At 47.0% G+C, this 72,089-nt stretch overlaps 1 protein-coding gene across 2 annotated transcripts; it reads right to left on the minus strand.

Moving 5' to 3' along the window:
- Positions 1-230: 230 nt before the first annotated feature.
- map1sa (microtubule-associated protein 1Sa) lies at positions 231-26,170 on the minus strand. 2 transcript variants are annotated; one of them, XM_068015995.1, is made up of 8 exons: positions 26,017-26,170; positions 23,585-23,686; positions 15,196-15,278; positions 13,980-14,120; positions 11,473-13,582; positions 9,793-9,960; positions 8,362-8,582; positions 231-7,279 (listed from the first exon to the last, which is right to left on the minus strand). In XM_068015995.1, the coding sequence occupies exons 1-8, from the start codon at positions 26,129-26,131 to the stop codon at positions 7,124-7,126; spliced, it is 3,096 nt and encodes a 1,031-aa protein (XP_067872096.1). In that variant the 5' UTR covers positions 26,132-26,170; the 3' UTR covers positions 231-7,123. The 2 variants fall into 2 exon arrangements, with proteins under 2 accessions (XP_067872096.1, XP_067872095.1); XM_068015994.1 differs by having other exon boundaries at positions 9,793-13,582.
- Between the last annotated feature and the right edge of the window lie 45,919 nt (positions 26,171-72,089).

Genomic DNA, 72,089 nt, shown 5'->3' on the forward strand with positions numbered 1-72,089 from the left:
AAGGCAGCAGCTCACTACCTTCTCGAGCACAACTAGGGATGGGCAAAAAATTCTGGACTTACCAGAAACACCCACATCTCATGAATCAATTAGAGAAATGGCTGTGTATTTGCAAATGAGTCAGAGCACTTCAGAATGAAGGACAGAGCAGCCGATTCAAATGAAGAGGCAGAGATGATTAACACCACTTTGGATGAAGTGCAGGAAGATAACAAATGAAAATCAGTCCCTTTATTGAAATATTTTATTGTTCAATTCTATCTTAAAGCCAGAAATTATAACAGTAGTGCCAACAGATATATCTGTCTATGTATGTACACAGAACAATCTTTAAAAAGCAAGTGAGAATAACTAGCAGCCTAGACTTCTGCACAGCAACAGGGAGTGACTTGAGCAAGTCCGTGCAGATCTCTCTCCAACTAAAGTGAATTATGGAATAGAGAATCTCACCCCACTCCCCTCAAACTGCAGCCCCTGCCCTGTACTCTAGCCCCCATCTCACCTGTGAACCCAGAATTAAAACAGTGTAAACACGGTGCTTACGAACAGTGGGATCAGAGACATCAAATTGCATGGGTCCCCAGTCAGGATGGAGGATTGAGTAAATCAATCACTTCTCCTTGTGGAGGAGAAACTCTGCATCTGCCATCAAATCTTAGCCTAAAAACAACCAAACTTACACATGGCTCTTAAAGCTGTTTGGTCATTTTGGTCTGGTTTCCCCTCCTACAGATTCAAAGATAAGCACAGTTCCCACTGATTGGTGCAAACACACCACCCTTTAAACACAAATATCCTGTTGACGTATGGCACAGTCAGTCAGCAGTTAGTTTCACATACATGTTCAGGAATACAGTACAGTTCTCAATAAAATGCATGAATTGGACAAAGTTTGCACCCTCCATTTAATTAACCTAAAAAAATTCACCAATTAGTGTTTAATACTGATTAAACCTCTCAAAAATACTTTAATAAAGGTTTAACACAAGAACATTAACAGCCCTGCGCAGACAAAGCAGCCATTATAAAATAGTGTAAACCATAAACAAATTATATATTAATTTTGAGAATAAATAACTGGATTGAAATTGTGGCTTTTTCAGTTACACGCTTCTGTCACGAGCTTTGTTTACCACTTAACGGAGTGTATTGGATTCACTCAGCTGGTGTCAGGGCACAAGAGAGCTTTGTTGTTGAGCTTCCTCAGTGCAAGCAAGAAAGAGTGTGCAAATCCCAAATTACCACATAATTCCAGAGTGAATAATGTTTAATGCTTATAGGGATTCTCTGCTGAGGGTCTGGAGCAAGTCTGACCTTGTAATCAACACTCCCGGAGCAGTCAGTGGTGGGGAAAAAAGGGGACGAGCACTCGACTTACTGCAAATTCCAAGAGACCTCCAAATCCCACGACCCAGACTTGGGAAGATTGAGGTTGCCCTGTTTTGATTTCACTAGCCACCAAACCCCACCCCTCTCCCCTCTGGGCTAAAGGCATTGCCAAATGTATTAAAGCTCATTTCCAAGTCTGGATAAATAAAGTAAAACTGCAGTTGAGACAACCCAAAGAACACAAACATCCCTCAGTCTGACCTTCCAAGTAGAGTTTCTGCATACTCTGCATAATGCACATCCCAGTCATTCTAACCCCTCCCTAATCCTCAGTGTAGTCTGGCTATTACCAATAGACTAACTCACTCCAAAATACATCCGTCTATTCAAAGAACAAAGAAAATTACAGCACAGGAACAGGCCCTTCAGCCCTCCAAGCCTGCGCCGATCCAGATCCTCTATCTAAACATGTCGCCTATTTTCTAAGGGTCTGTATCTCTTTGCTTCCTGCCCATTCATGTATCTGTCTAGATACATCTTAAAAGACGCTATCGTGCCCGAGTCTACCACCTCTGCTGGCAACGCGTTCCAGGCATCCACCACCCTCTGCGTAAAGAACTTTCCACGCATATCCCCCGTAAACTTTTCCCCTCTCACTTTGAACTCGTGACCCCTAGTAATTGAATCCCCCACTCTGGGAAAAAGCTTCTTGCTATCCACCCTGTCTATACCTCTCATGATTTTGTACACCTCAATCAGGTCCCCCCTCAACCTCCGTCTTTCTAATGAAATTAATCCTAATCTACTCAACCTCTCTTCATAGCTAGCGCCCTCCATACCAGGCAACATCCTGGTAAACCTCCTCTGCACCCTCTCCAAAGCATCTACATCCTTTTGGTAATGTGGTGACCAGAACTGCACGCAGTATTCCAAATGTGGCCGAACCAAAGTCTTATACAACTGTAACATGACCCCTGCCAACTCTTGTACTCAATACCCCGTCCAATGAAGGAAAGCATGCCGTATGCCTTCTTGACCACTCTATTGACCTGCGTTGCCACCTTCAGGGAACAATGGACCTGAACACCAAAATCTCTCTGAACATCAATTTTCCCCAGGACTTTTCCATTTACTGTATAGTTCACTCTTGAATTGGATCTTCCAAAATGCATCACCTCGCATTTGCCTGGATTGAACTCAATCTGACATTGCTCTGCCCAACTCTCCAATCTATCTATATTCTGCTGTATTCTGACAGTCCCCTTCACTATCTGCTACTCCACCAATCTTAGTGTCGTCTGCAAACTTGCTAATCAGACCACCTATACTTTCCTCCAAATCATTTATGTATATCACAAACAGTGGTCCCAGCACGGATCCCTGTGGAACACCACTGGTCACACGTCTCCATTTTGAGAAACTCCCTTCCACTACTACTGTCTCCTGTTGCCCAGCCAGTTCTTTATCCATCTAGCTAGTATACCCTGGACCCCATGCGCCTTCACTTTCTCCATCAACCTACCATGGGGAACCTTATCAAACGCCTTACTGAAGTCCATGTCTATGACATCTACAGCCCTTCCCTCAATCAACTTTGTCACTTCCTCAAAGAATTCTATTAAGTTGGTAAGACATGACCTTCCCTGCACAAAACCATGTTGCCAATCACTGATTAGCCCATTTTCTTCCAAATGGGAATAGATCCTATCCCTCAGTATCTTCTCCAGCAGCTTCCCTACCACTGATGTCAGGCTCACCGGTCTATAATTACCTGGATTATCCCTGCTACCCTTCTTAAACAAGGGGACTACATTAGCAATTCTCCAGTCCTTCGGGACCTCACCCGTGTTTAAGGATGCTGCAAAGATATCTGTTAAGGCCCCCAGCTATTTCCTCTCTCGCTTCCCTCAGTAACCTGGGATAGATTCGATCCGGACCTGGGGACTTGTCCACCTTACTGCCTTTTAGAATACCCAACACTTCCTCCCTCCTTATGCCGACGTGACCTAGAGTAATCAAACATCTATCCCTAACCTCAACATCCGTCATGTCCCTCTCCTCGGTGAATACCGATGCAAAGTACTCGTTTAGAATCTCACCCATTTTCTGACTCCACGCATAATTTTCCTCCTTTGTCCTTGAGTGGGCCAATCCTTTCTCTAGTTACCCTCTTGCTCCTTATATATGAATAAAAGGCTTTGGGATTTTCCTCAACCCTGTTTGCTAAAGATATTTCATGGCCCCTTTTAGCCCTCTTGATTCCTCATTTCAGATTGGTCCTACATTCCCGATATTCTTTCAAAGCTTCGTCTTTCTTCAGCCTCCTAGACCTTATGTATGCTTCCTTTTCCCTTTTAGCTAGTTTCACAATTTCACCTGTCATTCATGGTTCCCTAATCTTGCCATTTCTACCCCTCATTTTCACAGGAACATGTCTCTCCTGCACGCTAATCAACCTCTCTTTAAAAGCCTCCCACATATCAAATGTGGATTTATCTTCAAACAGCTGCTCCCAATCTACATTCCCCAGCTCCTGCCGAATTTTGGTATAGTTGGCCTTCCCCCAATTTAGCACTCTTCCTTTAGGACCACTCTCGTCTTTGTCCATGAGTATTCTAAAACTTACGGAATTGTGATCACTATTCCCAAAGTAGTCCCCTACTGAAACTTCAACCACCTGGCCGGGCTCATTCCCCAACACCAGGTCCAGTATGGCCCCTTCCCGAGTTGGACTATTTACATACTGCTCTGGAAAACCCTCCTGGATGCTCCTTACAAATTCTGCTCCATCTAGACCTCTAACACTAAGTGAATCCCAGTCAATGTTGGGAAAATTAAAATCTCCTATCACCACCACCCTGTTGATCCGACATCTTTCCATAATCTGTTTACATATTTGTACCTCTATCTCACGCTCGCTGTTGGGAGGCCTGTAGTACAGCCCCAACATTGTTACCGCACCCTTCCTATTTCTGAGTTCTGCCCATATTGCCTCACTGCTCGAGTCCTCCATAGTGCCCTCCTTCAGCACAGCTGTGATATCTTTTGACCAGTAATGCAACTCCTCCACCCCTTTTACCTCCCTCTCTATCCTGCCTGAAGCATCGATATCCTGGGATATTTAGTTGCCAATCATGCCCTTCCTTCAACCAAGTCTCAGTAATAGCAATAACATCATACTCCCAGGTACTAATCCAAGCCCCAAGTTCATCTGCCTTACCTACTACACTTCTTGCATTAAAACAAATGCACCACAGACCACCAGTCCCTTTGCGTTCATCATCTACTCCCTGCCTTCTCTTCCCCTTAGTCACGCTGACTTCATTATCTAGTTCCTTACAGGCTTTAGTTACTACCTCCTTACTGTCCACTGACCTCATTTGGTTCCCATCCCCCTGCCACATTAGTTTCTTCTACTACTTTCCTGAACCATCATTCACCCAAGTCACTAAATAAAGGTCAAACAATTGCCCTTTGACCAAATGTTGATGGTCAGTGCCTGGCTATATGGTGAAGCTGCTGTTAACAGGATTTGGACTGAGTCTTGGGCCACAAACCCAGCTGCCCCATGTTCAGGGCTACTTCTACAGCTGGCAATTAGATCACCATGTGTTAAGAAGCCAATATGGAGGCATTGCAGTCTTCAGGAACACTGTCTGGCCTTTCCAGATAACACAGGTGAAGCCTCACAGCCAAGATCTCCTCACTGAACAAGGCTTCACCTGTCAGCAACTTATTCTCAAATTCTTCTGCCTTCTCCACTAACAGCTCATGAGAAACAAAACCCTTACTGGCTGGTTGATAGGAACTCGTCACTATCAATGTACATTACTGGTAGATAATTGAGTTAATGTTAACTATCATATTTGCAGGCTACAACATCCCTGTAATAGAGAAAAAGATGGCTCCTGTTGGAAGGGCAGAATGGAGATAGATATACTTTACATAAAAACATTAATAGGTCACAAACTGTAGTAGTTTTAATTCTCTCCTTCCTCCTTTTATAGCACTGAAGATGGAGGTGGCTTGGTGGCATAAACACACCCAAGTTTGAGAGAATTTGATGAAGTTCTGATCAATCCGAATCTGACTCAAATCTAAGCTCAATCTCAGTGGAATTGCAGCTTCGCCACCCCCCACCCTCCTTTATTGCAGTTTGCAAAACCCCCTCCACGTCCCTCTGGTCTTCAGCTATTTCCCAGAAAGGGGAAAATGGAATGTCATCCTCCTAACCGCCATCACATATCCTCACCCACAATATTTAAATTAAGCTGATTAGCATGCAGTATATATTTTATATCAAACATCAGAGCTCCTCCTGTATATTTATTTATATGGTGGAACTTTCTAGAAGCAGTGATTTAACAGATTAATTGACATTTTTTTTTGTTCTCTCCAAGTCTAAGAGGTGTGGTATATAGGCACCCATTAAAAACCCAGACTCAAAACCTGCCCGACAACAACCAGCTGTGCTAATCGTAGCTTCCCTCTTGAAATTGGATTTCAACCGATGAAACTTGCTGTGAATTTCCCACCTTGTGCTCCTTTCTTGGCCCATCGGTTGATTTGATATTCGCCTCAATGTGTGAAAAGAAGTGGCCTAAATTTGACCAAACAGAAACTTGGCATCAAGACACTCATGATCAATGGTAGGATCACTATGGCTGCAAACTAAACCAGAATCTAGGGGGATACAAGATTTTCAAGTCATCCCCCCTTCAAGCACCATTCTTCTTGGAAATTGAAAATGGCCAAGCAGAATTAGGCAAAATTAGGGTAGCTGCACGGTTCTCTTACTACATGTGTGCGAATTCACCCAGCTTTGGGCTTATTCTGTCCCAGGGCCCCAATCCAATCCTCAGGTGAGTTTATCAGCCTAGTCTTGGTGAATGCTGGGCATGGATATGGGTCCAGTCAAAACTGGCCTAGTCACTGGGCTGTTCAGGCCAAATTGCCAGCTAACGCCCACAATCTAGACTTGCATGAAGAATAGGTCATTTGGTTCAAGTACCAGAGAGAGGCCAGTGCCCATGGAACCCATATACGCGTCAGAGTTCCTGCAGGATCAGCTGGGGGTGGGGGAGATGGGAAGATCAACGTCCAGGACACTACTCGAAGGACCAGGGCACCTGGGGGTGGAGAGCTTTTCCATTTGTTACAATTCTAAACTATGTTGACTTGCCGCAAGTAAAAAAGGAAACTTTCTCTTAAACCCTTCCTATATCAGAGGCTTCACTTACCAAAGACTTAGGCAAGTTGAGTCACCAGAATGGGCTGGAATTAAAGAGTTTGCAAGCCAAAATGTCAGCCTAAAGACCATAGCAAAATCACCCCAATTTTACTCCGAGGAACCAATAAGGCTCGGCCACTATTCATTGTCCCAAATAATTTGTATTGTCCAATATAATGACAAAAACCCCTTTAGTTCTTTTTTTTTTTTTTTAAACTGGCCAGCATTCCAAAGTATTTGGTGGTCACCATTTCAATCCCTTGGTCCCAGTTGGCTCTTGGCCCGTTACTTGCCCATGGTCACAACTTGGCTTTTCACCCAGTTCACTGGTGTTCTAGGAAATTCTGAGCCTGGGGCCTGGTACGATTGTGCAACTTTATATGAACTGGGAGAAAGCTTTCTTGGGGTTTACGTGCATTACTGGACATCACTAGAAACACATTCCAGAAAAAGGTCTAACACATTGCCAAGGACAGACTGGGGTGGGGGAAAAACCAACATAGGTTACAACTCCCTATCCACAGCAAATGCACTTGAAGGTTTGGCTGTTGCACATAGTCCTGATCAGAATTCAACTTTGCAAGCTGCAAAGGTCTCCTCTTGCATGACAACCGTACTGTTACTCCCCAACACAGTGATGTTCAGCGATTGTTGCCTCTCGTGGGTCTCCTGGTACCATTTGTGCATGATCGGAGAGTCAAAGGTCGGGATTATGGTGACCTGCAAAGAAAAGGGGCTAGGTAACAGCCAATCTCCAAGTGAGGAACATTCCAGAATGTCAGAAAACCCTGTGGAGTTACTGGGAAAGGACAGAGATTTGGACATTACTAGTGGACTTGCAAGACAGCTAGGTACTGCCTGGAGATAGAAGGGTTTGAAGGATATTCCAGGTCAGTGGAGAGCTGTGTTGTTTTAAGAAAAGGGAACATGCTTTGTTGGGGCTTGTGGTCACTTCCTGTTAATTAACCTCAGCCTGGAAAAAGCAGAAGATTACAGTAGGAGACACAGTGCGTTGCAAAGTGCTAAGGTACGAGGTTAATAAGCTTCCCCCAAGCATCTCTACAGTAAAGACAACTTGTATTTATATAGCACCTTCCACAACTTCAAAACATCCCAAAGAATCTTTGCAGCCAATGAAAGACTTTCTGAAGTGTAGTCACAGTTGTAATGTATGAAAAACAGCAGCCAATTCGCAAACAGCAAGGTCCCACAAACAGCACTGTGATAATGGCCGGATAATTTGCTTTTAGTGATGTTGGTTGAGATATAAAAATTGCTCAGGACACCAGAACTTTCCTGCAGTTCTTCAAGAGTGTGCCCTTCGATCTTTTCAATCCACCTGAGGGGGCAGACAGGGCCTCGATTTAATGTCTCAACTAAAAGATGGCATCTCCAACAGTGCAGCACTCCCTCAGTACAGCACTTGCTTTTATATAATGCCTTTAATGTAGAATGCACATGACAGTTTACAGGAGGGTCAGACAAAAATGGACAGAGCCACATAAGGAGATTTTAGGAAAGGTGACCAAAAGCTTGGTCAAAGAGGTAGGTTTTAAGGAGTGTCTTAGAGAAGGAAAGAGGTGGAGAGGTGAAGGTTTAAAAGGAGGGAATGGTGCAGCAATTAAAATCTGGGATGCGCAAGAGGCCAGAATTGGAGGAGTGCAGCGATCGGAGAGGATTGTAGGGCTTGAGAGATTATAGATAGGGAGAGGTGAAGGTGTGGAGGGATTTGTAAACAAGGATGAATATTTTGAGAGGCACCAGCTGCAGGCAGCCATTACCCTGATAGAAAACCCTCTCACCTGGATACTATTCCCCCAGACTGCTTTGCCTTCCAGGAGAGAGTCCAGAATGTTCCTCAGCGCCCCCTCCTTTTGTGAGTCATCCCCACTTATGACATAGACTGAAGATCGTAGCCGTCTAAAAAAGTCTGCGTTGATCGTCCTGGCGCTGTAGTTGTTGGGGACGTAGGCAAGGTCAACATACACAGGGGGTCCCACAGGAGGACACTTACTCGCTGCACCTGCAATAGCAACAACTTGGTGAATGAGCAGGGACCCTGGGTCCTGGGATGGCAAGAGGAGTTCATATCATTTATGAAGTACCGCAGCCAATAATTAAGACTGTGCAGAACGGAAGAAAATTTGTTGTCTGCCCTTCCAAACGACTGGCATAGATTGGCCACCTCCTAGTTTGGGGGCAGCTTTGGGGAAATGGCACTTGCCCCCTACTCCTGGGTTCAGGAATAAGAGACGCCTGCCACCTGCAGCCAAGTGTGTGCCCACGTCTCAACCTAGGCCATTCCAAACTGATGTGAGTAGTGGGGCTTCAACCCACAAACCTTGGTGAATCCACAGGCAACGGTTCTACCCACTGCACCATGGCTGACACCCTGGTGAAACAAAGATAGAAACTGTCAATCCACCTGTTGATGCTCACCATCAAGCATCACCAAACCATCACCCTCAGGAAAAGCAGGCATAAGAAAATGATACAGCAATTGCACCACCAATGCCCGAATAAGCAGGAGGCCATTCAGCCCCTTCAGCTTGTTCTGCCAGTGAGAGCATGGCTGATCGGTTTAACTCCACCCACCCGCCTTAGCTCCATATCTTTTTATACCCTTGTCTCGCAAAAACCTCTCCATCTCAGATTTAGAATGAAGCTGGCACCAACTGCTTTTTGAGAGATAGTGTTCCACACTTTTATCATCTGCACGAAATTATTGCTAACTTCTCCTGAATGGCCTGGCTCTGATTGAGGTTTATGTCCTCTCATCCTAGACTCCCCCACCTGTGGAAAAAAAAAGTTTCTACCTACCCTATCCATTCCTTTCAAAATTCCAAAAACTCAATCACATCACCCCTTAACCTTCTGCATTCCAGGTAATACACACCCAGTTTATTAATCCATCAATACAACCCTTGGAGCCCTGGTAATCTGTGCTGCACAGAACTGTACACATTTACTCCAGAAATGGCATAACCAGAGCTTTGCATAGCTGTAGCAGAACTTCCTCCCCTTTACATTCTATTCCTTAAGTTCCAAAAGCCTTTGATTTTTTTTTGTACTGATTATTAGATTTTAATGATCTGTGTACACAGACACCTCAATTCCATTGGGGTTTTCCAAAGGGCTTTCAAAAGAGCTAACAGGCATAATGGGCTGAATGGCCTCCTCTGAGCTGTAAGATTCTAGGATTACATCAGTCTCACCTGCGTTCTGTAACTGACCTGCAACTGTGCTGCAAGGTGGTTTGGAATTTGCTGTTTGAGAACTCCTTCCCTTCTTCTCCTCCGAATTTAAGGATTGGTTGGAACTTGCCCTGAAAACTCTCCCAGATCGGTCACTCTTACAGGTTGTGGCCAATTTATCCATCTCTTTAGACGTCAGCTGGGGACCTTTTGTTTTGGAGAAAGTTGATTTTTTAGTGTTTTCACTTTTTCGTGCTGTAGAGCCCAAACTTGGCTTTGAACCCAACATTTTGCCTTTTGACCTCTCTGTGACCTCTTTGGCAGAGTTCTGGGTCAGAACCTCAGGGTCTACCATGCAGATGCCAGGTTGGGGCGGGGGCGGGTGTGGGTCTTTCATTGGGGCGGGCAGAGGGTCATGTGGTCTGGAGGATGCAGGACGAGAAGCGGCCGAAGCCGACCTGTCTGCAGGAAGGCTCTCTGAGTCATCCTCTGAGTCGATGCCCCCATCTGCAGTGATTGACGGGCAGTCCTCAGTCCCAGGCTGGACATCTGAAACCGAGAGGGTCGGGAGGGAGTCGCTAGCAGAGGTCGGGGTCCTTTCGTCCAGCGGTGACTTTCTATTAGGAGACTTGTGACTTCTCCTTTGTGCAACTGGCTTGGCAAATTCCTGGGAAAGGTCACTATCGTCTGACAATTCCCGTGGGCTGGGGTTGATGGAGGGGGAGAGTTCAGTCTTTGGGTGCTTAAATTCACAAGGTGACACAAGGCACAAGTCAACATCATGAGGGGATTCGGAGGGGAGTCCCACCACACGTGGCAAATGCCCGTCGACTCCATCCCCATGAGTGAATGCACAATCACCATCCACCGAGGCATGGACCTGGGGCACCTGTGGAGGTAGAAATGTATCTTGCACTGACTTCAAGGGCAGGCTCATGCCATGAGGGTCACCTTTCCCAGAGAATGCTTCATGTTCAGGAGAAAGACCATTGGGAGGCCCCCTCTGATTACCCTCACGTGGAGAGGGCAGAGCTTCACTAAGAGGTGGTAGAACTTGTTCAAAGGAGATGGACAGAGACTCATCAACTTCTGTGGAATGAGGAGAGCCAACTTCTGCAGGCAAAGAAGGGGTTGTCAGAGTTGGCGAGACATCAGGGACGACTTCCTTGAATGGACTCAGGGTCAGGAAGCTGGTCTGTCTGTCCAATGGTGCATTGGCATTTTCAAATGGTGGCCGTGCATTTGGCTGGGGTCCTCCATCTAAAGGCTTATTAAAAGCATTGTTCAACTGGATTTCCTCATTGAGGAGGCTGGAAACACTCTCAATTAAACCATCTTCACTTCTGGGAATGATCTCATCAATTGGTGATTGATGGAAAGGAGTGTGGCCAGCACTGGCAGGGCCAGATCCTGGAGGAGAGACCATTTCCAAGGTCTTCTCCTCAGAGCTTACACAATGGTCCTCCAGAGCCTCTTGGTTGTTGACTGACATCTGCCCTTTAAATTCATCTGGTGGCCCGAGCTCAGTTGGTGTTAGATCAAAATTAACACTACGATCACTCCGTGGGGTTTTTGCAAGAGGTGAGTGAGCTGCCATGTTCCTACTGGGGCTCAACTTTTCATCAAAATACCTGAACTTATCAGGACTTTCCATCTCAAAACCATCTTTATTTTCAGCATCATAGATCAGACCATTAATATGGTTAATTCTAATCATACCTTGATCAGATTCAGCCTCCGCATCACCTTTGGCTTCCTGTTTTCCTTCCACATCCTTGCTTCCCTCGCGTGTCTCAGGCCACTCCTCCAAGACAGCTGTGTCCTCAATCTCAGTGAGGCCAGTGCTGACAACATGGCAGTCATCTTGGGGAGAAGATTCGAGCTCGCTTTCGTTCTCCATCGTGGTGAAACCTTCGTCAGGCGATGGTTCATGCAGCAGCACCGCCTTCCCCTCGTCCCCTCCAAGCACCGATTCAACCTGGTTCGGTAACTCCACGCCTCCTGCCTGCATCTCCTGTTCTGTTCGCTCGAGCTTTTCAAAATCCACAGTCATATCCTCTGGTGTGGACAATTTGGAAGTTGTCAGCTCAACTCCCTTCTCAGCAACAGATACACTGCCAGGAGCTTGCTTACATTCTGCTGCAGGCTCCTTCTTCTGAACCCCAGATTTGACTTTGATAGGTCCTTTTGCAGAAGGAGCCTGATCTTTTCTGACCTCTTTCGATCCAGCTGTCTCTTTGCTTGGTACACTGGCTTTTGCTAAAGTCTTTCTGCTGTCAGCAGAAACGGTTGACACTTTTTTATTGGGAGCCTTCACTCCAGCTTTTTCATCCTTTTTAACTTCCTTTTTAGGCTCCTTCTTAACTGGCTTTGCCAAATCTTTTCTCACCAACTTCTTTTCCTCAGCTTCTTTTTTTTCTTCCCTTTTAGAGACTTTCACATCCTTGTTCTCTTCCAGCTTTGTCGATTTGACCCCTCTCTTCTGCAGTTTGTCCTTGGACAGTTTTGTCTTTGTGTCTGATTTCAGTTTCTCACCAGTTTGCTCTCTGGCCTTTGGCTCTGCTGACATATTGGAATGAGACTCTTTTCCTCCCTCACTTGGTGCTGCCGTGTCAGCTTTTGTTTTTCCAGGCTTGTCCTTCCTCTCCACCCTCTGTTTGTCCTTTGCAAACCCCGGCCTTGCTCCCAACATGCCAGCCTCCAAATCATGTCCTGCTTTACCAGACGACCCCTTGGTGAGGCTCTTGAGACTCTCCCGACTTTCTGCCCTTTTGGGCTTGGGGCCCTTGTCTTTTTGCAAAGATTCCAGTTCACTCTTGGTAGCGGAAGGTTGCTTCAAGAATTCCAGGTGTTTCAGCTTCTCTAGTCCCTCCAAGATCTTGTTTTGAGGAGCGCAACCAGGAAACAGCACTCTGATTATCTTCGCCATCCGACTTGCTGGGTGCCAAACAACAAGAGCACAAATGGACACCAGACACTGAATTGGAATGTCTCCTCCTTTTGGCCAACCATTGCCTGTCCACTGTTGCATCATGAATTCCAGGTCTTTACTGCCTTTACAAGGGTTAAGGACATACATCTCCAGGCGTCCAACTCCCATCTTTTGAAAGAGAATTATTGGTTCTAAAGAGTTACCAACAGTTCTACAAAGCGGCTGTGCGTTAATACCCAAATGATCCAGATACTGAAGTGTTACACTAATCTCATCAATGCTTCGCCTGATATTATTTCTCTCAATATGCTGGAGCCTTTTGGGTGCATTGAGAAACATGACACCTATCTCGGGAGAAATAAGATTCTTCATCCAGTCACCATTCAGTTCACAGTCTTGAGATTGATCCTCGTCCAGTTCCGCCAGCTTTCTCTGTAGCAAACTGTTGATTCCAGGCAGGTTGTCGGTCCCAATGTGAGTCAACAGGATAGAGTCAATCCTGTCTAGGTGGCGGACAAGCTTCCAGTACGAGGATTTCTGGTCTGATCCTCCATCCACCAGAATATTGAAGCCATTAACAGCAAAGAAGGCAGAGTCTCCTCGCCCTCCTGGGAAGATGTAGCAGCACGGTTTGGAGAGCTTCAGGAAGCCCACCGTAGCTGGGGGTTCCAGGAGGTCAAATGGTGAGGACGACTCCAAAGTTTCGGACAGATACTCCAGGAATTCCTGCAGCCCTTCCATCTCGGGCAGTGTGACAGGAGGATTCAGCTTGATCTCAATGAACTCCTGGAGACTGTGCTTCTCCAAGCTCGATTTCTTCCATTCTCCTAAATCAGGGCAGGCGAGCGTAAGGCTGGCCTTGTCAGCAGGAGGAGTGAAGCTTAACAGCTCTCCGATCTAAGAGGAAAGCAAAATGTCAACTTATTAATACATCATCCTACACTCATTTCCATAAACTTCAGCTCATCCAAAACTCTGCTGCCTGTGTCTTAACTTGCAGCAAGTCCCATTAACCCATCACCCCTGTGCTTGCTGACCCAAATTGGCTGTTGGTCCAGCAATATCTCAATTTTAAAATTCTTGTCCTTATTTTACACTGTCCCTTGAAAACACTCCTCGGGCAGACATAGTACGAGTTGGATACATAGTAGAGAGATCATAGGCAGAGGGGCCCTGGCTGCCCAAATGCTAAATGAACAAGGTGTAATTCAATTTTGAGATCAATGATTGCACGAAATGGCGAAGCAGTAGCACGGTTCAGTGAAAGGGGAGATGGAGCATTGTCGGAAATAACCTCCTTGTCAGTGAAGATCTGGATGAAATCCTGGAGAGTGAAGGATCCTTTCTGCAAGAGTAGATCACCCGATTCCTCCAGACATGGCCCAGCCAACACCAACAGCTTGTGTCGCGATGCTGCGGATATCAGAGTCTGTACCTAGATTAAAACAGCAACACAAAAATCAGTCAAGCTTCATTAAAACAGATCCTGTTAAAAGACAATAAGGGCGTTGGGTTATTGCAGCCTCTTGTCCCTAGTTGCTGCACCCCTGGTTTCAAACAGACTAACAGGAGTGACACCAAGTTGCTGCAGTGTCAACTAGGAAACTGAACCACAAGTGTTACTTTAAGGGCATCCACTAATAGAATTACCAAACAACTGCTCCAATTAAAGAACTTACATTTATAGTAGCTTGCACCACCTCAGGACATCCCAAAACATACAGCCAATCATTCTTCCCCAAGTGTAGACACTATAGGAAACATGGAAGCCAACTGGTGCACAGCAAGACCACACAAACAGCAATGAAATAAATGATTAGATAATCTGTTTGAGATATTGGTTGAGGGATAAATATTGGTCAGGACACCCCTGCTGTTCTTTGAAATAATGCCACAGGATCTTTTACATCTACCCAAAAGGGGAAATGGGGCCTCAATTTAATGTCTGATCCGAAATGCAGCACCTTCAACAGTGCAGCACTCCCTCAGTACTGCACCGGGTGTGTCAGCCTGGATTATGGACTCAAGCCTCTGGAGTGGGACTTGAGCCCACAAGCCTCCTTACTCAGAAAAGAGTGCTACCCACTGAGCCACAGCTGATTAAACTAAAGATGCTTAAAATACAACAGCAAAAGAATAAGGAACCTTAACAACTAACTCAGATTATTCCTCACGATACTCTATACTCTACACTGACTGCAGCAAGCATTAAGAGTACTGTTGGGCACCGCGTGCTCCCTCTCCAGGGCCACACGGGCACAGACAACACAGTGAAAGGCAGGCAGCCAGGGTAGGCCTTAACTATAGTGCCTCCCACAGTTGAATAGTCTAATGTGCATATGAAGTAGTGAGGGAAGCTGTTCCAGCAGGAGGCTGCACCTTCAGGAGAGGAAGGGGAAAACCTGGGATGGTGGTTGTGTTGGCAGGGGGTGGGGGGGGGGGGGGGGGGGAAGGGAGGAGAGAATATATAGGGAGGTCATGAGATTAGAAAGGAACAAATGATGCCTCACCTCAGTGCACAGCAACTCATTGGAGGGGTTTATCAGGACCAGTGTTTCCAAAGCCTCACCACAGTGATGGAGAATCTTCTGGCCTAAGACAGAAATAAGGACAAATTGAAAGAAGAAACATGAACCCAGCTGATAACAGCCAGACAGGCCTGCACCGTACAACACTGGGCACATTACTGGTGGAGACAGGCCTGCACCGTACAACACTGGGGCACATTACTGGTGGAGACAGATCTGTCACTGGCAGTTGGGATGACTTAAAGGAAATGGATTAAGTGCAAAACAGAGTGTTAAGTGGGAAGCTTTTAAAGAATATTCTAGATAAACAAGCCTCCCACACATGGCTAGAGGAGATGAGAGAGACAGGAACATACATTAGTGTGAATCCAGCTCATGAAACTAGCTTCTTCAGCCAGAGAGCTACATCAGGTTAGACATCATCCTTACACCTGTGTGTCCTGGGTTCTCCCCATGCCCAGACTGATGATTGGAATCTGGCTGCTGACCTGTGGTCAGGATCTAACATGCATGTTTCCCACAGCACAAAACTGTCCTTAAAATGAACCTCTCAGGACAACTGATGAAGTAGAAAAATTTTGCAAGCACCCATACAACTGGAGTGTTTGATGGGATCCAAAAGCAGAAAGAAAATTCATCTCCAGCAGCTACACCTATAATAGAATCAGAACAGTTACAGCACAAACAGAGGCCATTCGTCCCATGCCGGTGCAGTTTCTCTGCAAGAGCAACTCATCTAGTCCCACTCTGCCACCTTTTCCCTGTAGCCCTGCAAATTTTCTCGCCAGATAATTATCCAATTCCCTTTTGAGAGCCGATTGGATTTGCCTCCACCACACTCTCTGGCAGTGCATTCCAGATCCTAAACACTTGCTGCGTAAAAGTTTTTTTTTAAATACAGGTCACTGTTGCTTCTTTTGTCAATCACTTTAAATTGGTGTCCTCAGGTTATTGATCCTTCTGCTAATGGGAACAGTTACTCTATCTACTCTGGCAAGGCCCTTCATGATTTTGAGCACCTCTATCAAACTCCTCTGCTCTAAGGAAAACAGCCCCAGCTTCTCCAATCTATCTACATACCTGAAGTCCTCATTTCTGGAATCATTCTTGTAAACTTTTTTTCTGCAACATCTTTAAAGTCTTCACATCCTTCCTAAAGTGCAGTGCCCAGAACTGGACAATATTCCAGTTGAGGCCAAACTGGTGTGTTATAAAAGGTTCACCATAACATCCTTGCCTTTGTGCCTCTATTTATAAAGGCCAGGATTCTGCGTGCCTTATTAACTGCTTTCTCAATCTGCCCTGCCACCTTCAATTTGTGTACATATACCACCACCCCACCGCTCCTACACCCACTTTAGAATTGGTCTCTATTTTATATTGCCTCTCCTTGTTCTTCCTACCAAAATGAACCACTACACTCTGAATCGGACAATGAATGTGTGTGGGGCAGTGCAGGTCACGCTCTCTTGAGAACAGAACAATTACAGGGATTCAAGCCCTGCACTTCCTGAAACCCCACACACCCAAATAGTACATTACTGAGAGGAACCTGTTTGGATAAATTCCCCAGGCAAACCTTGCATCCAAAAAGAGAGCGTCATCTGTACAGAAGAGCAGGATTGCAGTATAATCAATTCATTACAGATAGGTTTACTGTAGAACGACCCAGTATTTCTATAGCACCTTTCAGCATCCCAGGACATCCCAAAGCAAGTTCCAACCAATGAAATACTTTTGAAGTGCACTCACTATTCTATGCAGGGAACATGGCAAATAGAGCACTGCAAAGTGATAGCGACCAGATCATCTTTTTTGGTGGTGTTGGTTAAGGGTTAAATACTTGTCCAGGACACAGATGAGGACTCCCCTGTTCTTCAAAAGTGGTTGCGGTAGCCTTCAAACCCACTTGAGGGGCTAACAGAGCCTCAATTTAATGTCTCATCTGAAAGGCAGTACCTCAGACAGTGCAGCACTCTCAGTACTACACAGGGAGCATCAGCCTAGATTAAATACAGAAGTCTCCGCAGTCGGACTTGAACCCATTACCTAATGGCTCAGATGCATGCTCCTACATGTTAAAGAAATTAGAAAATGATCTGAATTGCGAAACACCAATTAAACATCAGCAAGGAAATAGCAGGGGGTCTGAGTGTTTAGCAGGATGGTGCCAAAAGCAAAACTGAAGCAGCAACAAAACGTGGAACAAGTTGCATTTATATAGCATCTTTAATGCAGTAAAACATTCCAAGGCACTTCACAGGAGTAATTAACAAAATTTGACATTATGCCATATAAGGAGATATTAGAGCAGGTGATGGCCAAAGAGGTACGTTTTAAGGAGAGTCTTAAAGGAGGAGGGGTAGAGTGGTGGAGGGGTTTAGGGAGGGAATTCCAGAGCTTAGGCAGGATGCTGCCTGGGCCCCATCAGAAAAGGATCCATTAATGCATAAGCTGTTTTCTGCCAGCCAGCCAATCTTCAATCCATGTTAATATCTTACACCCTACACCATGAGCAATAACCTTTTATGTGGAACTGTCAAATGCCTTCAGGAATTCACGTACAGAACGTCAATGGGCTCCCCTTTATCCACGGCACATGTTACTCTTCAAAAACTCCAATAAATTGGTTAAACATGATCTCCCTTTCACAAAGCCATGCTGACTATTCCCGATTACCTTGAGCTTTTCTAAGTGCCCAGCTGTAGCCTCCTTAATGATTGATTCTGCTGCTGGGGTGCTGGAGCAATTTAATGGAACGTCAAAGATACCATCAGATAGCTGGAACATCTCATGATCACATCATTCTCCACCAGTTTAGATGCAAATCTAATCTCTTTCCACCTCCACCCTCCTCTGTCCTGTTTGACTGGGCAGACCAGGCAGCACACAAGGTACAAGATATGCCCGACCTCACACCAACCCCATTTTCTCTCACAGTTCCCCAAACGCACAGAGACCCCCCAAATCTCAGTAAATCCCAGAAATATTTATTGAATTGGATCAATTTTCTGCTAGGCGATGGGTTACAGAACAGAATCCCACACATTCAGAAAGCCCACAACCACAGCAACACTGGAGGTTGTTCTGGAGATTGATGCAGATGATTGTGGCATTAAACTCACAGGTTGGACTCCAGCATTTAGCACCTCACTCTACAGATACTGCTCGACCTGCTGAATATTACCAGCATTTTCTGTTTTTATTTCAGATTTCCAGCATCCACAGCATTTTGTTTTTGTACTGAAACCTTGCAGCATAGCTTGACTGACCTGGCTGGGACTTCACAGCCTCTGCACCGGAAGCCTTGCTTAAACCACAGGCACTTTGTGAACAAAAGATTCTCTGTGACCCTCAATCTAAAATACTCGGGTGGGTCAAATGTTCTCTTGCAGGCCGTGTGGTGGGCTTCAAAACTGATGATTAGTGGAGAAGTCAGAAGTCTCTAAACAGTGCCATCATGTGAAATTCACATCATTTGGGACAAGCACACTGACAAAGGGTCTCTCCATATTAGATAAATGAGCCAGCACTTGCTATTTCATCCTCTGCCTTGGCCAGACTTCAGAACAAGAATTTACAAAGGCTGAAACCAGTGAGATTAGAATAGATTAAATGGAAAGAATTTCTATTGACATATTCACGTCAAGATGTCCCAAAGTGCTTCACAGCCAATGAAGTACTTTATGTACGTAGTTATCGTTGTAATAGGGAAGTGAGGCAGTTAATTTGTGCACAGCAAGATCCCTCAAAAAAAAAAAAAACAATAACCAGATAATCCACTTTAGCAATGTTGGTAGAGGAATGAGTATTAGACAGGTCACTGGGGAGAGTGCCCGCTCTTCTGAAAGCATTAACAGAAGAGCAGCAACACACTGGGAAGAAATATTTAACACCACTGGTTTTACCACCCATCATGGACTTCACACTCTAATCATACCTGCAATTTTTTTTTTCCCTTTAAAAGTTTCTCAGGATGTGAGCATCACTGTCAAGGCCGACATTTATTGGCCATCCCTGGCTGCCCTGGAGATGGCAGTGAGCTGTCTTCTTGAAGCTTTGCAGTTCATGTGAAGGTGCTCGAGGTGCTGGTAGGAAGAAAGTTCTAGTCACGATGAAGGAACAGCGATATATTTCCAAGTCAGGGTGGAGTTTGACTATGGGTCAGGAGAGGGTGTCAATACTTGCAGGTGGTGATGTTCCCATGCACCTGCTGCGCTCGTCCTTCTAGGTGGTAGAGGTCACAGGTTTGGAAGGTGTTGTTGGAGGAGCCTTGGAGAGTTGCTGCAGTGCATTTTGTAGATGGTACACACTGCTGCCACTGTGCGTCAGCGGTGGAGGAAGTGAATGTTTGTTTGTGGATGGGGTGCTGATCAAGCAGGCTGTTTCGTCCTGGACAGTGTTGAGCTTCGTGAGTGTTTTTGCAGCTGCACTCATCCAGGCAAATGGAGAATATTCCATCACACTCCTGACCTTGTAGATGGACAGGCTAGGGAGTCACTCACCACAGGATTCCCAGCCTCCGACCTGCACTTGTACACTGTATTTATATGGCTGGTCCAGTTAAGTTTCTGGTCAATGGTAACCCGCAGAATGATGGGGCATTTGGCCATGATAATGCTCTTGAATGATAAGGGGAGGTGGTCAGCCCATTTGGACTCAAGTATAATCACACACTCATTTTGTATGGTTATCAACTGTTGCTACCAAAATGAACAGATTGTTAGAAAATCCTAATATTTATCTAATTCCTACTTTTGGTCAAGTTGATTGGCCACCATCTTTGATGCAGGACGGCAGCTATATTTGGCATTATCTTCAACTGTTCGCAAGACAGTTGAGCTGCTCCAAGAATTTCTGGTGTCTATAAATGTAGAGGAGATGTGTGCAGTTATTAAAAGTATGCACACCCCTCCCTGAGGAGGCTTCCAAACCACACAGCTCAGTGTTCCATCACTAAATGCTGCTCCTACGAGCAGAGAGCAACAGGAACAGAAACGAGACAAAAAACACACACGGACACAGATGGCTGAGATTCCCAACATTCCTGCCCTCCCCATAGCATGAACACCTGCCTCCAACAGTCAGAAGGAAGTGATCATCACCCCTCCCCACCCCTCAATCCACCTCAGGCCAGGGAAAGCTTTGTAACAAGAGATGGAAGAGCAGGAAGAATCTCAGGAGCCTGGAAATCTAGTCAAGGATAATTGAGACACACCAAGAGTAGGCCATACAGCCAAACAAACTTGCTTCACCATTTATCATTGCTGAACTTCCAAACCAATTCTACTTTTATCCCCTATCTCTTGATTCTCAGTGCCCGAAAGTCTATTGAAATCATTACACCTATCAAATAGCACTCAATATCCAGCTGTGATTAAAGGGACTGAACGGATCCCTGTCCCGCACAAAATATACACTCCCAGTGCTGCACTGTCAAAGGTGCCATTTTTCCCCATCTGCCCCCCTCAGGTGGATGTAAAGGATCCCAGGGCCACTATTGAAAGAGCAGGGGAGTTCTTTCTGGTGCCCTGGCCAAATTTATTCCTCAAACAATATCACAAACAGATCTGTCCATTACTATTGGTGGGATCTTACTGTGTGCAAATTGGCTGCCATGTTTCCAACAGTATAAAAGTGCATGTCATTGGCTTTGGGACATCCTGAGGTTCTGAACAACTTGCATTTATATAGCACCTTCCACATAATAAAACATCCCAAGGCACTTCATTGGAGCAAATAAAATTTGACACCGAGCTAGTTAAGGAGATATTAGGACAGGTGACCTGGTCAAAGAGGTAGGTTTAATGGAGAGTCTTAAAAAGAGGAGAGGTAGAGAGAGAGAGAGAGGTGGAGGGAGGGAATTCGAGAGCTTAGGGTCCAGGCAGCTGAAGCCACCAATGGTAGAGCAATTAAAATCAAAGATGCTCAAATGGAGGAGATTGGAGGGTTATAGGGCTGGAGGAGGTTACAGAGATAGGGAGGGGGGAGGTCACAGACTGATTTGAAAACATGGATGTGGATTCCAAAAATCGAGGGGTTACCAGATTTGAGCCAAATTAAGTCAGTGAGCACAGGGTGATGTAAAGGCCTGCTCGGGTCTGCAATTGGAACCCAACCCGAGCCTGACAGAACCACATCCGACCTGAGCCCGACCCAGCCAGAGTCCTATGATTTTTTTTCCCATGCCTGATCCGACCACTGGAATGAAGTTTATTATATTAAAGTGCTCTACCTTGGATGGAATCACTCACTGCAGACTAGTGCGGAATCCGGATGCATGTTTCCCACCTTGACGTCCTGGCTGTCACTGTGTCCGACCCGGCCCAAGCCCAAATGCCAGACCCGGAAGAGCGGCTCGACCCGAACCCGACACACATTGCCGGGCCTGGTCGGGTAGCCACGCTCTAGGGTGATGGGTGAATGGTGCGAGTTAGGATATGACAGACTTGAGGTCATCCAGAATTCTATGGAGGAAAGAACTAGGGAGGCCACCCAGGAGTGTGTTGGAATAGTCAAGTCTAGAGGTAGCAAAGGCACAGATGAAGGTTTCAGCAGATGAAGTGAGGCAGGGATGGAGTTGGCTGATGTACTGAGGTGGCAATGGTGCAGATTTGTGGTTGGAAGATCATCACAAAGTCAAATAAGACAACGGTTGTGAACAGTGGCAGGCAGTTGCCAGGGAAAGGAATGGAGTTGGTAGCGAGGGAAGGGAGTTTGTGGTAGGGACTGAAGACAATGGCCCCAGTCTTCCCAATATTTAATTTATTTGAACAGCATTATATAAATGCAAGTCTTTGTCCTTTGAGCCTTGTGCCACATACACAGATTTAAACTGCAGGTGTGGACAATGACAACAAAGAAGAAAATTGCAAGTCACAGGGACACACTGCCTAGTTACTAATAGTGCTGCTGGGGCCTCTCCTTGTTGTATAAACTGAGTTAAGGGTTGAATTAATTCTCTCTCGTATTTCAAATCAGATGAGAGATAGATTTATTAAACAGATAAAGGTTTGGTATTCAGATTTTTAGCTGCATGGAATTGAGTTGAAGTTCTACATGCAGAACCCTGCCCTGTTGATACAATCACTGGTTTCAGCCCAGTGAGGCCACAGCTTTCACTACCTCCATAATGACTAGCCACTCCGAGGTCACTGCTGCTAGAGGGCTGGGTGTTAGCAGATCAGCTCGAAACGGGTGCTTCTCAAGGGACAGGTGACTCAGCATCCTACGCAAAAACAGTCACTACCCGAAAGACTCCCTCCATTGACATGTCTGCAGCCTACTTCCCCCAATCAGTCACCAGAGAGTCACAAGTGATAGTGTGAGGGGGGGGTGGGGGGGGGGGGGTGACTCACTACCACAGTCTGCTGGAAGAGTTTCTCATTGGCACAAGGCCAAAGCTGATCAACTGCTTTCCTCGATTGAAGATGCCATCTCCCTCTCGTCCAACCATCCATCTTTCATCTATGAGGATGGCCTGTCAGTCTCAGGAGGATATTCACCTCTAGGGGGCATCACAGCTGACCAGAGTCTCTTTCCAGCCCCACACACATCCCTCCTCCCAGGCACCACCCCACTTTGCAGCATAAATATCAAGACTCACCAGCATAAACTCTGGCCATTATTGCCCTCTTCCTAGCTCTGGGATACTGAAACCAATTGTCAGGCCATACAGATGTGGGGCTGAGATCAGCTTACTCACAGTTTAAAGATGCAACATTCAGACATGGGTATTTGACAGTTTATACTCTGTACCACTGCTGGCTGATTCACAGGGACAGGATTTGAACCTCAACTTCCCATCCCTAAACAAAAGGTGCACCCATGTTTTCGAGCTCCTATATTAGGGGAATCCCATAAGCACTATTTGAAAAGCAGGAGAGATCTCTGCAGTGTCCTGGCCAATATTCATCCCTCAACTAACAGATTATCTGATCACATTTATGTGAGCTTGCTGTGCGCAAGCTGGCTGCCATATTTCCCTACTACAGTGACTACATTTCAAAAGTACTTCATTGGGTGTAAAGTGTTTGGGATGTTCTGAGGTCATAAAAGGCACTATATAAATGCAAGTTCGCTCTTCTTTCAACTGAAGATTCCACAACTTCAATCAGAAAAATGGGTTATTCAGGAGGGGGGGGGGCGGGTCCCCTGTGCACCGCTATCTAACCTCACAATCAAAACCAGACCAGCTTCAAGTTTTTCACTCCAAGTATTCAAAAGCACCACAGAATGAAAACATTATTGATCAGAGAGAAAACAAAATCCCCAAACATTCAGTACTTGAAATTCAGAAAATCCTCTGCAGCTGAACCATTGGGTGAAATTGGAAAGAACTCAACCACAGCAAACAAAACGAAGGACTAACCTTTCGCTTCCTCAGGAAATGTAGCAGAGTGTCTGGAGACAAAGAGCTTCAGCTGTTCATCCAGGCTGTAAGCAGCAGCATCAATGTCCCAGGAGAGGATACCTAGAGAAGAAACAACACAGGCATTGAGGAGGGGGGTGGGGAGCAACACAGGAATTTGGGTGTCAAGATACAGGGAGCTCAAAGCCAGTGGGCAAATAGAAAAAAAAACATTCAAAAAGGCTCATGAATTGTGGCCTTTATCACAATGTCACTGGAATTCAGAGATGAGGAAGTGATGCTTCAGTTGTTGGAGCCTTGATCAAACCCCATCTGGAACAAAAGTCAAGTTTATGCAACCTGACCTCAAAATTTAACCATTTCATCCCCAGTGTAATTTTGGTAAATCTGGACTGCACCCTCTTCAGGGTCATTACATCCTACCCAAGTTCTAGTGCCAGACACATGGGGTCTGAGCAAGGCTCTGACCTGAAACATCACTTCTTCCCCCTTGGTATTCCAATCCCTCAAGTTAAAGGCCAACATTCCATTAGCCTCATTGATTCTGTCCACAAACCTTTAGTGAATTTCACACAGAATCAAATCCCTTTGTTGCTCCACAGTCTAACCATCAAGAAAATATTCCAATTTGTCTTTCTCTGATCCACTGGCTGACTACACTTCCCCACAGCGAAGTCCCTCAGCAACATTTTGCCCTCTGTCGTCATCTCTTTGGACAACTTCTTGTCCCAACTATACAATTTACTGAGAAACAGTTAATGTTTCAGGTCAATGATCTGTTCTGTTGAAAGGTCATCAGCATGTAACGTTAACTCCGATTGTCTCTCCACAGATGCTGTCTGACCGGTTGAGTGTTTCCTTCATTTTCTGTTATTTGACAGGTTACTGTACATCAATTGTTTCAATTACTAATGGAGTGCCGACCATACCCACCCAGGTAATGGCAAATTACTGATCTGCACTGCATTAAGGTTGTCTGGCCATAGTAGATTAAATGCATGGGACCAGGCTTCCTTTTAGATAGGGGATCCCAAGGAGACAATATTTCCAAACAGACAGAATTAAAAAGACTAGCTTTAAGTGTAAAAGCACATACAGACCAATGGGAATATACGAGGGTGCTTTGGGGGGGGGGGGGGGGGGGGGGAGATGAGCGGGAAGACAACAATTTGCATTGATATAGCGCCTTTAAACGTAGTAAAACGACCCAAGGTCAGTGACGACTGTAGCAACAGGAAACTGACATCAGTTACAATGTGTCCAAAGATGAAACTGACACATTGTATTTTTTCATAAAAAGAAAACGATACATTATAACCGCCCACTCGGATCACAACATGAAACTAACACATTGTGTCCACAGGGTGAAACTGACACATTGTGTCCAGTTCTTTGACATTAAACCAGCACCGCGGAGACATGTCTGTCACTAATCCTGGAATACACAGGGAATCGCTGGATATTACAGGACTTCGGGATTGAGATATTAATCGCTCCCCCCCCCCCCCCTTCCCATGTTTTTCGCATCCTACGGGAACATCCCGCAAACCAGACGCAAGGAGGCGTTTCTGCGGGAATGCATTGAAAAATTCAAACTCTGCTGCTGCAGGGACAGGCGGGAGCCCAGCTCGGGTTACAACTGCCAAAGGATGTAGATAAATATTTTTCCCGAAAGATTACAAACAGCCCTTTGTACTGGTGGGCGCTTTTTTTGTTGGAGAGAAGGGGGGTGGAAGAGAATGTTAAATCGATCCCTACAAACTTGGAAAAAAAAAGCACCGTCAGGCCATCACAGATTGGCCCGGAAAGGCAGACGGTGCAGGCCTGAGTCACCTCTTCCAGCCAGAAGAGAGTGTCCGGTGCCTCCGGTAACAAGATTCAACAATCACTGAGATATCAGCCAGAAGCATCTCCTGTCTGCTGCAGACAGCGGCTGGATGTTTAGATAGGAAACAAAGGAAGTAATTCACCCTCATTTCAAAAGGAAAAGTCACCATATTAACAGCCTAAAAACAAAGAAATTCCCGCGGCAAAGGTGCCGAGCGGTTTATTTTTATAGCCACCAAATACCCCATGTGAAGTTGCAATTCCCCGGCAGCGGGTTACAATGCTCCGATACCGGTTGGCAAACATTTGCACTGCCCCAGAAGGTGGTATCATGGTTTGCAATGCGCCAATACTCCAGGCGGGGTATTAAACAATTGAAATGCCCCGGGAACAGTGTGAATGCTCTCAGACCCCAGGAGCGGGTATTAAACAGTTGCAATGCCCCGGGAAAGGGTGTTATAGGGGTGCAATGCTCCCATACCCCAAGAAGGGCAATAAGCAAGTTGCATTGCCTCAATCCCCTGCCGTTAATTACTCTCCGCGGGACTTTGCCTGTTTTAACGCCGCCGCCTGTCTCTCTGTCTCAGTCACATTAAAGGCCCCACCTCGCTGGATCTGCGCAGTTACATCCCGCAGCAGCTCCGCTCTCCCGGACTCTCCAACCACCACCAGGGCGGAGGCTTTGGTCCCGGGGCCGCTTCCTCGGTCTGGAGCCGCCATTCACTCCGCTCCTGCTCGCGCTCCAGGCCCATAAACCCCGCCTACTCGTCCCCTGACGTCACACCTCATTAATATGCAGAATGACCACACCGCCAGCCAATCAGCGGCGCGCTTTCTCCATTTCCAGTTTGATTTTAAACCAGGTCGAGGGAGGAGCGAAAAAAATATGGAACTTTTTCCCTGATCCCTGCTGCTAAATCCACTTATAAATAAAGACCTGCATTTGCAAAGCGCCTTTCACATCCGCAGGATGTCCAAAACCGCTTTGCAGCCGATGAAGTTCTTTTTGATGTGTATTCACTGTTGTGATGTGGGAAACGCAGTAGCCAATTTGTGCACAGCAAGATTCCACAAGCAGCAATGTGATAATGTTTTTGTGAGCGATAAATGTTGGCCCAGGACACTGGGGAAAACACTCCAGCTCACTTTCCAAATAGTGGCTGTGAGATCTCTTCTGTGCACTTGAGAGAGCAGACGGAGCCTCAGTTTAATTTCTCACCCGAAAGATGGCACCTCTGACAGTGCAGCACTCCCTCAGCACTGGCACTGCACTCATATGAGTCTCAATGATGATAGGACTGGGATCTACTGTGATACTACCTATAGTCCAATACTTCTCGGAAATACTCAGCAGGTCTGGCAGCATCTGTGGAGAGAGAAGCAGAGTTAACGTTTCAGGTCAGTGACCCTTCATCAGAACTGGCAGAGGCTAGAAATGTAATAGGTTTTAAGTAAGTAAAAGAAAAAATAACTAAAAATAAAAAGGGGGGCCTGTCATGCTTTTTTCTTTTTTATATGTTTATTTTATTTTAGTTTGTTTAGTGTGTTTCTACTGTGCCTACACACTTTTTTTCATGTTTGTGCTTTGGGCCAGGGCTGTTCAGTTTTCTGTCCATTAACACCCTCTCTGCACTAACGCTTTGCCTTTCAGCACACCATTAACATACCGTTTGCCTTTACTTCATGACCTTCTGGTCAGTTACTCTCTGTGACCTTGTCCGATCAACACCTCTTTTGTTGTCTTTTGCCCCACCCCCACTTTACTTGCTTAAAACCTATTACATTTCTAGCCTCTGCTAGTTCTGAAGAAGGGTCACTGACCTGAAATGTTAACTCTGCTTCTCTCTCCACAGATGCTGCCAGACCTGCTGAGTATTTCCAGCATTTCTTGTTTTTATTTCAGATTTCCAGCATCTGCAGTATTTTGCTTTTATTTTAGTCTAATACTTCTTCTTAGGCAGTCCCTCAGGAACGAGGATGAGTTTCTCCACTCCAGGGTTGTGGGTCCTCAGGTGACTGAATAGTCCAACTCTGGATCCACACACTCTGCCACAGGTGGGAATGGGACGCTCGAGTTTCCGAACACTCCTTTTACTATTTGCGTTTGGTCGCTGCCTGGTCATGTCGGCGTTGTTCGAACTGGCTGGCACCTTCGCAAATGTTTCTTCTCCATTTAGGGCGGTCTCGGGCAAGAGATTCCCACGAATCAGTGGAGATGTCACATTTTTTCAGGGAGGCTTTAAGGACATCCTTGTAGTGTTTCCTCTGCCCTCCTGGTAGCCTCTTTCCGTGACAGAGCTTGGAGTAGAAAGCTTGTTTGGGGACTCTTGTGTCAGGCATGTGGATGATGTGACCTGCCCAGCGTAACTGACCAGCCATGAATGTTGGCCTGAGAGAGGACACTGATATTGGAGCACCTGTCCTGCCACTGAATTTGCAGGATCTTGCTGAGGCACCACTGGTGATATCTCTCCAAGGCTTTGAGATGTTTGCTGTACAGTGTCCATGTTTACGACACATTTGTTTTCCCCAAAATATACTTTATTCATAAAAATCTGTAAAAAATACATTACAAAACAGTTCCAAACAGCACCAAGTCAAACAATACAAGGAGTGCAAAAGAGATCAGTTTGGAGGGCAGGTAACACTGCGGCCCTGTAGACCATGAGCTTGGTGCCAGATTTGAGATCTTTGTCGTCAGACTCTCTTTTCCTCAGATGACCGAAGGCTGTGCTGACACACTAGAGCCGATGCTGAGTTTCATCGTCGATGTCTGCCCTTGCTGAGAGGAGGCTCCCAAGGTATGAGAGGTGATCCACATTGTCCAGTGGTTCACCGTGGATCTTGGTAGTTGGGGGGCAGTGTTGCATTGTGGGAGCAGGCTGGTAGAGGACATTTGTCTTCTGGATGTTTAGCTTGAGGCCCATTCTTTCATACACCTCCATGAATGCATCGATGAGGGTTTGAAGGCTCGGCCTCTGGGTGTGTGAATAAGCAAGCATTGTCAGCATATTGCAGCTCGTTGACAGAGATTGGAATGGCCTTGGTTCTGGAGGCGACATAGGTTAAATAGTTTCCCACTCATCCTGTGGCCTAGATGTACTCCAGCAGGGAGCTTCATGGAGCTGAGGTGGAATGTTGTGGCGACGAAGATGGAAAAGAGCATCGGTGCAATGACACAGCCTTGCTTGACCCCACTTTGCACTCAGATTGGGTCAGTGACAGATCCATTGGCTAGGATTACAGCTTGCAAGTCGTCATGCAGCAGGCGGAGGATAGTGACGCATTTCTCCGGGAAGACAAATTTGAGGAGGGTGTTCCATGATCCCTCCCGTAGATATAGTCAAAGGCCTTTGTGAGGTCAAAGAAGGGCATGCATAAAGCTTGCTGCTGCTCCCTACATTTTTCTTGGCGTTGTCTTGCAGTTGTTACAAGTGACCGCTCCAGTCAAAGTCCCCAATCAAAATATACTATTCTGATTGTGGTGGGAGAAATGCACTGTTAATTCAATCCTGTTCCTCCACTGATCTCCTAACATATCATTTTAAACTTTCCAAATTAAAGAAAGGCCCAGCCAAATTGTGCCATCTATTAACCCCCGAATGAGGCTACCCAAACCAGGTGTCTTTATATCAACAAATTAGCTCTTTAATTCGAAAAACTAAATTCTTAAACACTAAGAACATATAAACAACATTTAAAATAGAAAAATTAGAGTCCTTGCAGATTAACACTCCTGCCAAATGTGAAACAGTCCAAAGTTGCTTGAAGTCCTCACAGTAGAACAGTCCGTAGTCTAATCCAGAAGTCGAAATTATTACTTTCCTTCTCCAGCGATGAATTTCTACAATTAACAACTTACATAGAAACATAAAAAATAGGAGCAGGAGTAGGCCATTCAGCCCTTCGGGCCTGCTCTGCCATTCAAAAAAGATCATAGTTGATCATCTAATTCAGTATCCAGTTCCTGCTTTCTCCCCATATCCGGTAATCTCTTTGGCATTAAGAAATATATCTATCTCCTTCTTGAATATATTTAATGACTTGGCCTCCACTGCCGTCTGCGGTAGAGAATTCCACAGGTTCACCACCCTCTGTGTGAAGAAATTTCTCCTCATCTCGGTTCTAAATGGCATACCCCATATCCTGAGACTGTGACCCCTGGTTCTGGATTCCCCAGCCATCAGGAACATCCTCCCTGTATCTACCCTGTCTAGTTCAGTTAGAATTTTATAGGTTTCTATGGGATCCCTCCTCATTCTTCTAAACTCTAGTGAATATAGGCCTAGTCAACCCAACCTCTTCTCATACATCAATCCTGCCATCCCAGGAATCAGCCTAGTAAATCTTTGCACTCCCTCTCCATGGCAAGAACATCCTTCCTCAGATAAGGAGACCAAAACTGCACACAATACCCCAGATGTGGTCTCACCAAGGCCCTGTTTAACTGCAGTAAGACATCCTTGCTCCTGTACTCAAAACCTCTTGCAATGAAGGCCAACATACCATTCACCTTCCTAACTGCTTGCTGCACCTGAATGCTTGTTTTCAGTGACTGGTGTACAAGAACACCCAGGTCTCTTTGCACCTCCCCCTTTCCCAATCTATCACCATTCAGATAATAATCTACCTTTCTGGTTTTACAACCAAAGTGGATAATCTCACATTTATCCACCTTATACTGCATCTGCCATGCATTTGCCCACTCACCCAACTTGTCCAAATCATATTGGAGCCTCCTTGCATCCTCCTCACAGCTCACATTTCGCACCCCCGCCCCCACCCCCACCTCCCAGCTTTGTGTCGTCTGCAAAATTGGAAATGTTACATTTAGTTCCCTCACCCAAGTCATTAATATATATTGTGAATAGCTGGGGCCCAAGCACTGATCCCTGCGGTACCCCACTTGTCACTGCCTGCCACCCGGAAAAAGACCCGTTTATTCCTACTCTATGTTTCCTGTCTGTCAACCAATTCTCAAACCAGTATATTACCCCCAATCCCATGTTCTTTAATTTTGTACACTAACCTCTTATGTGGGACCTTATCAAAAGCCTTCTGAAAATCCAAATACACCACATCCACTGGTTCTCCCTTATCTATTCTACTAGTTACATCCTCAAAAAACTCCAGTAGATTTGTTAAGCATGATTTCCCTTTTGTAAACCCACGCTGACTTTGTCCAATCCCGTTTATGCTTTCCAGGTGTTCTGCTATCACATCCTTTATAATGGACTCTAGCATTTTCCCCACTACTGATGTAAAGCTAACTGGTCTGTAATACCCTGTTTTTTCTCTCCCTCCTTTTTTAAATAGTGGGGTGACATTTGCCACCCTCCAATCTGTAAGAACTGCTCCAGAGTCTATAGAATTTTGGAAGATGACCACCAATGCATCTGCTATTTCCAGGGACACTTCCTTTAGCACTCTGGGATGTAGATTATCAGGCCCTGGGGATTTGTCAGCCTTTAACCCCATTAATTTCCCCAGCACAATTTTTTTTACTAATACCGATTTCCTTCAGTTCCTCCCTCTCACTAGACCTTATGTTCCCTAACATTTCTGGGAAGTTATTTGTGTCCTCCTTTGTGAAGACTGAACCAAAGTATGTGTTTAATAGTTCTGCCATTTCTTTGTTCCCCATTATAATTTCCCCCGTTTCTGACTCTAAGGGACCTACATTTGTCTTCACTAATCTTTTTCTCTTCACATATTTATAGAAGCTTTTACAGTCAGTTTTTATGTTCCCCGCAAGCTTACTCTCGTACTCTATTTTCTCCCACTTAATCATTCTCTTTGTTCTCCTTTGCTGAATTCAAAACTGCTCCCAATCCTCAGACTTGCTGCTTTTTCTGGCAATTTTATATGCCTCCTCTTTGGATCTAATACTATCCCTAATTTCTTTTGTAAGCTACGGTTGAGCCACCTTTCCAGTTTTATTTTTGCACCAGACAGGAATGAATAATTGTTGTAATTCATACACACGTTCTTTAAATATTATCCATTGCCTATCCACCGTCATCCCTTTTGGTAAAGTTCCCCAATCTACCATAGCCAACTCATGCCTCATACCTTTGTAATTTCCTTTATTTAGATTCAGGACCCTAGATTCGAATTCAACTACTTCACTCTCCATCTTAATGAAGAATTCTATCATGTTATGGTCGCTCCTCCCCAAGGTACCCTGCACAACAAGATTGTTAATTAATCCTTTCTCATTGCACAATACCCAGTCTAGGATAACCTGTTCTCTAGTTGGTTCCTCAACATATTGGTCAAAAAAAACATTACGTACACAATCCAGGAAATCCTCCTCCACAGTATTATTGCTAACACTTTTTAATGAATCAATTTGGCTTTAGAATTTTTGAGGGATAAAAGATTGTCACAGTCTAACTTCCCTTCCTTCAGTTTAAATTATCAGAGATCTCTGTTTTGGCTTGACGTTTTAGAAGTTTCGGAGAGAATAATAAATAAACAGACTAAATTCTCTTCCTTCAGTTTAAATGGTTTGAGAGCTCTCCTTTCAGGTGCTAACACACAGCTGTCTGTTTGTTTCCTCAGTTAGAATAGTCTGTCTCAACTAAAAAGCCAGTTCAAAAGATAATTGCAACATTGTATATCCAGTCCTTAGTCTCTGAATGGCTGTTGCTGGGTAACCAGGATGCAGTCTTTGAAGCTGGTTGGTTCCCTCTTCATATGGTTGTATCCAATGGCAACCAAAATGCACTCTAATTCCTGAGGCTTGCTCATTCTTAAAGCAGTACAGCTCCTTTTCCAGCCTTAAAGGCACACCGCATTATTCCCCCCCAAAATACTACAGGATCATAATACTGTGAAAATCATGTCCACTGTGCCTCTTGATGGATGGTATCCAAATGTGATTCCAGTAGGAGCTCTTTAGCCATGGGGAGGAGGCAGTTGAGAAGGACTCTTGCGATGAACTTTCCCATAAAGGCCAGCTACCTGACCCGAACCCGACGGGATCCAACAAGCTATGTCGGGTTCGGGTTGGGTTGGGCTTCAGCCTCAAGTCGGGTCGGGTCGGGTCAGAGTTGGGCCAGGTCCGGATCAGGGCGGATCCGGGTTGGACACACACAGCAAGGTAAATATTAAAAGTGAAAAACTTACCTGAGCTGCGAGTCCGGAACGTCAAGCAGGGAAACTCTGAGTCTGTGCAGTGAGCGTCTCTATGATGTCATCACGCTCATGCTGCAGCTTCCGGCAGATTGGGAGTCGGAAGGTAAGTGAAGGGAACATTGCGGTGGTCGGGTCAGGCTCCGGGGGAAAGTGGAGGGACTCGGGCTGGGTCGGGCTCAGGTCTGATGTGGTTCCATCGGGTTCGGGTCATGTTTTATTTTGTGACTTGAGCGGGCCTTTAATTCCCTGTGGCGGACAGCAGGGAGACCCCTCTGGAGGTACCGCAGTCAGTCGCATCGCCTTTTTTGAAGATAGTCACAATTACAGTCCAATAGTCTGTGTCCACATATGAAGAATGACCCCTTGGGCTAAATACGAGAGACAATTGATGCTCCTGCATCTCTGTGCTTTAGTAAGACGAGGCTGGCTCCTATCTGTTCCAGTAGGTCTAAGAGCTCACCATCTGCAAGAAATGTAAGACCCTCGCCTAGAAGTACAATGAGAGCAGATTGGAGGACTTCCTGGTGGGACTGCTCCTGGACCTGGCCAAAGTGGCCATTAACAGGTCCAGGCAGTGGGCAGTCAAGGGGATAGTTCAACCCAACTGGTTGCCTCTCTCCCGTGGCTTCATCTGTGCCTGTGTGTCCCTAGAGAGGGAGCACGCGGTATTCGCTAGTAAGCTTGAGGCCTTCTGCAACCGGTGGACACCAAGGGGGCTGGAGTTAATCGTCACCCCAGGATTTGATACCTTAGTTTGATTTGTTAAGTTTCCTTTAAAGTTTTGATGCTTTTTGCCACAGTTTATTAGTGGTGTCCCTTTAAGAAGGGACACTTATTACCTCTTTCAATTGATAAAAACGGTGATTGGTTGAATAAAAGGAGGTAGCACTACAGTTAGGATCTTTTGGGTTCAGGACAGTTGCCAAGGCTGAGAAATAAGAACAGAAAGGCAGAGAATATCACTCCTTGTCCTGTTTCACCAATCACCCTTGTGCTTGCTGACCGACATTGGCTTCCAGTTCTATAATACCTTAATTTTAAAATTCTCATCCTTTTTTAAATCCCTCCAAGGCCTCATCCCTCCCTATCTCTGTAACATCCTCCAGCCCCACAGCCCTCCGATATATCTGCACTTGTCTATGTCTGGCCTCTTGCACATCCCAAATTTTAATTGCTGCATCATTGGTGGCCGTGTCTTCAGCTGCTGAGGCCCTAAGCTTTGGAATTCCCTCCTAAAACCTCTCCACCTCTCCTTCCTCCTTTAAGACATTCCTTAAAACCCACCTCTTTGACCAAGCTTTTGGTCACCTGACCTAATCTCTCCTTATCTGGATCGGTGTCAATTTTTCTCTGATAACACTACTGTGAAGCCTTGGGGCGTTTTATTATTGTTAAAGGTGCTATGTAAAGGCAAGTTGCTGTTGTTGGATCAGAACACTGAGTATAAAATGCACAGCCCTAATACTCTTGGTAACTAGAGATTTGGACCCAACATCATTCCCTGGATTTAGAATTTTGTGGCCCTGTCAGAAAATCCTCATCCAGCTGCATATACAGATGTGCCCAGGTTCTAACAGGTTATTACTGAGAAATCCTGTACAAAACAAACATTCCAAAGTGACAGATTCCACCTCTGAGCCCAAAGCAAATATTATCCTTAAGCTGAGCTCCAAGAACAGTGTCTGGGGGCCAGTGCAAGGCCACTGATAAAAATACCTCTCATTTTATTCTAAGTGAAGAAAGTCTGTAGCGATTCTTGTCATGAAAATTGCTCCAGTGTTATTATTTACCTGACATCAAAGGCAAATTATAACCCTTCACTGAGGTAGCATTGGGTTATGATTTCAACAAATTCTGAAAAATAGACTAGAAGGGTCAGTTTAGCTTGTTAAACATTTGTGATACTATTTAACTTGAATTTATTCAGCAAGATGGGCTTAACGCTGTGTCGGGCAATTGTGTCATTCATTCAGCAGAGGAAGGGTTACTCATTGTGCAAATGTGCAGTTTCAAAAAAAATAATTCTTGGGGTGTGGGCATCGCTAACTAGGCTGGCACTCATTTCTCATCCCGGGTTGCCCTGAGCGGGTGGTAGTGAAACAATGGATAATGAAAGGGGTCGGGGGGATGCGGGGGAGGGGGGGGTTGGTGTGGAGGTGAGGACCGCTCCACCAAGCAGAGGTTAACCAATTCACTGCCCAGTCCCAGCAAACATTAACTCATTAATTGCCCATGTCAACAGATTTTAGCTCATTTACTAATCCATCCCAGGACAGAATTAAACTAAAAGCAAAATACTGCAGATGCTGGAAATCTGAAATAAAAACAAGAAATGCTGGAAATACTCAGCAGGTCAGGCAGCATCTGTGGAAAGAGAAGCAGAGTTAACGTTTCAGGTCAGTGACTCTTCACTGTTCATTGGCCATTTCCAATAATTAATTGAACATCCCCAGAACACAACAATCAAATGACAGATTTATATTGTCTACTGTTTATTAAACTTTAGCATAAACATTCAGCTGTTTATTTGAGCTGTAGTTTCATGTTCTGTAGTTTCAATTGCTTTTTATTGGATGCACTGAGTGAATTTTTGTACACGCCTGCCACTCATTCCCTGGCGCTATCCCCGAGCCTGTGTGTCCCTGTTCCTCCCTCACCCTGAACATTTACTGGTATCAGGACACAGGAACAGGAGGAGACCCTTGAGTCTGCTCTGGCGTTCAATTAGATCATGGTTGATCTGTCACTCAACTCCATTTACCCGCTTTTGCTCCATATCCCGTAATCCCCTTACCAACAAAAATCCATCACTCTCAAGTTTGAAATTTTCATATTGAACCCCCCCACACCCCCACCCAGCCTCAACAGCTCTTTGGGGAGAGAGAGAGTTCCAGATTTCCACTCCCCTTTGTGTGAAGAAGTGCTTCCTGACATCACCCCTGAACGGCCTGACTCGAATCTTAAGATTCAGCCCCCTCTCCCTCTCCCCCCTCCCCCTCTCCCACTCACCTTCTCCCCCTCCCCCACCCCCTCCCCTCCCAACAACAAAGTTACCCCGGCTGGAGAGATGGTTTCTGTGAGGGATGGGATGGGATTGATGGCATAGGAAGGATGGAATGGCATGGGATTGGTATGGGGATGGCATGGGAGGAGTGAATGAGATGATGGAATTGGTTAATTGTGGTAAAATGGCACAGACAATTATTTGATACAACTTATTATTTGAAAGCTATTCTTTGTGCTAGGTGACCACGGTGACTGCAACAACTACCATGGAATCTCTCTGCTCAGCATAGTGGAGAAAGTCTTCACTTGAGTCGCTTTAAACAGGCTCCAGAAGCTGGCTGAGCATGTCTACCCTGAGGCACAGTGTGGCTTTCAAGCAGACAGATCGACCATTGACATGCTGTTCTCCCTTCGTCAGCTACAGGAGAAATGCCGCGAACAACAGATGCCCCTCTACGTTGCTTTCATAGATCTCACCAAAGCCTTTGACCTCGTCAGCAGACGTGGTCTCTTCAGACTACTAGAAAAGATTGGATGTCCACCAAAGCTACTAAGTATTTAGATTTAGATTTAGAGATACAGCACTGAAACAGGGCTAAATTGTGGCGAGTCGAAGAGACTTAGTAGTTGGCAGGAAAAAAGACAGAGGCGCAAGGGGAGAGCCAACTGTGCAACAGCCCCAACAAACAAATTTCTCTGCAGCACCTGTGGAAGAGCCTGTCACTCCAGAATTGGCCTTTATAGCCACTCCAGGCGCTGCTTCACAAACCACTGACCACCTCCAGGCGCGTATCCATTGTCTCTCGAGATAAGGAGGCCCAAAAGAAGAAGAAGAACTGAAACAGGCCCTTCGGCCCACCGAGTCTGTGCCGACCATTAACCACCCATTTATACTAATCCTACACTAATCCCATATTCCTACTACATCCTCACCTGTCCCTAAATTCCCCTACCACCTACCTATACTAGGGGCAATTTATAATGGCCAATTTACCTATCAACCTGCAAGTCTTTTGGCTGTGGGAGGAAACCGGAGCACCCGGAGGAAACCCACGCAGACACAGGGAGAACTTGCAAACTCCACACAGGCAGTACCCAGAATTGAACCCGGGTCACTGGAGCTGTGAGGCTGCGGTGCTAACCACTGCGCCACTGTGCCGCCCCTAGTGAGTATCATCACCTCATTCCATGACAATATGAAAGACACAATTCAGCATAGCGTTGCCTCATCAGACCCCTTTCCTATCCTGAGTGGCGTGAAACAGGACTGTGTTCTCGCACCCACACTGTTTGGGATCTTCTTCTCCCTGCTGCTTTCACATGCGTTCAAGTCTTCAGAAGAAGGAATTTTCCTCCACGCAAGATCAGGTGGCAGGTTGTTCAACCTTGCCCGTCTAAGAGCAAAGACCAAAGTACGGAAAGTCCTCATCAGGGAACTCCTCTTTGCTGACGATGCTGCATTAACATCTCACACTGAAGAGTGCCTGCAGAGACTCATCGACAGGATTGCGGCTGCCTGCAACGAATTTGGCCGAACCATCAGCCTCAAGAAAACGAACATCATGGGACAGGACGTCAGTAATGCTCCATCCATCAATATCAGAGACCACGCTCTGGAAGTGGTTCAAGAGTTCACCTACCTAGGCTCCACTATCACCAGTAACCTGTCTCTCGATGCAGAAATCAACAAGCGCATGGGAAAGGCTTCCACTGCTATGTCCAGACTGGCCAAGAGAGTGTGGGAAAATGGCGCACTGACACGGAACACAAAAGTCCGAGTGTATCAGGCCTGTGTCCTCAGCACCTTGCTCTATGGCAGCGAGGCCTGGACAACGTATGTCAGCCAAGAGCGACGTCTCAATTCATTCCATCTTCGCTGCCTCCGGAGAATCCTTGGCATTAGGTGGCAGGACCGTATCTCCAACACAGAAGTCCTCGAGGCGGCCAACATCCCCAGCTTATACACACTACTGAGTCAGCGGCACTTGAGATGGCTTGGCCATGTGAGCCGCATGGAAGATGGCAGGATCCCCAAAGACACATTGTACAACGAGCTCGCCACTGGTATCAGACCCACTGGCCGTCCATGTCTCCGCTTTAAAGACGTCTGAAAACGCGACATGAAGTCCTGTGACATTGATCACATGTCGTGGGAGTCAGTCGCCAGCGATCACCAGAGCTGGCGGGCAGCCATAAAGGCGGGGCTAAAGTGTGGCGAGTCGACGAGACTTAGCAGTTGGCAGGAAAAAAGACAGAAGTGCAAGGGGAGAGCCAACTGTGTAACAGCCCCGACAACCAATTTTATCTGCAGCACCCATGGAAGAGTCTGTCACTCTAGAATTGGCCTTTATAGCCACTCCAGGCACTGCTCCACACACCACTGACCACCTCCAGGCGCTTACCCATTGTCTCTCGAGACAAGGAGGCCAAAGAAGAAGAGAAGAAGAAGTTTCTTTGTGCTAAAAAATGAAGAGTTACTAGCTTTAAATGAAGAAGTTTTAGAAAAGCTGTCGGGTGAATTAAAAGAACACGTGAGTGTTGATTCTATAGACGAAGATGATGACAGAGTGTACCCTCTAGAATATTCTACACAATCTAACTCCAGTGGTCAGGCCACTGCATAAACTTAGACTCAAGAAAGGAACAGTTATAATGTTGCTATGAAACTTGAATCCCAAACAAGGACTTTGGCGTGGAACAAGATTGGTAATTAGAAAGCTGTTTTCTTTGATGATCGATGCTGAGATTTCAAGGAAATTTTTTTTTTTTTTAGATTAGAGATACAGCACTGAAACAGGCCCTTCGGCCCACCGAGTCTGTGCCGACCATCAACCACCCATTTATACTAATCCTACATTCCTACCAAACATCCCCATCTGTCCCTATATTTCCCTACCACTTACCTACACTAGTGACAATTTATAATGGCCAATTTACCTACCAACCTGCAAGTCTTTTGGCTTGTGGGAGGAAACCGGAACACCCGGAGAAAACCCACGCAGACACAGGGAGAACTTGCAAACTCCACACAGGCAGTGCCCAGAATCGAACCCGGGTCCCTGGAGCTGTGAGGCTGCGGTGCTAACCACTGCGCCACTGTGCCGCCCCTCGAATTAGATTGAGCTCTTTTTAACTCAGGTGAAAACAGTTCCCATCGAGACTTTCATATTCTATAACTATAAACAAGTCACAAGGCTAGACTCTTGATAAAATTTGTATTTATATTCCTAAGCCTGTTATTAGACATGGACAGTTTATGTAGCTTTATCCAGAGTGAGAAGTTTTGATTCTGTTAAAGTCTTTGGTGAAAGATTAATGAGAAATCCTGTATTTATAGAAGTACTGTTGTAATAAAGATACTCATTTACTGCAAATGTTTTTCAGGTCTTTGCTAGTTTCAGAAGGAACAATGAATGACTCTAATTCATCAGCTGCAAAATATAAGTGCAAACAAAAAATTCCCAGCTATGAAATGTATTCTTCATTAGAGGAGGACTATGAAAAGTATTAAAGAATTTTGTGAACATCCTTAGATCTGATGCCAGACCACCCTAGGATATCACAGTGTTGACCAGTCGTCTCCTCAGTGTGAGCAGTAGCTGCAGTACCAGTCACCTCCTACAGATAGTGCTACTGAGCATTAAACGTTATTGTTACAACGCCGCCATCTCCTGGGGATCAGTGGTATTACAGCACCCATTACACAGCAGCGCCACCAACTGACACCTACTGGTACCGCATCCCGAACTCCCAATTTTCTTCGTTGTTGAATTTATTTAGGATTAACTGCTTTCCCTGTGCCAATGCCTGACGCCTTCTCCACGTCGGCAAAGTGCAAACACTATAGTTAAAGTCTGTAAAGTATAGGCAAAGCACAAAGCCAGGAGCTGCCTGGTATCTGATCTAGACAGAGTCAGAGGATGTTTCACTGTAAACCAGCCGCACCTAGTCCTGTCTCAGCTCTCTCTACAGCCACTTTCCACAGGGACCAGTGGAGGGTAACCAGGAGTTCGGCTGCAATTCCAATCGCTAACCAAGGAGCACCGAGGCCACTTTTAGTGCTCCGAGTGTTTCCCCCACTTAAATCAGCAAATTCAGGACTGGCTAAGGTTCAAACTCCGTTTCTGTGAGGATGCTGATTTGTACGGATCAGCTATTATAAATTGGATAAAATAAATTTAATACAGAGAAGTGTGAAGTGATTCATTTTGACAGAAAGAACGAGGAGAGGCAATATAAAATAAAGGGTTTAATTCTAAAGGGGTTGCAGGAGCAGATGAACCAGGGGGTATATGAGCACAAGTCGTTGAAAGTGGCAGGACAGGTTGAGAAAGCAGTTAATAAGGCTTACAGGATCCTGGGCTTAATAAATAGAAGCACAGAGCACAAAAACAAAGAAGTTATCTGCACAACACACTGGTTCCACCTCAACTGGAGTATTGTGTCCAATTCTGGGCATTGCTCTTTAGGAAGGATGTGAAGGCATTGGAGAGGGTGCAGAAAAGATTTACAAGAATAATTGCAGGGAGCAGGATAGATTGGAGAAGCTGGGGCTGTTCTCCTTAGAGAAGAAATTAAGAGGGAAAGTGGGACTGGCAGGATAGCTCCGTGGAGAGCCGACAGGGACTCAATGAGCTGCATGGCCTGCTTCTGTGCCAGAAATGACTCTATTTGATGGAGGTGTTCAAAATCACGAGGGGTCTGGATTGAGAGACAGAAACTATTTCCAATGGCGGAAGGGTCGAGAACCAAAGGACACTGATTTAAGGCGAATGGTAAAAGAACCAAAGGTGAGATGAAGAAATTTTTTTTTAATGCAGTGAGTGGTTAGGATCTGGAATGCGCTGCCTGAGACTGCGTTGGAGGCAGGTTCAATTGTGGCTTTCCAAAGGGAATTGGTTAATTATCTGAAGAGAAAAAAAAATTCAGGGGCACAGGGCAGTGAGTTGCTTTTGCAGAGAGGCAGCACGGACACAAAGGGCAGAATAGCCTCCTGTGCTACAGCCATTCTATGATTCTACATAACTACTGGGTAACTCATCCTAACCCCAAACACAAAGCAAATCCTAAACATCTCAGAGGAGTTAATTGTGTTTCAATAGGTATTACTCTCACCTTACAGTCAGAAGGTTATCAGTTCAAGTCTCATTGCAGATTTAACCACATAATCTATGTGAATACTTCAGTACCAGTACCGAGGGAGTGCTGCACTGTCGGAAGTTCTGTCTTTTGGATGAGGATGTTAATTGAGGCCCAGTCTGCCCTACTAGGAAGATGCAAATGATTCCTGAGACACCATTCAAAGATGATTTGAGGGGAGTTCCCTCCAAATATTTCTCCTTCAACAAATATCGCTAATAGAGAGATATTATCTGGTTATATCATGTTGCTGTTTGTGGGATCTTGCTGTGTACAACTAAGTTGTTACATTTCCGAACAGTGACTTCACTTCAAGAAGGTTTTCATTGGATGTAACAGTTAAAAATAAGGAAGGCTGATATCATTGACTTAGGTCCTTAACCACCAATTCCATCCCTCTCCCTAGTAACTGAGACTGAACCAGACTGTTCACAACCTTAGTGTTGCATTTGGCCCCCAAGATGAGTTTCGACCACATATCCACACCATCACTAAGACCGCCTATTTTCATTTTCATCATCCAAAGCTGTTCATCTGCAGCTGAAACCCTCATTCATGCCTTTATTACCTCTAGACCTGATAACCTCCCACGTTCTACCCTCTGTAAACTTGAGGTCATCCATAACTCTTTTGCCTGTGTCTTTACTCACACTAAATTGGCCATTAGCAATTGCCCCTAGTATAGGTAGGTGGTAGGGAAACATGGGGACAGGTGGGGATGAGGTAGGAATATGGAATTAGTGTAGGATTAGTATAAATGGGTGGTTGATGGTCGGCACAGACTCGATGGGCCGAAGGGCCTGTTTCAGTGCTGTATCTCTTAAAAAAAAAATCCCATTCACCCATCACGCCAGTGCTAGTTGAACTACTCTGGCTCCTGATTAAGCAATTCCTTGATTTTAAAATTCTCATCCTTGTTTACAAATTCCTCTATGGCTTTGCCCCCGCCCTATCTCTGCAACCCCCTCCAGTCCCATAATCCTCTAAGATCTCTGCACCCCTCTCATTCTGGCCTCTTGAGCATCCCTCATTTTAATCGCTCCACCATTGGTGGCCATTTCTTCAGCTGCCTGGGCCCTGAGCTTTGAAATTCCCTCTCATCTTCTCCTCCTTTAAGAAGCTCTTTAAAACCTGCCTTTTTGACTGAGCTTTTGGTTATCTGCCCTACTATTTCCTTACATGGCTTGGTACCAAATTTTGTTTTATGATGCCCGTGAAGTGCCTTGAGGCGTTATATTATGTTTAAGGCGCTATATAAATACAAGCTATTGTTGTGACAGCTGGAGGTTGTGACAGGCGGTACAGAAATGCAAGTTTTTTTATTTTTGCAGCTCAGCCTGTTATACAACAGCGCCACTGCCTGGCATCTAGATGTACTGCAGCTACAATTCAGTTCAAAGATTTTTTATAAGGGAGAGAAATCAGGAATTAAACAGCCAGCATCGCGGGCACTGAATGACCCACCAGTACTGGAATGAATAATCTGTATTTTGAGAACTGTTAAACATGTATGGGCCACATCCTGATTCTATAAAATGCCCAGTCTCCCTCCCTGCACCTTCTGTAAACAACTTCTTCTTTGGCCTCCTAGTCTCGAGAGACAATGGGTAAGCGCCTGGAGGTGGTCAGTGGTTTGTGGAGCAGCGCCTGGAGTGGCTATAAAGGCCAATTCTAGAGTGACAGGCTCTTCCACAGGCGCTGCAGATAAAATTGTTTGTCGGGGCTGTTACACAGTTGGCCTCTGTCTTTTTTCCTGCCAACTACTAAGTCTCTTTGACTCGCCACACTTTAGCCCCGTCTTTATGGCTGCCCGCCAGCTCTGGCGAACGCTGGCAACTGACTCCCATGACTTGTGATCAATGTTACAGGACTTCATGTCGCGTTTGCAGACGTCTTTAAAGCGGAGACATGGACGGCCGGTGGGTCTGATACCAGTGGCGAGCTCGCTGTACAATGTGTCTTTGGGGATCCTGCCATCTTCCATGTGGCTCACATGGCCAAGCCATCTCAAGCGCCGCTGACTCAGTAGTGTGTACAAGCTGGGGATGTTGGCCGCCTCGAGAACTTCTGTGTTGGAGATATGGTCCTGCCACCTGATGCCAAGGATTCTCCGGAGGCAGCGAAGATGGAATGAATTGAGACGTCGCTCTTGGCTGACATACGTTGTCCAGGCCTCGCTGCCGGAGAGCAAGGTACTGAGGACACATAAAATAAAAGCAAAATACTGCGGATGCTGGAAATCTGAAATAAAAACAAGAAATGCTGGAACCACTCAGCAGGTCTGGCAGCATCTGTGGAAAGAGAAGCAGAGTTAACGTTTCGGGTCAGTGACCCTTCATCGGACCAGTTCCGATGAAGGGTCACTGACCCGAAACGTTAACTCTGCTTCTCTTTCCACAGATGCTGCCAGACCTGCTGAGTGGTTCCAGCATTTCTTGTTTTTATTATAGTACTGAGGACACAGCTTGATACACTCGGACTTTTGTGTTCTGTGTCAGTGCGCCATTTTCCCACACTCTCTTGGCCAGTCTGGACATAGCAGTGGAAGCCTTTCCCATGCGCTTGTTGATTTCTGCATCGAGAGACAGGTTACTGGTGATAGTTGAGCCTAGGTAGGTGAACTCTTGAACCACTTCCAGAGCGTGGTCGCCGATATTGATGGATGGAGCATTTGTGACGTCCTGTCCCATGATGTTTGTTTTCTTGAGGCTGATGGTTAGGCCAAATTCGTTGCAGGCAGCCGCAAACCTGTCGATGAGACTCTGCAGACACTCTTCAGTGTGAGATGTTAAAGCAGCATCGTCAGCAAAGAAGAGTTCCCTGATGAGGACTTTCCGTACTTTGGTCTTCGCTCTTAGACGGGCAAGGTTGAACAACCTGCCACCTGATCTTGTGTGGAGGAAAATTCCTTCTTCTGAAGACTTGAACGCATGTGAGAGCAGCAGGGAGAAGAAGATCCCAAACAGTGAAGGTGCGAGAACACAGCCCTGTTTCACACCACTCAGGATAGGAAAGGGGTCTGATGAGGCACTGCAATGCTGAATTGTGCTTTTCATATTGTCCTGGAATGAGGTGATGATACTTAGTAGCTTTGGTGGGCATCCGATCTTTTTTAGTAGTCTGAAGAGATCACGTCAGCTGACAAGGACAGAGGCTTTGGTGAGATCAATGAAAGCAATGTAGAGGGGCATCTGTTGTTCGTGGTATTTCTCCTGTAGCTGACGAAGGGAGAACAGCATGTCAATGGTCGATCTCTCTGCTCGAAAGCCACACTGTGCCTCAGGGTAGACATGCTCGGCCAGCTTCTGGAGCCTGTTTAAAGTGGCTCGAGTGAAGACTGTGCTGAGCAGGGAGATTCCACGGTAGTTGTTGCAGTCACCGTGGTCACCTTTGTTTTTATAGAGGGTGATGATATTGGCATCACGCAAGTCCTGTGGTACTGCTCCCTCATCCCAGCACAGGCAAAGCAGTTCATAGAGTGCTGAGAGTATAGCAGGCTTGACACTCTTGATTATTTCAGGGGTAATGCTGTCCTTCCCAGGGGCTTTTCTGCTGGCTAGAGAATCAATGGCATCACTGAGTTCCGATTTTGTTGGCTGTACGTCCAGCTCATCCATGACTGGCAGAGACTGGGCTGCATTGAGGGCGGTCTCAGTGACAACATTCTCCCTGTTGTACAGTTCTAGGTAGTGCTCAACCCAGCGGTCCATTTGCTTGCGTTGGTCATCGATTGTGTCCCCTGATTTAGATTTGAGAGGGGCAATCTTCTTGATGGTTGACCCAAAAGCTCTCTTAATGCCATCATACATTCCTCTGATGTTTCCGGTGTCGGAAGCCACCTGAATACGACTGCGTCGGTGTTGCCAGTAGTCATTCAAAACTCTGCTGCCTGTATCCTTACTTGCAATCACCTCCTGTGCTCACTGACCTACACTGGCTCCCAGTTTGGCAACACTTTGATTTAAAAAATTCTCATCCTAGTTTTCAAATCCCTCCATGGCCTCACCCTCCCTTCCTATCTCTCTAATCGCCTCCAGCCCTACAACCCTCCATGATCTCTAATTCTGGCTTCTTTGGCTTCGATTCCCATCACTTCACCATTGGAATTCTCTCATAGATCATAGATAGGTAATAGAGTGATACAGCACTGAAACAGGCCCTTCAGCCCACCGAGTCTGTGCCGACCATCAACCACCCATTTATACTAATCCTACATTAATCCCATTTTCCCTACCACATACCCACCTTCTCTCAATTCTCCTACCTATACTAGGGGCAATTTACAATGACCAATTTACTTATCAACCCGCAAGTCTTTGGCTGTGGGAGGAAACCGGAGCACCCGGCGGAAACCCACGCGGTCACAGGGAGAACTTGCAAACTCAACACAGGCAGTACCCAGAACTGAACCCGGGTCACTGGAGCTTTGCGGCTGCGGAGCTAACCACAGTGCCACTCTCCCTGAACGTCTGCACCTCCTTGTCCTCCTTTAAGATGCTCCTTAAAACCTACCTCTTTAACCAAGCTTTTAGTCTTCTGTCCTAATATCTCCTATATATTTGGTATGACATTTTGTTTGATAATCTCTCCCATGTGGTGCCTTGGGATGTTTTGCTGCAATAAAGATGCTTTATAAATACAGGTTATTGTTATTAAAGCGGAGGTCCCTCAGTTTGTTGTAATGTTTCCCAGAACAAACTCAGCTTCACTGCCCAGCTCAGTAGGATCACTGTCCAGTCGTAATAAAACAGACACCCAGCAACACAGCCGATACCTTCACCACCTGATCATCGAACCCAACCCACAGACGAGCAGCACAGAATCTGATACTTTTTAATTACAACTTGTAAAATTGATTTTTGTTAAACACTCATGTTTTAAGTTTGATGGAAGCATCTACTGAATCACATTGTAGAAGAGCACAATAAGGCAAGAGAGAAGGTGGTAGCAGGCTATTAATCAGTGCTTGGCCCGTGTCTGTGTCCTTGCTTCTTGCTGTGTGAAGCTGCCTCATTCTGGCTCTGCTTCAAACCCTTAAAAAGACAAGTGAGGAAATGACATCAATTCCAGTAAAATCCAGGTTTAAAAAACACATTCCCTCCTCTTTACAAGGTGCTGCCTGCTTTTGCGGACTGGGTTCCACAGACACTCAGCGCCTCCCATATCTCATCCACATGTCCATTCCTCACAGTGTTGACAGGCTATTCCAGCAAGGGGACCTGCTGAGCTCCACTGTCTCATCATTTGATATGCACTCACATTCATGAATGTTCACACTTGTGTGCACACACTCACATAATCATGCACACATGTGTACACTCACTGATTTTCTCCTCTCTAACCCAGGGACACATCCTGCAGCTCCAACACACTATGTTGGCTCCGCACAGACTTGAAGTGGAACTGAATCTGGAGTGGGGTGAGGGGAGGAGGACGAGGGGGGCGTGAGGTGAGGGGTTGGGTGGGGTGAGGTTGAATGAGGGGGTGAGGTTGGGTAAGCAGTAGGGTGGGGGGGGGGAGTGGGTTTGTGTGTGAGTGGGGGGAAGGAATCTTTCCAACCAACAGTGGCGCAGTGGTTAGCACCGCAGCCTCACAGCTCCAGGGACCCCGGTTCGATTCCGGGTACTGCCTGTGTGGAGTTTGCAAGTTCTCTCTGTGTCTGCGTGTGTTTCCTCCGGGTGCTCCGGTTTCCTCCCACATGCCAAAGACTTACAGGTTGATAGGTTAATTGGCCATTATAAATTGCCCCTAGTATAGGTAGGTGGTAGGGAAATATAGGGACAGGTGGGGATGTGGTAGGAATATGGGATTAGTGTAGGATTAGTATAAATGGGTGGTTGATAGTCGGCACAGACTCGGTGGGCCGAAGGGCCTGTTTCAGTGCTGTACCTCTAAACTAAACTAAACTAAACACCTTTTGAGCAATTCCTCTTTCAGACCTTGAGCATTCCCAAATATTCAGCCAATATCTACCAGACTCCCACTTCCTTCTGGCCACATCTGGGAATAAAAGAGGCCAAATTCTTACATCGCAAGAAGAGTTGATGATCCATCTCGGCCTCCTCCTGAAGTCCCCAGCATCACAGACACCAGTCTTCATCCAATTCAAGTCACTCCGCGTGATATCAAGAAACGACTGAAGGCACTGGATACTGCAAAAGCTATGGGCCCTGACAATATTCCGGCAATAGTACTGAAGACCTGTGCTCCAGAACTTGCTGCGCCCCGAGCCAAGCTGTTCCAGTACATCTACAACACTGGCATCTACCCGGCAATGTGGAAAATTGCCCAGGTATGTCCTGTACACAAAAAGCAGGACAAGTCCAACCCGGCCAATTACCGCCCCATCAGCCTACTCTCAATCATCAGTAAAGTGATGGAAGGTGTCATCAACAGTGCAATCAAGCGGCATTTGTTTCGCAATAACCTGCTCAGTGACGCTCAGTTTGGGTTCCGCCAGGGCCACTCAGTTCCTGACCTCATTACAGCCTTGGTTCAAACATGGACAAAAGAGCTGAACTCAAGAGGTGAGGTGAGAGTGACTGCCCTTGACATCAAGGCAGCATTTGACCGGGTATGGCATCAAGGAGCCCTAGCAAAACTGAGGTCAATGGGAATCAGGGGGAAAACTCTCCGTTGGTTGGAGTCATACCTAATGCAAAGGAAGATGGTTGTGGTTGTTGGAGGTCAATCATCTGAGCTCCAGGACATCACTGCAGGAGTTCCTCAGGGTAGTGTCCTAGGACCAACCATCTTCAGCTGCTTCATCAATGACCTTCCCTCCATCATAAGGTCAGAAGTGGCAATGTTCGCTGATGATTGCACAACGTTCAGGACCATTCAGGACTCCTCAAATACTGAAACAGGACAATATCCAGGTTTGGGCTGATAAGTGGCAAGTAACATTCGCGCCTCACAAGTGCCAGGCAATGACCATCTCCAACAAGACAGAATCTAACCATCTCCCCTTTACATTCAATGGCATTACCATCGCTGAATCCCCCACTATCAACATCCTAGGGGCTACCATTGACCAGAAACTGAACTGGAGTAGCCATATAAATACCATGGCTACAAGAGCAGGTCAGAGGCTAGGAATCCTGCGGCGAGTAACTCATCTCCTGACCCCCCCAAAGCCTGTCCACCATCTACAAGGCACAAGTCAGGAGTGTGATGGAATACTCTCCATTTGCCTGGATGGGTGCAGCTCCAACAACACTCAAGAAGCTCAACACCATCTAGGACAAAGCAGCCCGCTTGATTGGCATCCCATTCACAAACATTCACTCCCTCCACCACCGACGCACAGTGGCAGCAGTGGGTACCATCTACAAGATTCACTGCAGCAATACACCAAGATTTCTTCAACTGCACCTTCCAAACCCGCGACCTCTACCACCTAGAAGGACAAGAGCAGCAGACGCATGGGAACACCACCACCTGTAAGTTCCCCTCCAAGTCACACACCATCCTGACTCGGAACTATATCGCCGTTCCTTCACTGTCGCTGGGTCAAAATCCTGGAACTCCCTTCCTAACAGCACTGTGAGTGTACCTACCCCACATGGACTGCAGCAGTTCAAGAAGGAAGCTCACCACCACCTTCTCTAGGGCAATTAGGGATGGGCAATAAATGCCGGTCTAACCAATGACGCCCACATCTCATGAATGAATTAAAAAAAAGAGAGCTGCACAGTCTCATTGAATTCTGTCCAACAGCGACTGTCCCCTGTCAAAGGGGACCAGCTCTCCCTGTGGACATCAACAACCTCTAGCACCGAAAAAAAACTCACATACCAGGTAGCAGCCCGTGTGATATCTGCTTATAAACCAGGACATTAGCATATTCATCAGCACATCATCACTGACTTCGGGATCAAATGGAGGAGGAACCTGTGCCAGGGAAAGAATTAGTTCATGGGTCAGAATCTTAATTCCAATGTTCTTATTTGGGTTTACATTCTGTAACTGGACAGTCTGTTACACACTGCAGTCACATACATTATAACACATCTGTTTATCTGTATTGCAAGCAAGAAATTCCCAACTGCTCAATGAAACTAATTCTTTCAGGACTTTTCTATCATGTTTTGAATGAGCATCCATGATTTGATACAGGCAAAGTCAACAGCCGCCTCTACAGGTTATATTGTCCCATCAAACACTCCCAGGACAGGGTACAGCACGGGGTTAGATACAGAGTAAAGCTCCCTCTACACTGTCCCCATCAAACACTCCCAGGACAGGTACAGCACGGGGTTAGATACAGAGTAAAGCTCCCTCTACACTGACCCCATCAAACACTCCCAGGACAGGTACAGCACGGGGTTAGATACAGAGTAAAGCTCCCTCTACACTGTCCCCATCAAACACTCCCAGGACAGGTACAGCACGGGGTTAGATACAGAGTAAAGCTCCCTCTACACTGTCCCCATCAAACACTCCCAGGACAGGTACAGCATGGGGTTAGATACAGAGTGAACTTTCAGAGCCAACATGAGCATGTTCTGATCTGACTTTCATGCTCAGAGTGATCAGGATCAGGAATCCTGTTGTACTGATGTTAAATTACAACATTCCTACCATAACTGTGATCAGTCCAGACTTGTGGAGGTGGGGAGTGGGGTTGAAGACTGGGATTCTGATCTGTCCCACACTTGGGTTTAGTTATTTCCCAATTACACAGTATTTACAGCATAGAAATAGGCCATTTGACCCAATAGATTCAAGCCAGTTGTGACGGAAACCCCACATGCTAAATGGAAAATATTAATTTTGTTGTATGGATCTCTGCCTGAGACTTTATACTGGACATTACAAATAACTTTTAAAAAGGCAGAACAGAACAGCTAAAGATGACCATGCACAATTTGCATATGAGAAACCAAAGACCAGCTGGGAGACAGAGAAAGAAGAGAGACAGTAACTGAACTCCAAGAAGAAATCACCTCTCCTGTCTCTCTCTCCAGCAAAGTACCGGGGAGCCCTTGTTGGCAGCTACTAAGACTCAAGACTACAGATCCCTACAGGCAACAACCAAGAGAAGCAAGCCTGAATTGTGCACGTGGCCCGGCGAGGACTTTAACTTCAACTAAGGACATTGAAACTCAGTATTTGAATTCTATTTATTATTGACTTTACTTCAACCTCCCAACTCTTCTTCCCCTCTGTATTTATTTGTGTGTTTGTGCCTCTCGTGATAATGTGAGCGTGATTTGAGAGTGATAAGGTTAATAAACTAACATCTTTCTTGTTTAAACTCAAAAAAACCTGTCTGATTGGTTTATTTGCAATTGTAATTAGAGTAACAAAAGCAAGTGCTCACTGAGTTGGTAAATTAAATCACTGTGTTTAAAAGATAATCCCTGTTGCGGTCAAACCAGAGAAGGGGTGAAAGGGGGGCCTGAGACCCCTTCCTCACCTAGTTGTAACACAGTGCTCCACATGAGCCTCCTCCCACCCCTTCTCACCCTATCAGCATATCCTTCTATTCCTTTCTCCCTCGTGTTTATCCAGCTTCCCATTAAATGTATTGATACTATTCACCTCAACCACATTCTCACCACTCTCTGGGTAAAGAGGTTTATCCTGAATTCCCCATTGGATTTATTAGTAACTATCTTATATTTATGGCCCCTAGTTCTGGCCTCGCTGTCATGCACTGACCCCAAACTGGACTTCCTTACCTGCTCCTCCAGACTCTCGTTTGATGCTTTATCCTCAGGCAGGAGCTCCAAGAGGTTCTGCTCCTCCTCGTTCCCATAATCCACATAGTGAATAACGCACATTCCTTTGACCATAACAGCTGGGTAGATGACCCCATCTGCTGACCACACAGCACAGCTCTGAGACCCAACTCTCCACAACTCCCTCTTTGGGGCAGTACGAGAAATAATGCTCAGTGTTACCTGAGATCCAAGAAAAACCCTTAAACCCCCGTCCCCTCTGCTCCTTCACAGGAAGGTCCATCCTAGAATCCCAACAATTCCTTTCAGTACTTTACTGTTAGGGTACTGCTGGTTTATGAATCATAGAATTTTACATCACTGAGGGAGGCCTTTCTCACAGTTACCGTTACTCGTGTGTATTGTTTGTGTGTTGCTCTCGGTACCTGTCGCTTCCCAACTGGGTGCTGTTTGTGCATTGTCCCCTTAGCCTTCGGCCAACTGACTACAAATTCTCTCTCTCCTTTGCTTTCGTCACCATTTTCCAACCCATTCTGAAAAGTCTGAAAGATAGAGTACAGTGAAACTGGACTCAGAGAGACCCACGGGATCCCATGCCCATCTGAACTCAGGATAACAGATCTGCTAGTTCCATGTTCGCCATTACTAATAGTAGCTTTCCATTCCAGATTTTCCATGGCCACTGATCAGACATGGGAACCCCGTCTAACCTCCCCACTCCTTTCCCCAGTGTTGCTGAAACTAATGCCCCAAATGCCACCATTACCCCAGTGGGGTCTGCTGTGAACTCCAGTCCTACAATACCAGTCAGTCCCTCTCCCATCCTATCATTAGGACCTTTCCAAATCATAATGGTAGTTTCCCCCCTTCCCAAATTACCTTTCCACCCATGTGGCAAATGTTCATGAGGCAGCCGAGTCTGTGTATGTCAACAAGTTGATCAACCATAAAGGGACGCGCAGCTAATCCTGATTCCATCCTTATCAAGTGTACACACATGCACACAATTTTTGTTATTCATTGATGGGATGTGGGCGTCTCCAGGAAGGCTAGTATTTATTGCCCATCCCTAATTGCCCTTGAGAATGGTGGTGAGCCGCTGTCTTGAATACAACTGAGTGTCTTGCTCGGCCATTTCAGACAGCAGTTATGAGTCAATCACATTGCTGTGGGTCTAGAGTGACAAATAGGCCAAGTCAGGTAAGGACGGCAGATTTCCTTCCCTGAAGAACATAGAACGGAATCATAAAATCATAGAACTGTATGACCCAGAAGGAGGCCATTCAGCCCATTAAGGCAGTGCTGCCTCCTTCAAAGACTAATCCAGTTACTATTGAATCTGTTCCCACCACCTGATCAGGCAGCGCATTTCAAATTGTAAACACTTGTTGTGTAAAAAATGTTTTTCCTCATATCACCTCTGGTTCTTTTGCAAATCACCTTAAAATCTGCGTTCTCTGGTTTTCAACCCTTCAGTCACTGGAAACCCTTCATGATCTTAAACATCTCTATCAAATCTCCTCTTTGCCTTCTCTGAGATAAGTAGTACCCTGGGCTTTGTCCCAAAACCTCCAATCACTTCTGGCCTAACATGTAAAGAGGGAGAAGGAACATATAAACATATGAACATACGAATTAGGAGCAGGAGTAGGCCACTCGGCCCTTCGAGCCTGCTCCACCATTCAATTGTTCATGGCTGAACTGATTACTCAACATTTCCACCTACCCTCGATAACCTTCCACCTCCTTGCTTATCAAGAATCTATCTACCTCTGCCTTAAAAATATTCAAAGACTCTGCTTCCACCGCCTTTTGAGGAAGAGAATTCCAAACACTCATGACCCTCAGAGAAAAACATTCTCCTCATCTGTCTTAAATGGGCGACCCCTTATTTTTAAATAGTGACCCCTAGTTCTAGATTCTTCCACAAAAGGAAACATCCTTTCCACATCCACCCTGTCACAACCCCTCAGGATCTTCTATGTTTCAATCAAGTTGCCTCTTACTCTTCTATATTCCTGCGGATACAAGCCTAGCCTGACCAATCTTTCCTTGTAAGACAGCCCACCCATTCCAGGTATTAGTCTAGTAAACCTTCTCGTATTGCCTCCAATACATTTACATCCTTCCTTAAATAAGGAAACCAGGTCTCCAGATGTGTTCTCACCAATGTCCTGTATAACGGAAGCACAACCTCCCGACTTTTGTATTCAATTCCCCTCGCGATAATTGATAACATTCTATTAGCTTTCCTAATTACGTGCTGCACCTGGATACTAACCTTTTGCAATTCAAGCAACTAGGACACCCAGATCCCTCTGCATCTCAGAGCACTGCAATCTCTCACCATTTAGATAATATGCTTCTTTTTTATTCTTCCTGTCAAAGTGGACAATTTCACACCTTCCCACATTATACTCCATTTGCCAGGTCTTTGCCCACTCACTTAACCTATCTATATCACTTTGTAGTCTCCTTATGTCCTCTTCACAAGTTACTTTCCTACCTATCTTTATGTCATCAGCATCTTTAGCAACCATACCTTCGGTCCCTTCATCCAAGTCATTGATATAAATTGTAAAAAGTTGAGGCCCCATCACAGATCCCTGTGGCACACCACTCATTACATCTTGCCAACCAGAAAATGACCCATTATGCCTACTCTGTTTCCTGTTAGCTAGCCAATCTTCTATCCATGCCAATATGTTACCCACTACACCATAAGCTTTTATTTGCTGCAATAACCTTTGATGTGGCACCTTATCAAATGCCTTCTGGAAATCTAAGTACAATACAAGCACCGGTTCCCCTTTATCCACAGCACATGTAACTCCCTCAAAGAACTCCAGTAAATTGGTTGAACATGATTTCCCTTTCACAAAACCATGTTGACTCTGCCTGATTACCTTGAATTTTTCTAAATGCCCTGACATAACATCTTTAAGAACAGCTTCTAACATTTGCCCTAAGACAGATGTTAAGCTAACTGGCCTGTAGTTTCCTGCTTTCTGTCTCCCTTCCTTTTTGAATAAAGGAGTTACATTCGCTATTTTCCAATCTAAATGGAACCTTCCCCGAATCTAGGGAATTTTGGAAAATTAAAACTAACGCATCAACTCTCTCACTAGCCACTTCTTTTAACACCCTAGGATGAATTCCATCAGGACCCAGGGACCTGTCAGCCCGCAGCTCCAACAATTTGTTCAGTACCACTTCCCTGGTGATTGTAATTTTCTTGAGCTCCTCCCTCCCTTCCATTTCTTGACTTACAGCTAATACTGGGATGTTATTTGTATCCTCAATAGTGAAAACAGATGCAAAATATCTGTTCAATTCATCTGCCATCTCCTTATTATCCATTATTAATTCCCCAGACTCACTTTCTACAGGACCAACACTCACTTTGTTAAGTCTTTTCTTTTTAAAATATCTATAGAAACTCTTACTATCTGTCTTTACATTTCTTGCTAGTTTTCTCTCGTACTCTAATTTTACCCTCCTTATCCATCTTTTAGTCAATCTTTGCTGTTTTTTATATTCTATCAAATCTTCTGACCTGCCTCCCATCTTTGCACAATTATAGGTTTTTTCTTTAAGTTTGATACTATCTTTAACTGTTTTAGTTAACCACGGATGGCGGGTCCCACCCTTGGAATTTTTCTTTTTGAAATGTATCTATTCTGTGTATTCTGAAATATCCCCTTAAATGCCTGCCACTGCATCTCTTTTGAACTATCCCATACCCTGATTTGCCAGTTCACTTTAGCTAGCTCTGCTTTCATGCCCTCATAATTTCCCTTATTTATGTTTAAAATACTAGTCTTGGACCCACTCTTCTTTCCCTCAAACTGAATGCAAAATTCAATCATATTATGATCGCTGCTACCTAGGGGAGCCTTAACTATGAGGTCATTAATTAATCCTATCTCATTGCACAGTACCAGGTCTAGTATAGCCTGCTCTCTGGTTGGCTCCAGACGTGTTGTTCCAAGAAATTATCCCGAAAACATTCTATGTACTCCTCATCTAGGCTACTTCTGCCCACCTGATTTTTCTAGTCTATATGTAGGTTAACATCCCCCATAATTATTACTGTACCTTTCTGACAAGCTGCCATTATTTCTTCCTTTATACCCTGTCCCACAGTGTGGTTAATGTTAGGTGTCCTGTACACCACTCCCACAAGTGACTTCTTGCTTTTATGATTTCTCATCTCTACCCAAACTGCTTCTATATCGTAAAAGCAAAATACTGCGGATGCTGGAAATCTGAAATAAAAACAAGAAATGCTGGAACCACTCAGCAGGTCTGGCAGCATCTATATCTTGGTCTCTTGAACTTGGGTCATCCCTCTCTATTGTGCTGATACCATCATTAATTAACAGAGCTACCCCTCCACCTTTACCTAGCTTCCTGTCCTTCCTAATTGCCATTTACCCTTCAATATTCAGGTCCCAATCTATGTCACCCTGCAGCCATGTCTCTGTAATGGCTATCAGATTGTACTTATTTATTTCTATTTGCACTCTCAGTTCATCAGTTTTGTTTCGAATGCTACGTGCATTCAGATACAGAGCCTTTAGTTTTGTCCTTTTATTATTTTTGTAACCTGTAGCCTTATCTATTGATTTACTCTTAGATTTGTATGCTCTGTCCTTTCCTGTCACCGTCTATTTATAATTTCCCATATTAATACCTTTCTTGCCTTGTCTCTACTCCTTGATTTACTATATCTTCCCAAATTTGATCCCTTTCCCCCACTATTCAGTTTAAAACCCTCTCTGCTTCCCTAGTTATGCGGCTTGCTAGAACATTGGCCCCAGCACGATTCAGGTGTAGACCGTCACAATGGTACTGGTGCCAGTGCCCCACCAACTGGAACCCACTTCTACCACACCAGTCTTTGAGCCACGCATTAATTTCTCTAATCATATTTGCCCTATGCCAACATGCACATATAGAACATAGAACATAGAACATACAGCACAGAACAGGCCCTTCGGCCCACAATGTTGTGCCGATCCTTTGTCCTCTGTCAAGGACAATTTAATCTATACCCCATCATTCTCCTTTATCCATATACCTATCCAAAAGCCTTTTGAAAGTCCCTAAAGTTTCTGACTCAACAACTTCCCCGGGCAAGGCATTCCATGCCTCGACCACTCTCTGGGTAAAGAACCTTCCCCTGACATCCCCCTTATATCTCCCACCCTTCACCTTAAATTTATGACCCCTTGTAACGCTTTGCTCCACCCGGGGAAAAAGTTTCTGACTGTCTACCCTATCTATTCCCCTGATCATCTTATAAACCTCTATCATGTCACCCCTCATCCTTCTCCTTTCTAATGAGAAGAGGCCTAGAATGTTCAGCCTTTCCTCGTAAGACTTATTCTCCATTCCAGGCAACATCCTGGTAAATCTCCTCTGCACCCTCTCCAAGGCTTCCACATCCTTCCTAAAATGAGGCGACCAGAACTGCACACAGTACTCCAAATGAGGCCTTACCAAGGTCCTGTACAGCTGCATCATCACCTCACGGCTCTTAAATTCAATCCCTCTGCTAATGAACGCTAACACCCCATATGCCTTCTTCACAGCCCTATCCACTTGAGTTGCAACTTTCAATGATCTATGCACATAGACCCCAAGGTCTCTCTGCTCCTCCACATGCCCAAGAACCCTACCGTTAACCCAGTATTTTGCATTCATGTTTGTCCTTCCAAAATGGACGACCTCACACTTTTCAGGGTTAAACTCCATCTGCCACTTTTCAGCCCAGCACTGCAACCTATCCAAGTCCCCCTGCAGACGACAATAGCCCTCCTCGGTATCCACAACTCCACCAACCTTTGTATCATCTGCAAATTTACTGACCCACCCTTCGACTTCCTCATCCAAGTCGTTAATAAAAATCACAAACAGGAGAGGACCCAGAACTGATCCCTGCGGCACGCCACTGGTAACTGGGCTCCAGGCTGAGTATTTACCATCTAAGACCACTCTCTGCCTTCTATCAGTTAGCCAATTCTTAATCCAACTGGCCACATTCCCCACTATCCCATGCCTCCTGACTTTCTCCATAAGTCTACCATGGGGGACCTTATCAAATGCCTTACTAAAATCCATGTACACCACATCCACTGGTTTACCCTCATCCACTTGCTTGGTCACCTGCTCAAAGAATTCAATCAGGCTTGTGAGGCAAGACCTACCCCTCACAAAACCGTGCTGACTGTCCCGAATCAAGCAGTGTCTTTCCAGATGCTCAGAAATCCTATCCCTCAGCACCTTTTCCATCAACTTGCCTACCACCGAAGTAAGACTAACTGGCCTGTAATTCCCAGGGTTGTTCCTATTCCCTTTCTTGAACAGGGGCACAACATTTGCCACCCTCCAATCACCTGGTACCACCCCCGTCAGCAGAGAAGATGAAAAGATCATTGCCAGCGGCTCTGCAATTTCATCCCTTGCTTCCCATAACATCCTTGGATATACCCCGTCAGGCCCGGGAGACTTGTCTATCTTCAAGTTATTCAAAAACCCCAACACATCTTCCCTCCTAACGAGCACTTCCTCGAGCTTACCAGTCTGTTTCACACCGTCCTCTTCAGTAATACACCCCTTCTCATTCGTAAATACCGAAGAGAAGTACTCATTCAAAACCTCACTTATCTCTTCCGGCTCAACACACATGACTCAGGTAATAATCTAGAGATTATTACCTTTGAGGTTCTGCTTCTTAATTTGGTGTCTAGCTCCTCACACTGACTATGCAGAACCTCTTTCCTTGTCCTGCCTATGTCGTTGGTACCTACATGGGCCACGACGACTGGATCCTCTCCCTCCCACTGTAAGTTCCTCTCCAGCCCTGAGCAGATGTCCCGAACCCTGACACCAGGCAGGCAACACAGCCGTCTGGCCTCTCGCTCTTTGCTGCAGAAAACAGTGTCAATCCCTCTCACTATACTGTCCCTTACTACCACTACATTCCTTTTTTCTCCCTCCACTTGAAGCACTGCTCCTGTATCATGGTGCCATGGTCAGTCTGCTCATCCACCCTGCAGCCCCCACTCTCATCCATACAAGCTGAAAGAACCTCAAACCTATTGGACAATCGCAAAGGCTGAGGCTCCTGCACTCCTGTCCTCTGGGTCCCCTTACCTGCCTCAGTTGCAGCCACCCTCTCCTGTCCCTGACCACTGACCAAATCAGAAGACCCTATCCTAAGGGGTGTAACCGCCTCCTGGTACAAAATGTCCAGGTAACTTTCCCCCTCCCTGATGTGTCGCAGTGTCTGCAGCTCGGACTCCAGTTCAAAGACTCTGAGCCGAAGCTCTTCGAGCCGCAAACACTTACTGCAGACGTGTTACAAGTCTTAGGGTTGATTTTCATTTTAAAAACTCCTGTATTTTTTAGCCAAAAAAATATATCTAAGAAAAACTATTCTTGCTTTTTTTGAAAATAAAATTGGAATATTTCCCCCACAGGCAGTCTGCTTGCGAGTGGGCTTTAGTGAACCAGACGAGTTTCTAATGGGAATTTAGTAGTTTCATGTTCACCATTACTGATACTAGCTTTGCATTCCAGATTTTACACAGATACACACTCCAGCAGGGTCACTGGACACTGATCAGATATGGGAAACCTCTCTAACCTCCTTTCCCCAGTGTTGCTGAAACTAGCACCCCATATACCATCAGCTCATGCAGCACAGAGCAAGGATCAGAATTGGGATTTTCCTAGCCGGTGTCCCTCAGTTCCAGGACTTACTTACTTTCAAACCATTCCTGGATTCAATGCCGGTTGCTTGCTCTGGACCTGTGTCATCACGGAGTTCCGACCATATGCTGAATGAATTCACTGCTCTGTCGTAAGCCTTAAGGAGGGTGGCATTATCCAAGATGTCTAACTCTTCCCTCTGAAAGTACATTCAGCTAATTTTCTACCAGATGTGCTGCATGCTCCCACAAACACGGACACTGCGAGCATAACTGAACTCACTCACAAGTAGTTGCACATACACAAGTGTAGTTCCAGTCTTGGCAACGATCTCAACATTTTACACAACCATTGTGCACATCAATCTACACGAATTTACAGATTAATTTTCCCCTTGCAAAGAAAAGGACTTGCAATTCCACAACATTGTTACAAATTTGGGTCTGGTATTGATAGATTTAGGAGTTCCGTGGCATCAGATGTTCCTGTTGGTGTTCTGAGTGCCTCATGCTCAGGGCTGCTGACTCACACTGTGTTTACTTACACTGTAGCAGGTCTCGGGGCGTAACCATGAAGCCCCACAGTGATGTGGGCCAGATATTCATATCTGACACGTGTATATTTCTCCAATCTCTCAAAGGGCAGATCACGTTAACATTAGATAAGCCCAGGTTCAATCATAAACTGCTTCGTTCTACTATAAGGTGAAACGCATAAAGCAGATATAATCAAAGTCACTTAGCTCAATCAGCGTTGATAGAACATCCTTAATGTAGTAAAACATTCCAAGGCACTTAACGGGAGTGATTATCAAACAAAAGGTTTGGTCAAAGAGATAGGTTTTAAGGAGTGTCTTAAAGGAAGAGGTAGAGAGCTAAAAGAAGTTTAGAGAGGGGATTCCAGAGCTTAGGGTAGAGCATGGCTACCTGACCCGAATCCGACCGGGCCCGTCGCTCTTCTGGGTCCAGCATTCGGGCTCGGGTCAGACACAGTGACAGCCAGGACGTCAAGGCGGGAAACGTGCATCCAGACTCCGCACTAGTCTGCAGTGAACGATTCCATCCAAGGTAGAGCACAACCTCTCTAATATACTCAACTTAATTCTGGTGGTCGGGTCGGTTTGGGTCAGACGCAGGAAAAAAATGAAAGGACACGGGCCGGGTTTCAATTGCAGACCCGAGCAGGCCTTTAGCATAGGGTCTAGGCACAGCTGCCACTAGTTTTTTTTATTCTCTCATGGGATGTGGGCATCACTGGCAAGGCCAGCATTTGTTGTCCATCCCTAACTGCTTTTGACAACTGAGTGGCCATTTCAGAGGGCAATGAAGAGTCAACCACATCGCTGTAGGGTTGGGGTCACATGTAGGTCAGACCAGGTAATGACAACAGATTTCCTTCCCTAAAGGGAATTAGTGAAGCAGATGGGTTTTTACAACAATTGATGATAGTTTCACAGCACCATTACTGAAACTAGCTTTCAATTCCAGCTTCCGTGGTGGGATTTGAACCCATGTCATTACTCTGGATTACTGTCCAGTGACATTACCACTACATCACTAAATGTTCAAGAGGCCAGAATTGGAGGAGCGCAGAGATCTCAGAGGGTTGTCGGGCTGGAGGAGGGTCCAGAGGTAGGGAGGGGCGAGACTTGGAAGGTATTTGAAAACAAGGATGAGATTTTTAAAATTGAGGAATTGTTTAACTGGGAGCCAATGTAGGTCAGCGAGTCCAGGGGTGATAGGTGAACAGGATGTGATGCAAGTTAGGAAATGGGCAGCAGAGTTTTGGACAACCTCAAGTTTATGGAGGGTGGAAGATAGGAGGCTGGTCAGGAGAGCGTTGGAATAGTCAAGTCTAGAAGTAACAAAGGCATTGATGAGGGTGTCAGCAGCAGATGCGTTGAGGCAGGGGCGAAGTCAGGAGATGTTACAAAGGTGGAAATAGGCCGTCTTCGTGATGGCACGGATACATGGTCGGAGGCTCATCTTGGGGTCAAATACAGCACTAAGTTTGTGAACAGTCTGGTTCAGCTTCAGGCAATTGCCAGGGAGAGGGATGGAGTCGGTAGCTAGAGAACAGAGTCTGTGGCAGAGACCAAAGACAATGGCTTTGATTTTCCCAATATTTAGTTGGAGGAAATTTCTGCTCATCCAGTACTGGATGTCAGACAAACTGTTTGACAATTTAGAGACAATGGATAGTTTGAGAGAGTTGGTGGTGAGAACAAAGGTGCTAAATAAATGCAAGTTGTTATTGTTAGGACTTGGCTCAGTGGAGCACTCTTGCTTCTGAATCAGAAGCTCGTGGGCAGAGATACAGCCAGTGGAGGGGTCCAGAGGGGTGGTGGTGAGGCAGAAATGGGTGCCGTCGGCATACATGTAGAAATAAAAGGATGGTCAAAATAAAGAATGTGTCACGTTGTACCAACCTCTGTGGATCATCTTACTTAGCAGAATAATCTCTGTGATTTCCTCTATAGTCCAGGGCAGAAACTCTTTCCTTGCATTCTCCTGTCTTTCAACCTTACCCCATCACTTTGTTGCTTGACCAACCTTTCTGGTGTGTGTGTTATGATTTTAAAAGCCTCTCTCACAGACCAACAGAGATCAAAGAGTTTTCCAAAACCATGGTGTGCTGCACCGGTCAGCCAAGCCAATGAATTATTTGTTGTTCAGCAGATTAACTACCTTTCGCCTGACTTTGGATTCACAAAACAGCATTGGAACTGTCCTGGCAAACGAACCCTTTTAGAGCAAGATTAACCCAAAATACATTTAAAAATTTCATTTTTTTATAAAGGGAAAAATGGCCAAAGAATTCTGAAACACTTTATCATATCTCTCAAAAACTTCTCTGTGATTCATATCCAGTCACAGTCCAGTGACTTCCAAAAAGTATTTGATAAAGTTCCGCACAACAGACTTGTGAGCAAAGTTATAGTTCATGGAATAAAGGGGACAGTAGAAACATAGATACAAAATTGGCTGAGTGACAGGAAACAGAAAATACATACGAACATATGAATTAGGAGCAAGAGTAGACCACTCGGCCCCTCGAGCCTGCTCCGCCATTCAATAAGATCATGGTTGATCTGATTGTAACCTCAGCTTCACATTCCCGCCTACACCCGATAACCATTCACTCCCTTGCTTATCAAGAATCTCTCTACCTCTGCCTTAAAAATATTTAAAGACTCTGCTTCCACCGCCTTTTGAGGAAGAGAATTCCAAAGTCTCATGACCCTCTGAGAGAAGAAAATTCCCTGTCTTAAATGGGCAATCCCTTATTTTTAAACAGTGATCCCGGGTTCCAGATTGCCCCACAAGAGGAAACATCCTTTCCACATCCACCCTGTCAAGACCCCTCGGGATCTTATATGTTTCAATCAAGTCGTCTCTTACTCTTCTAAACTCCAGTGGATACAAGCCTATCCTGTCCAACCTTTCCTCAAAAGACAACCTGCCCAGGGTCATGGTTAATGGCTGTTTTTCAGACAGGAAGATGGTCTGTAGTGGAATTCCCCAAATGTCGGTGTTAGGACTCTTGCTGTTCCTGATATATATTAATGACCTAGACCTTTGTGTACAGGGCACAATCTCAACATTTGCAGATGATACGAAACTTGGAAACATTGAGAACTGTGCGGAAGATAGCGTAGAACTTCAAAAGGACATAGACAAGTTGGTGGAATGGATGCACAAGTGGCAGATATAATTTAATGCAGAGAAGCGTGAAGTGATTCATTTAGGTAGGAAAAACATGGAGAGACAACATACAATTAAAGGGTGCAATTCTAAAAGGAGTGCAGAAGCAGACAGACCTGGATGTATACGTGCATGAATCATTGAAAATGGCCTGACAGGTTGACAGAGTGGTTAATAAAGCATATAGCACCCTCGGCTTTATTAATAGGGACATAGAGTACAAAAGCAAGGAAGTTGTGTTAAACTTGTATAGAACACTGGTTCGACCTCAACTGGAGTATTGTGTCCAGCTCTGGGTGCCTGTCATGCAGGCCCACCTGCCAAGAATGAGGCATATTAATTTTGTCATATGAACATTGATTTTAAACTGTTGCTGGAGTGAAGAAAGGACTGGTTAAAAAACATTTGCATACTAACAGACAGTGCTTGTGGAGACAAAGGAACATTCCCTGACACATTCAACCCACAATGGATTTTGTTCACCAGACATTGAAGGTGTATGGAAGAGCATTCCAAAGACTGCTAAGGTAATACAATCCACAAAGGCCAGAACTGGTTAAACCAGCTGGTTACATGGCTAATTGGCTGGTCCAGGGTTTTTTGAACTAGCCACAGAGTTTTTGAACTCAGAAAGACTGTTTGCTCCTGGAGTGAGAAGACCTCTCCCATCTGCTCCCATCTCTTTCTCACAAGCCTCTGAGCCCACTGAGGACACATGAACTTCAAGAGAAAAAAGTCTCCTACAACGAACAAGGTTTAAGAAGAATACTAGGCCCCAACGAAAAGCAAGACCTACCTACAATTAAAGACTTTACAGTAAGTTCGAAGAATGGTAACCAAATCCATCTTCAGATATTGCCTCAAACTTTTCCACTTTATTTCTTCTGCTCTTTTCTGTCTCCATCTGCATGTGTGTATCACATATGCATGCTAGCGTGGGCGTGTCGTGTTGCATATCCGTAGGCGCTAACCGAATTAGAGTTTAAGTTTAATAAAGTTCAACCTTTTTTCTTTAAACCCAAAAAAACCTGTTTGACTAGTTTCTTTTCCTTATAATTGGAAGTTAGTGAACAAGGATTCACTAAGGGGGAGCTAAAAAAAATGGTGTGTTTAAAGTTAAACTCTGTTACAGTAAGATCAGGTGAGAGGGAACCCTAGACCCCTTTCACACCTGGTCATAACAGTGCCGTACTTTAGGAAAGATGTGAAGGAATTAGAGTGTTCAGAAAAGATTCATGAGAATGATTCCAGAGATGAGAAACTTCAGTTACGTGGATAGATTGGAGAAGTTGGGACTGTTTTCCCTGGAGAAGAGAAGATTGAGAGGAGATTTGATAGAGGTGTTCAAAATCATGAGGGGTCTGGACAGAGTAAATAGAGAGAAACTGTTCCCATTAGTGGAAGGATCGAGAACGAGAGGGCACAGATTTTAAAGTAATTGGCAAAAGAAACAATAGTGACATGAGGAAAAACATTTTCACGGAGCGAGTGGTTAGGATCAAGAATGCACTGCCTGAGAGTGTGGTGGAGGTAGATTTAATTGACGCATTCAAGAGGGAATTGGATTATTATCTGAAAAGGAAGAATGTGCAGGGCTACAGGGAAAAGGCCAGGAGTGGCACGAGGTGAATTGCTCTTTCGGAGAGCCAGTGCAGACATGATGGGCCGAATGGCCTCCTTCTGTACTGTAACAATTCTGTGACTGCTTTATCTGGGAAAATGCAGCAGTCACTATCCACAATGCAGCCTCCCATCAACAGAAAAGTTCTCAGATTCTACAACACAGAAACAATCCATTCAGCTCATTTGCTCCATGCTGACATTGATGCTCAGCACAAGCCTCCTCCCACCCCTCTTCATAAGCCCCATCAACATATCCTTCTATTTATTTCTCCCTCATGTATTTATCTAGCTTCCCCTTAAATGTATCTATACTATTTTCCTCAACTACTCCCTGTGGTAGCAAGTTCCACAGTCTCACCACTCTCTCGGTAAATAAGTTTCGCCTGAATTCCTTATTGGATTGATTAGGAACTATCCTCATATTTATGGTTCCTCGTTTTTGTTCTCCCTCACAAGTGGAAACATCTTCTCTACATCTACGCTTTCAAACTCAACCTCTATTAGGTCACCCCTCAGCCCTCACGTTTCTAGACTAATTAGATAAATTAACAGTTAGTCAGTTTTTCCAAATGGGATTATTAACATCTCCCTAAACCATAGGAGCATGCAAATGGGCATCAGTTTAACATCTCATCTGAAGTACATTGCTTCCCCACGGTCCTGCAATGGAATCCCTCCTGTCCTGGATTGGGGTTTGAACCGATAACCTTCAGAGAATGCTTTCACAGTTTCACTGCATAGGCTCTGTACCAGGTTTTTAGTATATTTTAAATTTCAGATTTCAACATTGGTTCACAACTTACTTACAATCTTAATAGCACAGAATCCTCGTTACTCCACCTTCGGAAATGATAGCTTACCCAGTCTACTTTGGTGAAGCTACAAAACAGGGCAATATGCATGACAAACAGCGGAATCAGCATTTTACAGACCAGGGTTGTCTAACATATGGTCCGTAGGTCAGGATCCGGCATGCCAAATGTTTCCGTCTGGCCCACGGATGTAAACTGTACACAGGCTGTTTCTTATCCTCGCCAGGGGTCTGTGACTGGAGATGGGAAATTTCCCATTGGCTTCTTCTTGCAGAGTTTACTTTATAAAAACATCACATTGTCGGTTTCACAGCTGACAGCCGATGAAGCATGAACGCGCTTCCCAACTTGGGACAGATTTGTTTTTTCTGACATTTTTTAAATGCCCGCCAGAAAACCCTCAATCAGTCCAATGTTGGGAAGCAGTTCCTGCTTCAGCAGCTGTCAGCTGTGAAACTGACAACGTGATGTTTTTAAACAAACTGACCAACCACAAAGCTGCTGGGCTGAGTGTTCCCTGCGACTGTCAGAGAGAGAGAGAGAGAGAGAGAGAGAGAGGGAGGGAGGGAGGGAGGGAGGGAGGGGGAAACAGAGAGAGGGGGAAGGGGGGAAACAGAGAGAGGGGGAAGGGGAGAAACAGAAAGAGGGGGAAGGGGGGGAAAGAGAGAGAGAATGAGGGAAGGACGAGGAAACAGAGAGGGGGCAGAGGAAGGGGAAAACAGAAAGAGGGAGGGGGAAACTGAGAGAAGGGGAGGGGGAAACAGAGAGAGGGGGAAACAGAGGGAGAGGGGGAACAGAAAGAGAGAGAGAGAAAGGGGGAAGAGAGAGAGAGAGAGAGGGAGGACAAAACAGAGAGAGGGGGAAACAGAGAGAGAGAGAAACAGAGAGAGAGAGAAACAGAGAGAGAGAGAAACAGAGAGAGAGAGAAGGGGGGGGGGAGGGGAAGCAGAGAGGGGAGGGGAAAACAGAGAGACGGGGAGGGCAAACAGAGAGGGAAGGGGAGGTCAAACAGAGAGGGAAGGGGAGGTCAAACAGAGAGGGAGGGGGAGGTCAAACAGAGAGGGAGGGGGAGGTCAAACAGAGAGGGAGGGGGAGGTCAAACAGAGAGGGAGGGGGAGGTCAAACAGAGAGGGAGGGGGAGGTCAAACAAGAGGGAGGGGGAGGTCAAACAGAGAGGGAGGGGGAGGTCAAACAGAGAGGGAGGGGGAGGTCAAACAGAGAGGGAGGGGGAGGTCAAACAGAGAGGGAGGGGGAGGTCAAACAGAGAGGGAGGGGGAGGTCAAACAGAGAGGGAGGGGGAGGTCAAACAGAGAGGGAGGGGGAGGTCAAACAGAGAGGGAGGGGGAGGTCAAACAGAGAGGGAGGGGGAGGTCAAACAGAGAGAGAGGGGGAGGTCAAACAGAGAGAGAGGGGGAGGTCAAACAGAGAGAGAGGGGGAGGTCAAACAGAGAGAGAGGGGGAGGTCAAACAGAGAGAGAGGGGGAGGTCAAACAGAGAGAGAGGGGGAGGTCAAACAGAGAGAGAGGGGGAGGTCAAACAGAGAGAGAGGGGGAGGTCAAACAGAGAGAGAGGGGGAGGTCAAACAGAGAGAGAGGGGGAGGTCAAACAGAGAGAGAGGGGGAGGTCAAACAGAGAGAGAGGGGGAGGGGAAACAGAGAGAAAGGGGGAGGGGAAACAGAGAGAAAGGGGGAGGGGAAACAAATGAGAGAGAGTGAGAGGGGAAACAGAGAGAGAGACCGAGGGAGGACAAAACAGAGAAAGAGGGAGGGAGGGGGAAAGAGAGAGAGAGGGAGGGGGAAAGAGAGAGAGAGGGAGGGGGAAAGAGAGAGAGAGGGAGGGGGAAAGAGAGAGAGAGGGAGGGGGAAAGAGAGAGAGAGGGAGGGGGAAAGAGAGAGAGAGGGAGGGGGAAAGAGAGAGAGAGGGAGGGGGAAAGAGAGAGAGAGGGAGGGGAAAGAGAGAGAGAGGGAGGGGGAAAGAGAGAGAGAGGGAGGGGGAAAGAGAGAGAGAGGGAGGGGGAAAGAGAGAGAGAGGGAGGGGGAAAGAGAGAGAGAGGGAGGGGGAAAGAGAGAGGGAGGGAGGGAGGGGGAAAGAGAGAGGGAGGGAGGGAGGGGGAAAGAGAGAGGGAGGGAGGGAGGGGGAAAGAGAGAGGGAGGGAGGGGGAAAGAGAGAGGGAGGGAGGGGGAAAGAGAGAGGGAGGGAGGGGGAAAGAGAGAGGGAGGGAGGGGGAAAGAGAGAGGGAGGGAGGGGGAAAGAGAGAGGGAGGGAGGGGGAAAGAGAGAGGGAGGGAGGGGGAAAGAGAGAGGGAGGGAGGGGGAAAGAGAGAGGGAGGGAGGGGGAAAGAGAGAGGGAGGGAGGGGGAAAGAGAGAGGGAGGGAGGGGGAAAGAGAGAGAGAGGGAGGGAGGGGGAAAGAGAGAGGGAGGGAGGGGGAAAGAGAGAGGGAGGGAGGGGGAAAGAGAGAGGGAGGGAGGGGGAAAGAGAGAGGGAGGGAGGGGGAAAGAGAGAGGGAGGGAGGGGGAAAGAGAGAGGGAGGGAGGGGGAAAGAGAGAGGGAGGGAGGGGGAAAGAGAGAGGGAGGGAGGGGGAAAGAGAGAGGGAGGGAGGGGGAAAGAGAGAGGGAGGGAGGGGGAAAGAGAGAGGGAGGGAGGGGGAAAGAGAGAGGGAGGGAGGGGGAAAGAGAGAGGGAGGGAGGGGGAAAGAGAGAGGGAGGGAGGGGGAAAGAGAGAGGGAGGGAGGGGGAAAGAGAGAGGGAGGGAGGGGGAAAGAGAGAGGGAGGGAGGGGGAAAGAGAGAGGGAGGGAGGGGGAAAGAGGGAGAGAGGGAGGGGGAAAGAGGGAGAGAGGGAGGGGGAAAGAGGGAGAGAGGGAGGGGGAAAGAGAGAGAGAGGGAGGGGGAAAGAGAGGGAGGGGGAAAGAGAGGGAGGGGGAAAGAGAGGGAGGGGGAAAGAGAGAGAGAGGGAAAGAGAGAGAGAGGGAGGGGGAAAGAGAGAGAGAGGGAGGGGGAAAGAGAGAGAGAGGGAGGGGGAAAGAGAGAGAGAGGGAGGGGGAAAGAGAGAGAGAGGGAGGGGGAAAGAGAGAGAGAGGGAGGGGGAAAGAGAGAGAGAGGGAGGGGGAAAGAGAGAGAGAGGGAGGGGGAAAGAGAGAGAGAGGGAGGGGGAAAGAGAGAGAGAGGGAGGGGGAAAGAGAGGGAGAGGGAGGGGGAAAGAGAGGGAGAGGGAGGGGGAAAGAGAGAGAGAGGGAGGGGGAAAGAGAGAGAGAGGGAGGGGGAAAGAGAGAGAGAGGGAGGGGGAAAGAGAGAGAGAGGGAGGGGGAAGAGAGAGAGAGGGAGGGGGAAGAGAGAGAGAGGGAGGGGGAAAGAGAGAGAGAGGGAGGGGGAATGAGGGAGAGAGGGAGGGGGAAAGAGAGAGGGAGGGGTGGAAACGGAGAGAGAGGGGTGGAAACGGAGAGAGGGGGGTGGAAACGGAGAGAGGGGGGTGGAAACGGAGAGAGGGGGGTGGAAACGGAGAGAGGGGGGTGGAAACGGAGAGAGAGGGGTGGAAACGGAGAGAGAGGGGTGGAAACGGAGAGAGGGGGGTGGAAACGGAGAGAGGGGGGTGGAAACGGAGAGAGGGGGGTGGAAACGGAGAGAGGGGGGTGGAAACGGAGAGAGGGGGGTGGAAACGGAGAGAGGGGGGTGGAAACGGAGAGAGGGGGGTGGAAACGGAGAGAGAGGGGTGGAAACGGAGAGAGGGGGGTGGAAACGGAGAGAGGGGGGTGGAAACGGAGAGAGGGGGGTGGAAACGGAGAGAGGGGGGTGGAAACGGAGAGAGGGGGGTGGAAACGGAGAGAGGGGGGTGGAAACGGAGAGAGGGGGGTGGAAACGGAGAGAGGGGGGTGGAAACGGAGAGAGGGGGGTGGAAACGGAGAGAGGGGGGTGGAAACGGAGAGAGGGGGGTGGAAACGGAGAGAGGGGGGTGGAAACGGAGAGAGGGGGGTGGAAACGGAGAGAGGGGGGTGGAAACGGAGAGAGGGGGGTGGAAACGGAGAGAGGGGGGTGGAAACGGAGAGAGGGGGGTGGAAACGGAGAGAGGGGGTGGAAACGGAGAGAGGGGGGTGGAAACGGAGAGAGGGGGGTGGAAACGGAGAGAGGGGGGTGGAAACGGAGAGAGGGGGGTGGAAACGGAGAGAGGGGGGTGGAAACGGAGAGGGGGGGGTGGAAACGGAGAGGGGGGGGTGGAAACGGAGAGGGGGGGGGAACGGAGAGAGGGGGGGAACGGAGAGAGGGGGGGAACGGAGAGAGGGGGGGAACGGAGAGAGGGGGGGAACGGAGAGAGGGGGGGAACGGAGAGAGGGGGGGAACGGAGAGAGGGGGGGAACGGAGAGAGGGGGGGGGAACGGAGAGAGGGGGGGGAACGGAGAGAGGGGGGGGGAACGGAGAGAGGAGGGGGGAACGGAGAGAGGGGGGGGAACGGAGAGAGGGGGGGGAACGGAGAGAGGGGGGGAACGGAGAGAGGGGGGAAACGGAGAGAGGGGGGAAACGGAGAGAGGGGGGAAACGGAGAGAGGGGGGAAACGGAGAGAGAGGGAAACGGAGAGAGAGGGAAACGGAGAGAGAGGGAAACGGAGAGAGAGGGAAACGGAGAGAGAGGGAAACAGAGAGAGAGAGGGAAACAGAGAGAGAGAGGGAAACAGAGAGAGAGGGAAACAGAGAGAGAGGGAAACAGAGAGAGAGAGGGAAACAGAGAGAGAGAGGGAAACAGAGAGAGAGGGAAACAGAGAGAGAGAGAGGGAAACAGAGAGAGAGAGAGGGAAACAGAGAGAGAGAGAGGGAAACAGAGAGAGAGAGAAACAGAGAGAGAGAGAAACAGAGAGAGAGAGAAACAGAGAGAGAGGGAAACAGAGAGAGAGGGAAACAGAGAGAGAGGGAAACAGAGAGAGAGGGAAACAGAGAGAGAGGGAAACAGGGAGAGAGGGAAACAGAGAGAGAGGGAAACAGAGAGAGAGGGAAACAGAGAGAGAGGGAAACAGAGAGAGAGGGAAACAGAGAGAGAGGGAAACAGAGAGAGAGGGAAACAGAGAGAGAGGGAAACAGAGAGAGAGGGAAACAGAGAGAGAGGGAAACAGAGAGAGAGGGAAACAGAGAGAGAGAGGGAAACAGAGAGAGAGAGAGGGAAACAGAGAGAGAGAGAGGGAAACAGAGAGAGAGAAAGGGAAACAGAGAGAGAGAAAGGGAAACAGAGAGAGAGAGAGGGAAAGAGAGAGAGAGAGGGAAGAGAAAGGGGTAGAGAAAGGGGAAGAGAGAGGGAGAGCGGGCGGAGAGAGAGGGAGAGCGGGCGGAGAGAGAGGGAGAGCGGGCGGAGAGAGAGGGAGAGCGGGCGGAGAGGGAGAGAGTGCGGGCGGAGAGGGAGAGAGTGCGGGCGGAGAGGGAGAGAGTGCGGGCGGAGAGGGAGAGAGTGCGGGCGGAGAGGGAGAGAGTGCGGGCGGAGAGAGAGAGCGGCCGGAGAGAGAGAGCGGCCGGAGAGAGAGAGCGGCCGGAGAGAGAGAGAGAGAGAGAGCGGGCGGAGAGAGGGAGAGAGCGGGCGGAGAGAGGGAGAGAGCGGGCGGAGAGAGAGAGAGCGGGCGGAGAGAGAGAGAGCGGGCGGAGAGAGAGAGAGCGGGCGGAGAGAGAGAGAGCGGGCGGAGAGAGAGAGAGCGGGCGGAGAGAGAGAGAGCGGGCGGAGAGAGAGAGAGCGGGCGGAGAGAGAGAGAGCGGGCGGAGAGAGAGAGAGCGGGCAGAGAGAGAGAGAGCGGGCAGAGAGAGAGAGAGCGGGCGGAGAGAGAAAGAGCGGGCGGAGAGAGAAAGAGCGGGCGGAGAGAGAAAGAGCGGGCGGAGAGAGAAAGAGCGGGCGGAGAGAGAAAGAGCGGGCGGAGAGAGAAAGAGCGGGCGGAGAGAGAAAGAGCGGGCGGAGAGAGAAAGAGCGGGCGGAGAGAGAAAGAGCGGGCGGAGAGAGAAAGAGCGGGCGGAGAGAGAAAGAGAGGGCGGAGAGAGAAAGAGCGGGCGGAGAGAGAAAGAGCGGGCGGAGAGAGAAAGAGAGGGCGGAGAGAGAAAGAGAGGGCGGAGAGAGAAAGAGAGGGCGGAGAGAGAAAGAGAGGGCGGAGAGAGAAAGAGAGGGCGGAGAGAGAAAGAGAGGGCGGAGAGAGAAAGAGAGGGCGGAGAGAGAAAGAGAGGGCGGACTGAGAGAGAGAGAGTGGGGGCGGACTGAGAGAGAGAGAGTGGGGGCGGACTGAGAGAGAGAGAGTGGGGGCGGACTGAGAGAGAGAGAGTGGGGGCGGACTGAGAGAGAGAGAGTGGGGGCGGACTGAGAGAGAGAGAGTGGGGGCGGACTGAGAGAGAGAGAGTGGGGGCGGACTGAGAGAGAGAGAGTGGGGGCGGACTGAGAGAGAGAGAGTGGGGGCGGACTGAGAGAGAGAGAGTGGGGGCGGACTGAGAGAGAGAGAGTGGGGGCGGACTGAGAGAGAGAGAGTGGGGGCGGACTGAGAGAGAGAGAGTGGGGGCGGACTGAGAGAGAGAGAGTGGGGGCGGACTGAGAGAGAGAGAGTGGGGGCGGACTGAGAGAGAGAGAGTGGGGGCGGACTGAGAGAGAGAGAGTGGGGGCGGACTGAGAGAGAGAGAGTGGGGGCGGACTGAGAGAGAGAGAGTGGGGGCGGACTGAGAGAGAGAGAGTGGGGGCGGACTGAGAGAGAGAGAGTGGGGGCGGACTGAGAGAGAGAGAGTGGGGGCGGACTGAGAGAGAGAGAGTGGGGGCGGACTGAGAGAGAGAGAGTGGGGGCGGACTGAGAGAGAGAGAGTGGGGGCGGACTGAGAGAGAGAGAGTGGGGGCGGACTGAGAGAGAGAGAGTGGGGGCGGACTGAGAGAGAGAGAGTGGGGGCGGACTGAGAGAGAGAGAGTGGGGGCGGACTGAGAGAGAGAGAGTGGGGGCGGACTGAGAGAGAGAGAGTGGGGGCGGACTGAGAGAGAGAGAGTGGGGGCGGACTGAGAGAGAGAGAGTGGGGGCGGACTGAGAGAGAGAGAGTGGGGGCGGACTGAGAGAGAGAGAGTGGGGGCGGACTGAGAGAGAGAGAGTGGGGGCGGACTGAGAGAGAGAGAGTGGGGGCGGACTGAGAGAGAGAGAGTGGGGGCGGACTGAGAGAGAGAGAGTGGGGGCGGACTGAGAGAGAGAGAGTGGGGGCGGACTGAGAGAGAGAGAGTGGGGGCGGACTGAGAGAGAGAGAGTGGGGGCGGACTGAGAGAGAGAGAGTGGGGGCGGACTGAGAGAGAGAGAGTGGGGGCGGACTGAGAGAGAGAGTGTGGGGGCGGACTGAGAGAGAGAGTGTGGGGGCGGACTGAGAGAGAGAGTGTGGGGGCGGACTGAGAGAGAGAGTGTGGGGGCGGACTGAGAGAGAGAGAGTGGGGGCGGACTGAGAGAGAGAGAGTGGGGGCGGACAGAGTGAGGGGGCACAAGAGAGAAAAGGGGATCGGGGGAGGGGGGGCCACAGACAGCAAGTTGACACACACAGGGGTGCGGGGAACAACACAGAGAGGTGGGAACACAGGGAGAGAGATAGAGACAGAGAAAGAGAGATCAAGATCACTCCTGACGCATGGATATCTATCTGGAATACTCTGCATCGCTACAACTGTGCAGGCAGACATTACTGGTGCCAGCCAAAAAATGCCAGGTATCTCACTAAATCAGGGTCCAACATCATGATGAGAAATAAAAACAGGAAGTGCTGGAAATACTCAGCAGGTCTGGCAGCATCTGTGGAGAGAGAAGCAGAGTTTCCGTTTCAGGTCTGTGAGTTTACATCAGAACTGTGATGAGAAAGTAAGTCAATAAGTTAATTTCATTTAAA

Source organism: Heterodontus francisci, chromosome 36 (genome assembly GCF_036365525.1).
Source record: "Heterodontus francisci isolate sHetFra1 chromosome 36, sHetFra1.hap1, whole genome shotgun sequence".
In the NCBI taxonomy this organism is placed as follows: domain Eukaryota; kingdom Metazoa; phylum Chordata; class Chondrichthyes; order Heterodontiformes; family Heterodontidae; genus Heterodontus; species Heterodontus francisci.

Excerpts from the sequence above, each read along its gene's own strand:
- map1sa (XM_068015994.1), bottom strand. The coding sequence starts at position 26,131 with ATGGCGGCTCCAGACCGAGGAAGCGGCCCCGGGACCAAAGCCTCCGCC. Across the intron at positions 23,687-26,016 it reads AACTGCGCAGATCCAGCGAG|GTATCCTCTCCTGGGACATT; the intron begins GTGGGGCCTTTA and ends TTTCTTCTCTAG. Across the intron at positions 14,121-15,195 it reads ATGAGTTGCTGTGCACTGAG|GTACAGACTCTGATATCCGC; the intron begins GTGAGGCATCAT and ends GTTTTAATCTAG.